The sequence below is a fragment of the Onychostoma macrolepis genome, chromosome 22 (genome assembly GCF_012432095.1).
Source record: "Onychostoma macrolepis isolate SWU-2019 chromosome 22, ASM1243209v1, whole genome shotgun sequence".
NCBI lineage: Eukaryota > Metazoa > Chordata > Actinopteri > Cypriniformes > Cyprinidae > Onychostoma > Onychostoma macrolepis.
The window spans coordinates 36,400,787-36,469,647 of record NC_081176.1 but is presented as its reverse complement, the minus strand read 5'-3'; the positions used below and the strand labels follow the sequence as shown (position 1 = coordinate 36,469,647).

Genomic DNA, 68,861 nt, shown 5'->3' with positions numbered 1-68,861 from the left:
CCTTCTCTCTGCAGTTATACCTACTTGGACATTGTGACCTCATCACGAGTATCCTGGGAGATCATTGTGAGATCAAATTGTTGACTGGGTAACCAGTGACAATAGAGAAGTGAAAGAACGCGGAATAAGAATAAACAGTTTAGAACAGGGGCCATCAAACTTGATGCTGGAGGGCCGGTGTCCTGCAGAGTTTAGCTCCAACTTGCCTCAACACACCTGCCTGGAAGTTTCTAGTATACCAAGCAAGACCTTGATTAGCTGCTTCACTCTGCAGGACACCGGCCCTCCAGGACCGAACTTGGTGACCCCTGGTTTAGAAGATCTCAAATGATGGAAAACTTTAAGAGGAAGCAACTGTTATATTCTATTAGCTCTACTTCATTAGCATGTTTTTTTTTACTAAATTAGCATTACAAATTTTGCTAATTAAACCTTAATATTTTTTTCTTACTAAATGTATTTACTACATTTTTACTAAACAGGTTTATCAAATGCAGATAAATATACATATACGATTGAAAGCATAATGAGCTTCTCTACAGACAGACTTAAGGTTTATCTTAGTTGAACTCAATTTGTCTTGTTGTCTATATTCTGGTGTTGTCTATGAGATGACACTAAATCTAAACACACTGAAGCCCATTAGACTCAATCAGACTTCCTTCTATGTACTATTTCTGACCCAATCAAACTCATCTATCTCTCTATCTATCTATCTAAAGGATATTCACTCTCCATTCATTCTTTATCTAACACACACGCATGCACACACACATGCACACACACACACACACACACACACACACACACACACACAAACAAACATACCTTCCCTATTTAACACACACAAACACACGCACAAAAGAAATAGACATAAAATGTGAAGATTGAAAGAGTAATTGTAAATCATTTATACATTTTTAATCATTCAAATAATATTTCATTTTCTTTGTTTACTTCTCATCTATACATTAATGCTGTGTTTTGGGAGATATGAAGTACTTTTGTACCTGTTTACCACAAAATCCTATATTACACCATTAGCTTGCATGTGAAATATTACATTTTTATGAATAAATCTCTTAAATGATGATCTAAATTTAATTTAAACTGTTTCTGGATATTGATCTAGGTGTTAGGTGTACAATACTGCCATCTGGTGGTTAGAGAAAACTTGTAGAAATCACAGTTTTGAAAGAATAGTGTAATGACCATATATATCCAGCAGAGGCCCATAGAGAGCCATTCATTTTTCTGGAAGTGGTCAGTTACTCCTCACATCTTTTCTGATATATATTTTGTAATTATATATTGAAAATTATAAAATACATTAAAAACAGTATTTTTCTCAAAGGTTAGAATTTGTTTTTGTTTGTTTGATGTATTTTGAAGTGCTCGCTTTTGCAATAATGCCACAAAAAATTTTTTTTTTTTTACATAAATGTAAATAAAATCAAAACAAAGAAAAAAAACTAAACTAAAAACAACAACTGCAATAAGCAGATATGAATGGTGGGTATGTGTGTAAGAGAGTGTGTGTGTGTACGTACGTGAGTGAGTATGCTCGTTCCACATTGCATTTGTGCTCTAGTATCAGGCTTTGATTTTGTTGTGTGGACTTTATTGTGGAATTTATTGATTTTATTTGCCAATTTCTATAAAAATGCTCTTTGTTGCAGTCACACGTGTGTGTTTTTGTATGTGTGTGTGCGCATCTTTTCTACATTGCATTTGTGATCTAGTACCAGGCCTTCATTTCTGTGTGAAAATTTTCAGACCTATGCTAGATTTATTATTATTTTTTGACAAATTTTAAAAAAGAATATATAGATTTTTTCGTCTTTCCCATTCATTTTCAATTTTCAAAGACCATATTAGTAAAACAATAAAATAATAATACATACCTTCAGAACAACCGAATCAAGCCCTTTTTTTTCTTTTTTTTTTATGTGAATACAGATAGAAAATGTTGAAAAGTCACAAAATCTTATTCCACTGAGATGAAGGGAAACATTTTTTAACTAAAGAAAGTTGATTGGGGTCATACTGACCCAATACTATTTCTAATCCATTCAAACTCATCTATCTAATGTTTCTTATCTATCTATCTATCTATCTATCTATCTATCTATCTATCTATCTGTCTATCTAAAGTCTATCTGTCTTTCTGTCTATCTATCTATCTATAATCTGACTCTATCTATCTATCTATCTATCTATCTATGTGTCAAACTTTAAGCTTTTAAAACTACTTTAAACTTCAAACTATTTCAGACTGAAACCCATCAAACTTAAAACGTTTAACATTTTTCAAACTTAAACTTTTTAAACTTCTTAAACTTTTTTCAAACTTTTCAAACTTTCTGGTCCGTCTTTCTCAAGCCAACTTAAAGTTTGTCTCGACAAACTTTCCTATCTAGTTATTATTATTCTGCTTCTTCTTCTTATTCTTCTTCTGGACAAAACTTCGGTTCGCTACTCCTCCTGCACCGTTTGTCACAGACCCATGAATGAGGTGTCAAATCGACCGGCTCATTGAGGAGATGTGGGCTATATCTTTTCTAAGCGATCGGCCCTATGATGTTTGCACAGCGGACGAAAAAGCGGGCAAAAAAGTCCCATTGACTTACATTGGCGGAATGTTCGTGAATTTGAATCTCAACTGTCACTTTCTTACACACACACACACACACATGCAGGCCCTTAGAGCCCCTTCTCTCTCTGTCTCTGTAACTCACACACACTCATTTGACTCCTCTTTTAAGTAACCAATAAGTAATGACCTATGACCTTCATAGCCACACCCTAGCAACCACTTACAGCACCCTAGCAACCACCCTATAGACCTCCATTGAAAACAGATCAAAAGGGATATCTTTGGATAAAAGTGTCATATAAACATGCAGGTTTTGCTCTTTTGACTCGTGATCAAATGCTACACATGCTAGCAGTGAATAGCTACATGCTAATAGTGATTAGCTAAGTGTTAAATCAGACTAAGAACATACGAATAACTCTATAAATCTACATAGTAATGATGTGTGATAACTACCAACCGTTAGCAATACGCTTAGTAACCTCCCAGTTATAGAGGTGTGCTATATGTTTTATAAGTAATTGAGTGTCGATGTTCGTCTGATGGATGAAAAATTTGGCGAAAAAGTCCCATAGACTTATCATTGGCACAAAATTAGTGAGATTATATCTTTGGATCAGGAGGTCACAGAGACTTTGGGGAGGGCTCTTTTGACTCGGCCTATCAAGCAGCCAATAAGTACTGACATGACAACTTCATACCTATGCCCTAGCAACCACTTACAGCACCCTAGCAACCGTAAAAGGACATTAACAAACAATTTTCCAGCACCAAAACATTGTAGAAACATGGCGTTGGGCTCAGTGGATTCAGACTGTCAAATAGTCTTTAAATATCATGCCATAAATTGTATAGTCACACCGTAGCAACCATTCAGAGTACCTTAGCAACTGAACAAACTCATGAATAAGCAATTTCTCAGCACCAGAAAGTGGTATAGATATCGTCGTGGCCTCTTTTGTTCGAGCTGAAAACCAGTCTGTAAGTATCACCATGGTGACTGTGCAGATACACCCTAGCAACCACATAGAGAACCCTAGCAACCGTTAGCAACATAAAGAAGCCATATCTCAGCTCCACAACATCATACAGACATGGGAGTTGGCTCTCTACAATCGCGCAGAACACTGTAGTATCTGTCCAGTGCCGAGTTTTGCCACTGCAAGCACCACTCACATTTTCTTCAGGAAATGTATATTCTAGTTATTATTATTCTTCTTAGACTAAATTTCTGAATGCATCTCCTCCTAGAGCTTTCAAGCTAGAATCACCAAACTCAGCCCAGCTGTTCAGACTGATCTCACTTAGTGTGCTATATCTTTTATAACTGATTGGACTTATAGTTTTCATAAAACTGAAGATTAAAAATCATAAAATCCCATTGACTTACCATTACGGAATGTTCAAATGAGCCAAGACAATTCAAACTCCAACTGTCAAAATACAACTTTTAAACTCCCAGAATCCTTTGAGACTCAATCAAGCTTCCCTTCTATGTACTATTTCTAATCCATTCAAACTCATCTATCTAATATTTCTAATCTTTCTATCTATCCTAGCAGCATACTAACCATGCTAGAAACATGCTAGCGACATGCTAGTAGCATGCTAATCATGTTAGAAACATGCTAGCGACATGCTAGTAGCATGCTAATCATGTTAGAAATATCCTAGCGACATGCTAGTCACTTGCTAGTCATGCTAGCAAAGATGCTAGCCACTTGTTAATCATGCTAGCAACATGCTAATAATGTTAGAAACATGCTAGCGACATGCTAGTCACTTGCTAGTCATGCTAGCAACATACTAGTAGCATGTTAATCATGTTAGAAACATGCTAGCAAAATGCTAGTCACTTGCTAGTCTTGCTAGCAACATGCTAGTAACATGCTAATCATGTTAGAAACATGCTAGCTACATGCTAGTCATGCTAGCAAGATGCTAGTCACTTGCTAATCATGCTAGCAACATGCTAATCGTGTTAGAAACATGCTAGCGACATGCTAGTCACTTGTTAGTCATGCTAGCAAGATGCTAGTCACTTGCTAATCATGCTAGCAACATGCTAGTAACATGCTAATCATGATAGAAACATGCTATCGACATGCTAGTCACTTGCTAGTCATGCTAGCAAGATGCTAGTCACTTGCTAATCATGCTAGCAACATGCTAATCATGATAGAAACATGCTAGCGACATGCTAGTCACTTGCTAGTCATGCTAGCAAGATGCTAGTCACTTGCTAATCATGCTAGCAACATGCTAGTAACATGCTAATCATGTTAGAAACATGCTAGCGACATGCTAGTCACTTGTTAGTCATGCTAGCAAGATGCTAGTCACTTGCTAATCATGCTAGCAACATGCTAGTAACATGCTAATCATGTTAGAAACATGCTGGCGACATGCTAGTCACTTGCTAATCATGCTATCAACCTTTTTCTGGTTTTTACCTTTTAAAAACCAGTAAATTAATACTTAACTAGCCTATTTCAAACTGAAAACCTTTAAACTTCAAGCTTTCACAACTGCTTTAAACATTCAGGCTAGGCTTTCTCAAGCCAACCTAAAGTTTGTCTCGACGAACTTTTTAATCTAGTTACTTAATTGCAATGCAAATCTTATTTTAGTGAACTCAACTGAAATAAGTTCAGTGCACTCATAATTGTTAGTTTTAAAAACTTAAATGTTTTAAGGCAATAAGTTTCATCAAATGGTTTGAGTTATCCTAACTTGGGTTTTTAAGGCAATTGGTTTACTCAAACGGTTTGAGTTACCGTGACTTGTTGGGTATATATCTTATTTAGTGAACTCAGCTGAAATAAGTTCAGAGTACTCATAACTATTAGTTTTAAAAAACTGAAATGTTTTAAGACAATAAGTTTCATCAAACGGTTTGAGTTAACTTAACTTGTCAGGTTTTTAAGGCAATCGGTTTACTCAATCGGTTTGAGTTACCCTAACTGTTGGGTTTTACAGTGCAGTTGCCACCAGGGAAAATATTGATGGACTTCCTATGTTCCCTGCCTCGGTCCTTGAGTCTGTACATGCTCTCTCTGTTTCTTGTGCCTAAGTTTTCCCTAGGTCCCAGTCTCTACGAAGGGTTCCTGCTCTGTCGTGGTGGTCTTCTGCCCTGTCTGCTCCGCACTGGTGGGCTCCAGCTCCGTCTACTCCGCCATGGAGGTCTTCTGCCCCGTCTGCTCCACTGTGGTGGTCATCTGCTCCGCCCTGGTGCTCTGCTCTGCTGGCTTTGCCTCAGTTCCCAGTCTCTCCACTTCCTCACGGACCTGGCCCTCCATCCCTTATCCTGTTTCACCTCCGCACCACCGCCCTCTTGGATTGTTCTGAGTTTGGGGGCTCTATTAATCATTCATGGTCTTCCATCCACTCGCCATCAGAGGTCGCCCTTCCTTCATATTGACTCTTACACCACACGGACTGTTACATGTCACTCCGGACTACAATTCCCATCATCCATTGCACTGATTGCACATACACAGCTGAATGCACTGATCACACAGCTGTCACCAATCAGCTCACCTAAGAGCTATTACACACACTACATAACACCCACTCAGATCCTGCTCAGAGCGCCGAGTATTGTCTAGTACTCTCCTAGTGTTAGCGACTTACCAAGCCTTTCCGTGTTTGTTTTGTGTTTAGTCTCCTGTATTGTTCTGCGTGTATCACTCTCCTAGTGATAGCTGCCTTACGGAGCCTTGTTCTAGTTTAGTCTAGTCTTTTCGTATTGCCTTGTTTCTTGTTTCCTGCCTGTGTACCTGGGATTAACCCTTGTCTCGCCGCTCGGACTCTGTCTGTACCTCGTCTGGACTATTGCTTGTGTTTCTGGATTACTCTTCTTGTCAAGCCCTCTGTTTGCCGATCAATGATCTACGCCAGCCCTAGGAATATTCTTGTGTTTTGCCCGTGCCATACCTGTTTGCTAGTGTTTCGACCCTGCCTGTGTTTGTTAAGTTAAGTTGTGACGTATTGTTGAGTATGGTGACCCATACTCGAAATGGTGCTCTGCATTTAACCCATCCAAGTACACGCGCATGCACGCACACGCACACGCACACACACACGCACACGCACACACACACACACACAAAACCAGCAACCTTCAGGTTACAAGCCCGACTCCCTAACCATTAGGCCACGACTACCTTTTTATTGACCACGTCTGTCAATAAAAAGCAAATATGGCCAAGACATCTGTTGGACCAGGACATTCCAGAAATTCCTGCTTGTCAACAAAGTTAAAGAGGTTTCCTTTAAAATGATCCATCGCTGCTATCCTGTTAAATCGTTTTTAGTTAAATTCAGAAAAGATATTGATGTGTAATGTACTTTCTCTTTAACACACATCCAGAGACTGTCTTTTGTATAACACCTGGTGTATAGGCACTGTATCTCTTAATTTTGTACACTGTACTGTTCTACTTGATTTATAAAAAAAAAAAAAAAAACACTTTAATTGAACTTTCTCATCGTCAAATATTCACGAATCAAACGAGCGCTTTGTGTGTGCTTCCATCTCGAAGTCAAGTCAAGTCAAGTCACCTTTATTTATATAGCGCTTTTAACAATACAGATTGTGTCAAAGCACTTAACAGTATCAAACACAGAGTGTCAGTAATGTATAATGATAAGATTAAACACACAATTTTCAGTTAAAGGCATTTCATTATTGAATTCAGAGATGTCATTGTCTAGCTCAGTTTAGTTTAAATAGTGTCTGTACAATCAAATCGGCGATAATCGCTAGACATGAAGTGTCCCCAACTGAGCAAGCCAGAGGCGACAGCGGCAAGGAACCAAAACTCCCTCTGTGACAGAATGGAGAAAAAAACCTTGGGAGAAATCAGACTCAGTCGGGGGGCCAGTTCTCCTCTGACCAGACGAAACCCGCAGTTCAAAAGTTTATATTTCTATTTTAATTTTGTTGCAATTTCTAACAATAGTAGTATTATGTAGTTAGGTATTTTATTATATTTTTAGTTATTTTGTTATATTTTTTAGATTTATTGTATTTTAATCGAGGTTTTCGTTTTCGAAGTAGCCACACAGTAAAACCTCCAGTGTTAAATCAACACTCCCAGTGTATATATAATCCACACTCAGAGTGTTAAAAAAGTAACACTGAAGCAGTGTTAAAGTTAATGAGATAATTAGTGTAGTAATTGAGTGATGATTGAGCATTAATGAAGAACACCTGCTGTTAACAAACTGAATCACTGAATCACTGAAAGAAAGAGAAAGAAGAACAGAAAAAAAGAGACGAGATGAGCAGAAATACAAGAACTACAGCTGACTTCAGCCACAGCCTCAGATGAAATCAACACTAGATAAAAGCAATTAAATCTCTCAAGATCTCAGCAGAGGATGATTAAACAACTCCATAAACAGCATCACCAGCGTCACGTTACTAACTAGATTGACTTTAGATGTTGATGTTTTAGTTTTGTTTGAATTACCATTATCGAGGTCAGTGTTTGCTTTAGTTGGGCTCTTGACCCTTGACTTAAAACTTTACAATTACTTTGGCTGCTGTAACTGCGTGTTTGTTTAGACATGTTAGTTATGGCAAAGAAAAAGGCAAGCGAAAATGTCATCAGGAGTTGGTTATGTTACTAAAGACATAATCAGTGTTTAGTGGCTTGAATAACTGGTTTTACTCGAGTATAGTCACTGGTAGATTTATTAATTAATTTTGAGATTGTGTAGTTTAAGACCTGACAGTTTTAATATTAATCTAAAAGACTTGAAACTTATTCTGCACTGAAAGTTTACTTTTCTTCATCAAACAGACTTCAAGAATCAGCATATGAATCTCAACAATGGTGACAATCAACATAAAGCTCCATGTTGCAGTGCATTCTGGGAGCACCAATCAAAACTCATCCATGGCTCCCAGCATGCAATGCGACATGAATAAATTATGCAGCTGTCTTAGTATTTTCTTTTATTCTTACTATTTCCTTTTGTTTTGCTATTTTGTTGTGACTTTTAGTAGCGTGTTTTGTGATGTTCACAGATGATCTTTTATCTGAATATGTTGATTATCACCATTGTTGAGATTCATACGCTGAGTCTTGATGCCTGTATGATAATGCAGTTTACATTTTAGTGCTGATTTACTTTTAAAAGTCTTTCAAATTAATCTTAAAAATGATGGATGAAGCTTCATATTTTATGCGATCAAAATAAAAAAAGTAATCAATCAATGACATGCTCTGAATGAAATCAGTTACAGAAATCACTAAATGCTGGTGATTTCTTTATAGAAGTCTAACCATCAACACCCGAATGCCATAACTAACATGTCTAAACAAACACACAGTTATGGCAGCCAAAGAAATTGTAATGTTTTAAGTCAAGGGTCAAGAGCCCAACTAAAGCAAACACTGACCTCGATAATGGTAATTCAAACAAAACTAAAACATCAACATCTAAAGTCAATCTGGTTAGTAACGTGTGAAGCTGGTGATGCTGTTTGTGGAGTTGTTTAATCATCCTCTGCTGAGATCTTGAGAGATTTAATGTCTTCTTTTATCTTGTGTTGATTTCATCTGAGGCTGTGGCTGAAGTCAGTTGTAGTTCTTGTTTTTCTGCTCGTCTCGTCTCTTTTTTTCTGTTCTTCTTTCTCTTTCTTTCAATGGTTCAGTTTGTTAACAGCAGGTGTTCTTCATTAATGCTCAATCATCACTCAATTACTAAACTAATTATCTCATTAACTTTAACACTGCTTCAGTGTTACTTTTTTAACACTCTGAGTGTGGATTATATATACACTGGGAGTGTTGATTTAACACTGGAGGTTTTACTGTGTATGATATTGGTGCTTTTGTTGAGTTGAAGCTTTTGCCAGAATTTTCTATACAAATGAGAAATATTATATTTGTGTATTTTGACTCAGAAAAGAAACCCCACAAAAGAAAATATTTGTTTTATTATAAATTTAATTATTTTCTTAAGCAAATGTTATATTCATAAATGCTAATTCTCAAATTGTAAACCTGTCTTTGTGGTCTTTTTAAGAGACATGGCGAATTATATTAATTTGATTTCAGTATCTTATAATAAGAAAGCTATGAAGACTGTCAGAATTTAAAGTTTTCGTGTAGGGAATCGTATGTCAAACAATGGCCCTTTATTGCATTTATTATTATTATTATTATTATACTATTATTATGTTATATATATATATATATATATATATATATATATATATATATGTATATATATTTTTTATTATTATTTATTTATCTATTTATTAACAAGCAGAATCACCAAAGGAGAAAATCTAAATGTGTATGTCACATCTTGGCTCTTGACTTTTTAATTTTAAATTTTGGTTGGCTGCTATAACTGAGTTATAACAGCCAGACAAGCCAAGAGTAAAAGTCATCAGGTGGTGATGATTATGTTTTAACATAATCATTATTTGATTTGAGTCACTGAATTTATTTAGAGTCTGATTTTTGAGTTATGTTATCTTTATTGATTATAACAGCTTTGTGATTCCACAGTGAAATATACTGTTTTTTTCTATACATTTTGTAATGGTTTCTTACAAGCTGTTCTGATAACAAAACAAAACAAAAAAAGGAAAAGAAAAAAAGTCAGACACGGACATCAAGAATCAGCGTATGAATCTCAACAACCGTGACAAACAGCATATTCAGATAAACAGATCAACTCTGAACATCACGAAACAAGCTACTAAAGAGTCACATTAAAAACAGAAAAAGAAAAGAAAATAGTAAGAATACACTCAAAAAAATGATTTGGTCTAAATTGTTCCAGTGTTCATGTGTTTCCACACTACAGAGTGTTCAAGTAGAATTGAAGCAGTGCTGGAGTTAAGGAGATAATTATGTGATGATTGATCATTAATGATGAACACCTGCTGTTATCAAGAAGAATCACCGAAGGAAAGACAAACACAAGAACTACAACTGACTTCAGCCACAGCTGAAGATGAAATCAACTGAAAAAAAAGAAGACATTAAATCTCTCAAGATCTGATTAAACAGCATCAGACTGACCAGATTGACTTTATTTCTGTCAGACTTCTAGAGAAGCTCTTATTGAGAATTAACAGAGGTTTAGATGCTTTATTGTTTTGTTTGAAATCACCATCAAAGAGACCAGTGTTTCCTTTTGTTGGGCTCTGGGCTCTTGACCCTTGACATGTTGGTGTTAATATTACACTGGTTGCTTTAATTGTGTGTTTATATAGAACACACTTTGTTTAGCCAGCAAAGCCAAGAAAATTTTTTTAAAAAGTTGTGGGCAAATGATCCACTATTCTCATTTCGAGTCCAACATCTGATTGTATGGATGTAGTACTGCTTTAGGTGTAGTCTTGTAAAATCAGATAATTTAAATAATTTACAAATCACTTTGTGCTCAAAAAGTTTTCATCTTTAACAATGCAAAGATCACAGACATCAAGAATCAGTGTATGAATCTCAACAATGGTGACAGTCAACAAAATGCTTCATGTTGCAATGCATGCTGGGTACCAGCATAGTACAAGACTCTCCCATGTATCCCAGCATGCATTGCAGCATGAATACATAACGCAGCTAAATTGTCTGATTATTTTCTTTTATTCTTACTATTTTATTTTACATATGCTGTTATAGTTGTGACTTTTAGTAGCTTGTTTTGTGATGTTCAGAGTTTTATCTGAATATTTTCTTGACTGTCACCATTGTTGAGATTCATACACTGATTCTTGATGTCTGTGGTCTTTGTATTGCTACAGCTGAAAACTTTGGTGATTTGTAAATTATTCAATTTATCTGATATTTACAATACTGCAAGATATGAAGCTACGAAAGAATCTAAAACAGTATAATGTCTATATAATCAGAAATTGGACTTGAAATGAGGTCAGTGACAAGATCTACCCACAACTCTTTTTCACTTGGCTTTGCTGGTTGAGCTAAGTGTGTTTTAAATGATCACACAATTAAAGCAACCAGCGTAATATTAACACCAAAATGTCAAGGGTCAAGAGCCCAACAAAAAGAAACACTGGTCTATTTGATGGTGATTTCAAACAAAACAATAAAGCATCTAAACCTCTGTTAATTCTCAATAAGAGCTTCTCTAGAAGTCTGACAGAAATAAAGTCAATCTGGTCAGTCTGATGCTGTTTAATCAGATCTTGAGAGATTTAATGTCTTCTTTTTTTTCAGTTGATTTCATCTTCAGCTGTGGCTGAAGTCAGTTGTAGTTCTTGTGTTTGTCTTTCCTTCGGTGATTCTTCTTGATAACAGCAGGTGTTCATCATTAATGATCAATCATCACATAATTATCTCCTTAACTCCAGCACTGCTTCAATTCTACTTGAACACTCTGTAGTGTGGAAACACATTAACACTGGAACAATTTAGACCAAATCATTTTTTTGAGTGTAAAAGAAGTTACAAAGACATCATCTCATAATTTATTCATGCCACAATGCATGATGGGAGCCATGCTGATTCTTGATGTCTGTGTGTCTATATTAAAGAATTTTTTTTTAATTTATTTTTTTTTTTTATGTAGGAGTAACTTCTGAAAACATCTGTTTGATTATGCCAAAAATGCCAGATTTTGTGTTTTCCATCTTGTTGACACAATCATTGAAGAAAACCTAACTCAGGTATTCAGGTCACTACATGATAACCAGCTCAAAACATAATCAACACCACATTATCATCTTTTCTCTGGTTTGTTTGGCTGTTATAATTCAATTGTAACAAACAAAATCTAATGTTAAAAATTCAAGGGTCAAGATCCCAACTAATGCAAACACTGACCACTATAATGATGACATACAAATTTAGATATTCTCTTTCGGTGATTCTGCTTGTTAACATCAGGTGTCTTCAATAATGGTCAATCATCACTCAATTAATCACCTAATTATCTCATTCACTTTAACAGTGCTTCAGTGTTTATATGAGTCCAGTGAGTCCACACTCAGAGTGTTAAATTAACACTGGGGATTTTGCTGTGTACCCAAGGTTATTAGATACATGTCGCAGTGTGGTTTGCAGTGATCTTATAGGATTGCTAAAATTGAGCCGTCTGCCTCGGGCTTAAGAATAGTCAGGATAGTTTACCCAAAATTGAAACTCATTCATGCAGGTTTGTAATGACATGAGCATCAGAAAATGATGACAGCGTTTCTTCTGTGGAATACTAAAAAAATATATTTTGGAGGCTGTCGGTAAGAATACAGTTTCAGTTCCTGAATATTTGGTCAACACAAATGGAAGTCAATGGGAACTGAAACTGTTTTGTTACCAACATATTGTTCCACAGATTCTACAGAAGGAAGTGAGTCACACAAGTTTGGAAAGACTTGAGAGTGAGTAAATGATGACCAAATGATAATTTGAGGAACAAATAAAAGTGTTCCTCTGCATTTAAACTTTGAAGACTCCACTTGAAATATACACACAGTAAAACCTCCAGTGTTAAATCAACACTCCCAGTGTATATATAATCCACACTCAGAGTGTTAAAAAAGAAACACTGAGTCAGTGTTAAAGTTAATGAGATAATTAGTGTAGTAATTGAGTGATGATTGAGCATTAATGAAGAACACCTGCTGTTAACAAACTGAATCACTGAAAGAAAGAAAAAGAAGAACAGAAAAAAAGAGACGAGACGAGCAGAAAAACAAGAACTACAGCTGACTTCAGCCACAGCCTCAGATGAAATCAACACTAGATAAAAGCAATTAAATCTCTCAAGATCTCAGCAGAGGATGAATAAACAACTCCATAAACAGCATCACCAGCGTCACACGTTACTAACTAGATTGACTTTAGATTTTGATGTTTTAGTTTTGTTTGAATTACCATTATCGAGGTCAGTGTTTGCTTTAGTTGGGCTCTTGACCCTTGACTTAAAACTTTACAATTACTTTGGCTGCTGTAACTGTGTGTTTGTTTAGACATGTTAGTTATGGCGCAAAGAAAAAAAGCCAAGCGAAAATGTGATCAGGAGTTGGTTGTGTTACTAAAGACATAATCAGTGTATAGTGGCTTGAATAACTGGTTTTACTCCGAGTATAGTCACTGGCAGATTTATTAATTAATTTTGAGATTGTGTAGTTTAAGACCTGACAGTTTTAATATTAATCTAAAAGACTTGAAACTTATTCTGCACTGAAAGTTTACTTTTCTTCATCAAACAGACTTCAAGAATCAGCATATGAATCTCAACAATGGTGACAATCAACATAAAGCTCCATGTTGCAGTGCATTCTGGGAGCACCAATCAAAACTCATCCATGGCTCCCAGCATGCAATGCGACATGAATAAATTATGCAGCTGTCTTAGTATTTTCTTTTATTCTTACTATTTCCTTTTGTTTTGCTATTTTGTGGCTTTTAGTAGCGTGTTTTGTGATGTTCACAGATGATCTTTTATCTGAATATGTTGATTATCACCATTGTTGAGATTCATACGCTGAGTCTTGATGCCTGTATGATAATGCAGTTTGGACCTTTTAGTGCTGATTTACTTTTAAAAGTCTTTCAAATTAATCTTAAAACTGATGGATGAAGCTTCATATTTTATGCGATCAAAATAAAAAAAAGTAATCAATCAATGACATGCTCTGAATGAAATCAGTTACAGAAATCACTAAATGCTGGTGATTTCTTTATAGAAGTCTAACCATCAACACCCGAATGCCATAACTAACATGTCTAAACAAACACGCAGTTATGGCAGCCAAAGAAATTGTAGTGTTTTAAGTCAAGGGTCGAGAGCCCAACTAAAGCAAACACTGACCTCGATAATGGTAATTTAAACAAAACTAAAGCATCAACATCTAAAGTCAGTCTGGTTAGTAACGTGTGAAGCTGGTGATGCTGTTTATGGAGTTGTTTAATAATCCTCTGCTGAGATCTTGAGAGATTTAATGTCTTCTTTTATCTTGTGTTGATTTCATCTGAGGCTGTGGCTGAAGTCAGTTGTAGTTCTTGTTTTTCTGCTCATCTCGTCTCTTTTTTTCTGTTCTTCTTTCTCTTTCTTTCAATGGTTCAGTTTGTTAACAGCAGGTGTTCTTCATTAATGCTCAATCATCACTCAATTACTAAACTAATTATCTCATTAACTTTAACACTGCTTCAGTGTTACTTTTTTAACACTCTGAGTGTGGATTATATATACACTGGGAGTGTTGATTTAACACTGGAGGTTTTACTGTGCAGTGTATGTATATTTATATACACTGTAAAAAAATGCTGTAACAATTACATTATTTTGGTTGCCAGTAAGACTGTAAGTTTACAAAAGTTCTGTAAATCAATAATTACAATTGTACTGTAAAAATACAGCAAACTCTTGCATGCTGTAAAATTGTTGTGATGGTGTGTAAACATTTGGTTAACTTATTTCAGTTGAGCCCACTGAGAAGAAAAATCTCTTAATATAAAATTGCAAACACTTAATTTATAATAGTGAAATTACTAAAAACATGAGTTTAACTCAAATCGTTGCAGTTTATCATCAGCTATAGCACACATGCGTGTGGTAAAGCACTTAACAAAGAGATCATCACTGTATCAGCAACTCTACAGTTACTGTCTTTAAATAAAGCAGCAGAACATCAGTGTTTGTGGCTCATCATTGACTGAAGCACAGGCTCTACTCTCCACCGCAAAACTACATTAAACTAACAGATCTCTCTTGTGCAAAGTAATACAGTTCAGTTAAATATTTACTCTCCTTATAGATAACACCTGCTGTTAACAAGCAGAATCACTGAATGAAAGAGAAACAAGAACTACAACTGACTTCAGCCACAGCTTTAGATGAACTCAACTGAAATACAAGACATCATTAAATCTCTCAAGATCTGATTAAACAACTCCACAAACAGCATTACCAGCTTCACGCATTACAATTACAATTTCTGTCATATGTCTATAAAAATTATTTGAGAATTAACAGAAGTATAGTTGTTTTATTGAAAACATTTAGTTTGACCTCACCATTGTGGCGATCAGGGTTTGCTTTAGTTTGGCTCTTGACCATCAAATTTTAATCTTAGTTTTTTTTGGTTGCTGTAATTGTGTTTGTAGAGCACATTTGTTATAGCAAGAAAAGCCAGGAAAATGTGTGATTACGTGCTTGTGATTGATTATTGATAATGATGTAATCATTATCTAGTGGCCTGATTCACTGATTTCTTTCAGAGGCTGATCTTTAGAGACATGGTGTGGATTTTTTTATTTGTTAGTTTAGTGTTGTTAACAGCTGTTATATGATCCTGAATGAGATGACAAACTGTTACTGAAAAATTTTATAAATGTCTTATGCACAAAACTTTTAGTACTACGGCAGCGATTAGACACACACAGACATCAAGAATCAGCGTATGAATCTGAAGTCAGTTGTAGTTCTTGTATTTCTGCTCGTCTCGTCTCTTTTTTTTCTGTTCTTCTCTTTCATTGGTTCAGTTTGTTAACAGCAGGTGCTCTTCACTAATGCTCAATCATCACTCAATTACTAAACTAATTATCTCATTAACTTTAACACTGCTTCAGCAACCCATTCTCACTCCCAAGGCATCAAAAACTGAAGCATGGTCAAACGCCTTTCGCGTCACTATGAAGACGCCAAAAGTGCCCCTAAGCGTTAGTATATAACAAAATAGGAATTCCATTGATTTCAATTGCTTGCTTTATGCGTCAGGTCAAGACTCCTATGGAAAATGACAACACGTTCTCCTCCGTTGTTTGTGGTTTGCATGCATTTGTAAAAAACAGAAATCATTTTATATACATTTATACTTTTATTGGAGCACCTAACCCAGACCCTACCCTAAACCTACCCACTTCTGAACAACATAAAACACGTAACAGGCAAATACAAGTGCAGTCACAGGTATTTATTGCAAAAACTGACCATAAACAAGCAGTATAAAAGCATTACAAACAAATCGTGTTGCATTCCAAGTCTTCTGAAGCCATACGAAATCTTTATGAGAAGAAGAGAGCAAAACATAAGCTTTTAATCGCTGAAAATGATCCAGCTCTGTTAACGCGCTCACATCTCATTCAAAAAGATACTACCGTCACGTAGCATGACGGAATCGGTCAGGAGACACACAAGAGCCAATAGCCTGTCAGAACAGTATAACGCAATCGGTCACGAGACACATAAGAGCCAATAGCATTTCACGTAAGGCTTCTTCTGGCGGCATTTTTGAATTCGCGACGCACAGACTGCAGCATACAGGATTAACGGCGGACAGAGACGGCGATCGCGTCTATTCCTCTCACAAATCAAATGTTTTGCCTTGGAAGACTTGGAATATTAATATTTTTTGAATAAATTATGACGGTAGTTGTATCTGCCTGTTATATCTTGTGTTTTATTGACGAATGGTAGGTTTAGGGGCAGGGGTTGGGTTATGTGTTCATAAATGTGTAAATAATGTAATATAAATAAAACTGCTGTGGCTGTTTACATTGAAAAATCACACCCCAACATATGTGCAATAATGGCAATGCTATTACCCAATATAGGCCTATAATTTAATTACGACGATAAAATTCCCAGTATGGTGTCGGCATATTGACGCCAAGGGTTTCCTATTTAAAGCAACGGAGGACCCTGCAAGTCGAAAAATGACGCTAAAGGGTACCTTGAGCGTTGAAAAGCGACGCCAAGTGGTCCTGACCAAGCTTCAATATGTGACGAGTTGGGTATGAGAATGGGTTGGCTTTAGTGTTACTTTTTTAACACTTCGAGTGTGGGTTATATTACACATATTATGTGTAGCTATATTACACATGTATGTGCCAAAGCACTTAACAAAGAGATCATCACTGTATCAGCAACTCTACAGTTACTGACTTTAAATAAAACAGCAGAATATCAATGTTTCTGTCTCATCATTGACTGAAGCACAGGCTCTACTCTCCACCACAATGGTGACTCACAAAACTACATTAAACTAACAGATCTCTCTTGTGCAAAATAATACAGTTCAGTTAAATATTTACTCTCCTTATAGATAACACCTGCTGTTAACAAGCAGAATCACTGAATGAAAGAGAAACAAGAACTACAACTGACTTCAGCCACAGCCTTAGATGAACTCAACTGAAATACAAGACATCATTAAATCTCTCAAGATCTGATTAAACAACTCCACAAACAGCATTACCAGCTTCACACATTACAATTTGACTTTATTTGGTGGTGATTAGGATTTGCTTTATTTGGACTCTTGACCCTTGACTTTTAATCTTAGCTTTTTTTCTGGCTGCATTAACTGTGTTTGTAAAGCACATTTGTTATAGCAAGAAAAGCCCAGGAAAATTTGTGACTACGTGGTTTTGATTGATTGTTGACCATAAAATCATTATCTAGTGTTCTGATTCACTGATCTTACTCGGAGACTGATCTTTAAAGACATGGTGTTTTTTTTTTGTTTTTTTTGCATTGTTTACAATAGCTATACAACTCTGAATGAAATAACAAATTTTTATTAAACATTTTTTTTTTTTAAATCCTATGCTAAAAACCTTTAATACTGCAGAAGCAATTAGACACACACAGACATCAATAATCAGCGTATGAATCTCAAAAATGGTGACAGTCAACAAAATATTCAGATAAAACTCTGAACATCACAAAACAAGCTACTAAAAAGTCTACTAAAACAGCAAACGTAAAATAAAATAGTAAGAATAAAAGAAAACAATTAGATAATTCAGCTGCATTGCTTATTCATGCTGCAATGCATGCTGGGATACATGGGAGAGTCGCGTACTATGCTGGTACCCAGCATGCATTGCAACATGAAGCATTTTGTTGACTGTCACCATTGTTGAGATTCATATAATCACAAACTGGACTTGAAATGAGGTCAATGGATCATTTGTTTACATCTTTTTTGATCTTGGCTTCACTAGCTAATGCCAAGATTTTAGCCCGATTTTTCACTCGCCGACAGATGCCTGACATCGGAGGCAAATCGGAGCTCGTTCACGGGAGTGACAATCGCGCAGTGTGAATTATCAAAGAGGCGATCTGAGGGAATCGCCAACGCCTGTGAAATATTTGGCATGCTAGATATCTGGAGCTGTCGGCGATGATTTCTGACTGAAATCTACATCACAATGACCTTCAGCCAATGAGAGACAAAGATACAGGGCAGAGGGAAGTTTGGTGAGGAGTTATAGACCATATCAGTATTTTAATATGTACAATTATATCATACAGAAACGAGCACAAACGCTTGACCAGCCGCAACATCAGCATAACAGTTACTGCAAATTATTATTTACCACTCTTTGCAGAACACAATCCCTGTTCCCTGCATCTCCCTCCTGCATAATCTGTTTTTGTTTTTGTAGCTGGAAATCAGCGCGCAGACCATTTGCGGGCTATATTTTTTAATACTTCCAGTCTCGCTCGAGAACAACGAGCTGACGCACGCAGGTTCTCGCGTTATTTCCTTATCACTTCTCGCGTGTGTTTTGTTATGAAACGTAGTTTGCGGGTCAGACAGAGATGTCGGCGATTCTTCCTATTGTGAAATCGTGCAATGTGAAAACCACTGTCGCCAATCCATCGTGCAATGTGAACACAGCAGCGACTGAATGCTACCCCAGATAGTCACGGAGTGTGAAAACAACAGCGATCCGACGAGTTTGAAAATCATGCAGTGTGAACTCAGCATAAACTAAGTGTTTTACATGAACACACAGATAACCCAAACAGTACAATATTAACACCAAAGTGTCAAGGGTCAAGAGCTCAACAAAAAGAAACACTGGTCTCTTTGATGGTGATTTCAAACAAAACAATAAAGCATCTAAACCTCTGTTAATTCTCAATAAGAGCTTCTCTAGAAGTCTGACAGAAATAAAGTCAATCTGATGCTGTTTGTGAAGCTGTTTAATCAGATCTTGAGAGATTTTTATTTTTTATTTATTTTAATTTCAATATCAAAATTGAAATTACAAAATTTGCTATCTTTGGATCATTTTAAAACAGTTACTCGGCAAATGGAAATTGACTCAATGATATGTAACTGTTTTTAAGTGTCTCTAGTCTGTTTGTGTTGTAATATTTTGTGATGTAACTGATGTATTGCTGCCCATTTTGGCCAGGACACTCCTACGAAATAGAGTCTTTTCTGGTTAAATAAAGGTTAAATAAATAAATAAAAATAAATAAATTTAATGTCTTCTTTTATTTCAGTTGATTTCATCTTCGTCTGTGGCTGAAGTCAGTTGTAGTTCTTGTGTTTCTCTTTCCTTCAGTGATTCTTCTTGATAACAGCAGCTGTTCATCATTAATGATCAATCATCACATAATTATCTTCTTAACTCAACACTGCTACAATGTTACTTTAACACTCTGTAGTGTGTAAACACAATAAACAGTGAAAGTCAAGAACTATAGCAAACTGACAGGATTTTACCAATCTTTGATTTTACCATTTTGATCCACGTCCTAAAGCACCTTTTTGACTGAGCCTGTCCTCCAACAAAAAACGACCCTATAGGTCATTTGTGCAAGTGCCTTATTACGACCTATATTTACGTTTTAAAGTTAAGCGCCCTCTAGCGCGCATTAAAAATAATGACAGTGTCGTGTTGCGTCTGTCGTCATGAAATGACGTATGACTGTCATTACCAATCAAAATGCATGTTTATTTAAATGCAATGTGTGGACTTTTTACACCGATCTCACGGTAATTCGTACATATATTACAAGGTGACTAATTCGTACGAATGACCACACCTAACCCTACCCCTAAACCTACCCCTTACAGAAATCATGCAAAATCATGATTTTTAGTGCACATTTTATGAGCAGGTGCATTCTCTGGGATCAAACCCATGATCACATGATTACATACTGTCATATAACGCAACACTCTACCAACTGAGCTACACAAAACCTGGATTATAATGCAGATAAAGGAGTACAAAACATTAATATGAAAATGTCCTGTTGCCGATAGGGGCACAATTGTAGTATACGTTCTGATGGGTCGTATTTCAGGGATTTGGACAAACGACCTATACGGGCGTGTCGGTTGGAGGACAGGTTGTTTTGACTAGTACACAGTTCACTCAATGTTGGGAGAACATACTCCGACAAAACCCTCCAGTTTTAAAGGGGTCATCGGATGCAAAATTCACTTTACAAGTTGTTTGAAAATAAATGTGTGTTGGAATAAATCCCCTTTCTCAAATCAGGCTGTTCTGAGAGTCCTGTCAGGATGACGTAGTTCTGTACAGAAAGCTCCCAGGACAAGCCGTCTTACCAGACCCGCCCTGAGTGAGCTTAGAGCTGTCTGCGATTGAGTCGACTCCGGTGCAGGGGAAGACAAGATGTCTCAGTTGTTGGATGTAATAATGAATATAGCAGTCGTCATTTACTCCCGACATCTGAGCCGCTGAAGATGCAGAGGATTACGTTTTATTCTGAAGGGAATGCGCCCCCTGATCTACCTAAATGCATCTATGTTCACGCAAGTCATTCGTGATCCAGCTTCACGTACAGAAGAAGAGAGTATAAGGGTTTTTAATTAATCTTTGCAAATCGCCTTTCCTAATAATGTGCTAATTTGCAAATTGATGAATTTACGCGATGAATGCGGCTAAAGTAAACAGTCCATCAGAGAGCAGCTCAGAAGAGAGGGGTGGGGTTAGCAGAGCTCATTAACATTTAAAGGAAAATGCTACAAAACGGCTTGCTCTGACAAGAGCTGTTTTGATAGGTTTAAAAAGTTTTTTTTTTTTAAACTACCACTGAGAAATTTTAACCAAACTATGTTACAGACTTTTCATTAAGACCCTAAAATATCATATCAACTTGTGGAAAATGGACATCCGATGACCCCTTTAAAAGAACACATTCCAGTCAGTTTCAAAAATCTCTCTCCTCTTTGCTTCGATTCGTTTTCTTGTATTTTCGACACATATTCCTCTGAGCACCGCAAACACGGATAGACTGTTTCCAGTTCCCAATCAGCACATTCACTGCTCCAGTTTTAAACGAACATACTCCAGACAGTTTCAAAGTTTTCCCTCATCTGCGCTTCGATTATATTTTCCTATTTTCCACACGTTTCGATCTTAAGCACCACAGACACGGATTTTGTCGCACACATAATTCCAAGTTTCAAAATACTAACAGTAGAAATAATTTGTAATTTTACAGGTTATTACCCATTTATTCCCCAAACTTCACATATTATTCCCTTATACACAGAGGTACTGAACAGGTAAACTATAATTACAAAAAAGTTACACTGTAAATTCTGTTTACTTACGCAGTACATTGCGGGTTGTAATCTAAAGCGTTACCTTGTTGTCTTGCTGCATGACCCATGTTCTCTTGAGACTCTGAGTCTCTTGAGAGTCCTGCTGTTTTCGTGCCTTTTTTTGTTTTTAAGCTTGCAGTTTTAATTCTTGTACTCTAACTCCCTCAAGTTTTTTCTGCGGAATTTTTCAACTTTGATTTGATTAAATACGGCGGTTTATGAACGGTCTTTGGATCCTTTCAGTCAAGTTACCTACCAAAAGCGACAAGCTGTTTCATCTGTCTTCTGTGAGTAAGCACACACTTTCTTTCGGATTATTGGTTGCCAGATGCTGGTCTGGTTGAGGTGGTCATAGAAAGGGCTGTCTCTTCCATGAATTTGCACTGCGTTGTGGCTAGTTGCTCGGTGTGCTGGCTAACTTGGTTTTAAATCTGGCTGAGTATGCGTGACTCTAGGATGATCCTCCTTTTTACACTGCCTGTAACTTTATTTTTATGTATTTTTGCATGCTGTAGCAAGGAACTTTGCTGCCCACTGCCTCGTGGGGTTTTTATGATATAACTTCTTATTCGTCTTTGGATCCGCATCATCTAAACCCTAAAGTTCGGCCGCTACTGCCCATCAGCCTGTATAATCACTGCGTTGCTCTTGGTATCGCTTGCCGGCCTCGTTACATACATCGGGGTCCTCGCAAACACTGCAATGGGCTCACTACCTCAGATGATGGATGTACTACCCCCGTTGTCTGGTCTTCATCTCGCCGACTGTACGCAAAAACACGCAGAAAGGGTGGAAATATAAACTATGTAAACCACCGCTCCCTGGAGTATGTCCCACTCAGGGCTCTACCACCAGCTGCTACTTCCTCTGCAACAGTCCGGCCTTCAGTGAAAATGGCTCTAGTAAACGCTAGATCGTTGTCAAATTAAACATTTATTATGAACAACTTTTTCTCATCTCACGCTTTGGATTACCTGTTTGTGATTGAAACCTGATGACCGTTCATCTCTGGGTGAACTATCTCCTTCTGACTGGTGGTGGTCTAGCTACAATTTTCAAGAATTCGTTCAAATGTCGATTATTGCTTGTAAATGTCTTTTCTAGTTTTGAGGCACAACTCTTGCATATCGATCTCAATGGTCCCTTAATTTGCATCCTGGATTACAGACCACCCAAAGTTAGTCTGGGATCAATGCTAAGGATTTTTTCTACTGGCCCTGCCACAAAAAAATAAAATAGTTGCTGTTATCATTGTTTTTGATCTCTATTATAATAAATAAGCTTATGTGACACCAATATTTTAGATACCAATTCAATTTTACAATTGTCTATTTCAATTTCGATAAAACAGCAAAAATCACTAGCCAGAAATAAACATAAATATAAAGTTTAAACATTATTAAAAGTGTATAGCACAAACATGTTTGGGTACAGAAATTGAAAAATCACATATTAAATAACATTTCAGTCTTTGTTAACCATTTGAAGCCATTTGAAATTAGAGGCAGCCATTGCATTTTGATCATGAATTGATTCACAAAAACCCAAAAAAAAAACATGTGGAATGTTTGATTTATAGACTGTATAATTTCAAAATCTGAAGCAAAAACAGAGTGACCTGACTTTAGCTTTGTGAAATTGTGCTACATAAAACATCTGCATGACACAGAAACAGCAGGCGGGCTGAATGAGATGCAATTTCACTCTCTGACAGCAGGAGGCACTGTAAACAGAGCAGCGCTGCGAGTATTAACACTAACTTAAATTCATTATACAGAGACAAAATGAAAAGAAAATGCCATTTCTAAAAACAGCCAGTTCCCCTCAGAAACACATTCATATAAAATTAAATATTTAGATTTTCTTCCTATATTTCGCGTATCGTGAACAGTGATCTTGATCTGACTGCTACATCATTTTTTCCTCTTTAGCGTCTCTAGCCTCTGTTAACAGCCATTTACAGACTAATTATAACAATAACGTAATATTTCCACACAAACGGCATTTGGGAAAATGATTCCAGTGCAATTAGTGTGCAAACACGGGACAGAGATAGTCTGAAATAAAACAAAATATGTCCGGTCGATCGGTGCATCTGTACTCCAGTGTATAAATTAGATTAATCATTGTTAAAGCTACAAAGTTACTTGCCAAGAGGGGTATTTTGACATACTATTGTATGTATTTGCCCGTTCAGGCGGCTCGCGGCTGTTCACACAGAACAGAACACAGCGAGTAAGTACTGAATGGAGTTGTCTTTCACACAGAAATGCTTTTTAATAGTTTGAGTTTTTAAATTAACAAGGCTTTAATTAACACATGCAAATGATAAAATTTTGCGACGATGCTGCAGTGGCCCGATCGGGCAAGTGACAAATCTGTCTACTGTCCCGAACATCTTTCGCTTCGCCCTGGGCCATCGGGCAGTCCTTATTGTCGAGCCCTGTTAGTACAACGTTTTTTCAGACTTTCTGTCAAATCAAGTGTCACGCTGTAATAGACTGTTGGTTCTGGGGGATTTTAACATCCATGTCTGCTGCCCCTCTAAACCTATGGTGAAGAATTTTATGAGTCTCATTGACTTGCTCAATGTTGTACAATGTGTCTCTTCTCCTACTCATAATCTAGGCCATACACTAGATCTTATTTTGATTCGTGGTATTTCTGTACATTCATGTGAAGTACTCGATTAAATTTTCTTTAATCCTGACGTCTCTTTTTCACCCGATATGAACACTGATCAGCTGTTTCTCATTTTCAACTCTGTTTGTTCTACTGCATTAAATACGGTTGCTCCGCGAGTGACCTCTCGTGGTGAGTGAATGGAAGTTCATAGACCGGATTTGTGACATATATACATTTCTTTTTCCTCACATTCTTTCTTGTTGCAATTCCCTCTCAGTCATATACCTGACTCAATGGCTCATTATGCAGCTCATTATGCGGGTCTTTGTCTTCTCAGGTGAGAATCACAGCATTATCCAGGATAGTTGATAGTTTTGAAGCAAAAACTCTAGACTACAAGATCCAGTTCTCAAAAGTCTTGTGAAAAAATGTTCTGTATGTGTTTTATGGCCTTATTTCAGTGACTTCAACATTTTAGTTTTTCACAAACCATGCATAAAATTTGCTTTCTCAAAAACACAATCATGTACATAAATGCCGCTATTATTGTAGCCCAGTTTGTGCTGATTACAGTGTTATTAGGTTTTAGCCATTTATATATATATATATATATATATATATATATATATATATATGTTTATAAGCAACTGAAGTCAGGGCATGTCAAAACTTCTCCAGGCCCCCAAAACACTCTCAGACCCCAGAGGGTTAATAATTAACCAAACCCACCTTATGGGATCAGATTCCCGCCTAAAGTATTGCAGTCACGGATAAAAAAATAACAAGCGTGAAAACAAAATTTAAAAACGCAAGTAAAAATATATTGCACAAGATTTAAAAACGAAAGCAAAATTTTTCAGAATAGCAAACAATGGTCACGGATAGAAAAATAATAAGCGTAAATCAAAAAATTAATAACGCATTTTTAAAAATAATAAGCATGAATCAAAACTTCAAACACGTTTAAAATCATATTGCACAAAATTGAAATATTAATGCAACATTATCTGACTTGCGCACAAAATCATGTTTTCCTTGGTTATATTTCTCTGTTGTTTCTGCTCTCAGTCATTTTCTGCTCATATTTTTATTTTTTGTGCGCTTATGCTGTTTTCCCTTCACTCTTGTTTCCACGTTCTGCGCTTGCTTTCCCAAATGTTACGGTTAGAGTTTCATGTAAATCAGGGTAGATTTAAGCCTCATCATTGGTCCACTAGTTCTTGATTGACAGCTCCTCCTCAGCCAATCAGTGGAAGAGGGGCGGTGACGTCACTCCAATACGCCTCATTAGCTGCTCAGCTAATTGTTCACTTGTACAGGTGAAAATGTTTAACTGTCAGCTGAGTAACATCTTTCCATACAGGACACCGTTATATGTGTCCGTCTGTCACTGCTGTACGTCTGCCTGGCGATCTGTTAACGTTAAATGAGCCATCCTAGCGACCCGTCGTGGTTATATTCACCTGTATTTATTCGGCTATGGCCACACCGCGAAAGGGAGCAGCCACAATATGCTCCTGGCTTTCGAAGTCACCGCTATATAGGTCTGGTTCGCCCATATCTGACTAATAATAAGTACTATACTGTTAGGAGAGGATAATATGAGTAAGAGTAATACATCCCAGTCACAATTGTTTAGTTTGTTAAACTGTGTGTAGGCAATAATTTGCTTATTTTTTGTCATGTATTTGTTTTGTTTTTTTTGTAAACAGCTTTGCAGCTTTTTCTTTCATGTACAGTATGTAATTGATAAGGTTGATGGTTTTGTAAGATTTATCACATTTTGTGTTTACAACAAGGAATATCACAGGAGGAAGCGTGTTTTCCCCGAATATCAGCTCCATTGAAAATCTTTATTGAACTGTAGTATAAAATCAATATAACAAGTACATTTTGAATGAGTTATATTGTAACTATTTTCTCATTTTCCTCTATTTTGATGAAGAGTCCAAACAAAGCCACAGCAGAACAGTGTCCTACAAGCAACACACAGCAGCCTTTCATACTGAATGATTCACGGTGGTCTCAAACTCAATTCCTGGAGGGCCACAGCTCTGCACAATTTTGCTCCAAACCTAGTCAAACACACCTGATCCAGCTAATCAAGGTCTTCAGGAACACTAGAAATTTCTGAGCAGGTGTGATCACTGCAGAGCAGTGGCCCTACAGGAATTAAGTTTGAAACCACTAATATAACAGTAAATCTATAAAAAACAAAGTTATATTCACTTCCCTAATGTTCAGAGTTTTTGGATGCAATAACTGCCTCCTTTGTCAGAATTGGGAAGGAAAAGACACCTTCCAGTTTTGATTTTTTTGAAGATGAAAGTGAAGACTTTTTGCTAACTTCTCAAATTGAAAGGAAATTGGGGAAATATGAAGCTGATTGGGTTTTATTAGTAACTTGTTTCATGAGCTAATAGGAAGTCACATGTAAAAGACTGAATATTTACTTCTCCTTTTATTGAATAAATATTGTGTAGACTCAGTCGCATGCAAGTATTTTCAACAAGACAATATCTAAGTAAGTCAGTATTTTTCATTTCATTTAATTATTTTTTTTTCTAGTTTTCTATGCCAAAATTTGAAAAAGAAATTTAACAAAAGAAATTATAGACATCTTCAGCTGATCAATATATATTATACATATTCTTAAGACAATAAATATAAAAACTTAAATATTTTATTTCACATACAGTGAAATCTATATATATTTTTAAAATGTTTATTTACCTCAGGTACACTATATTTCAAATTACAATTCATTAGTTTATTAGATTTTCAGATTGTCTCTATATTACACTGGACTTTTTTGGCAAAGAAATTAATTTTAATTAATTAATTAATTTTTTTGCTAAAAGAAATGCATAAACAAAAAATAAACACAAAATATTAAATGCCGTGGATGAATATATAGTTAACTGACTCATTGTTTATTCTTATTGTCTATAGATAAAATCAAAAGTAATTACACACGGCACACGAACCTCGATGGATACTGATGTAGAAATCGCTGTTGTTGGCATTGGATGCCATTTTCCTGGAGGTAATTGTTAGGAATTTACAGTGTTTCATTATTTGTTCATGCTATGATTTTGGCCTAAATTGTATTTACGTTGTATGTTCTCATCTATTTTAGGTGAGGGACTTGAAAACTTCTGGAGAGTCCTACTTCATGGAGAGAACTGTGCAGTTCAGATACCAAATGACAGGTTTAATCTGTCTCAATGGTACGATCCAGATGAGAGTAAAGCAGGAAAGATGCACACAGCAAAGGCAGCACTTATTGATGGGTAAGACTTCAATTCATTTGAACTTATGATGTTCACTTACGTTTCTCAAGTTCGCCTCTGGCTTGCTCAGTTGGGGACACTTAATTTCTAGCGATTATCGCCGATTTGATTGCACAGATACTATTTAAACTAAACTGAGCTAGACAATGACATCTCTGAATTCAATAATGAAATGCCTTTAACTGAAAATTGAGTGTTTAATCTTACCATCATACATTACTGACACTCTATCCCCAATTTGATACTGTTAAGTGCTTTGACACAATCTGTATTGTAAAAGCGCTATATAAATAAAGGTGACTTGACTTGACTTCAAAAATGGTCAAAATTCAATAATACATGAGCATTTATCAATCAGTCTCTGAAAGACTCTCTGAAATAAGAAAAAAAAAAGTGTATAAATCACTTGTTTTTTCTAAAGTGACACCAGCAGTTAGTAAACAAAGTTTCAGTGAGAGGCAGCATCTGTCTTGCCTCCCTTGAGCCCAATGAGTTTTAATAAATCCCCTAAAGCAGGATTGGCAAATGTGCCAAACTGACAAATATTTTTTCAAGAAGGCAAACGAGCACACGTGACCTGGCGACTCAAGGTACACTAGCAACATTTACAGTTATGCATTTGGCAAATGCTTTTGTCCAAACTGACTTACATTGAAGGATTTTTAATTTGGTTTAGTATTCAGTTTTTTTCTATTGATTTTCTGTTTCAATTAAATGTAAGTGATTTTAGCCTGTTCTTTATTTCTTTCGAGATGCTTACTGATTTTCCATTTATTGATGACTGCTTGGCAGCTTTCAATTTTGAATTGAACTTTTTTTGTTACAGTTGTATGTTTTGTTGCAGTTGAAATGTTTCATATAATTTATTTCATTATTTTATTTATTACATTGACGTGCATATAAAAAAAACAATAGTGCAAAAAGTATATTTCTTACTGCACTACTTTATTTTCGTTTGAATGCAAACCATTTTTTCATAATGTAACAGTTGGACTACTTGTTGCAGAAAACTCGGTATGTGATTTGTTATTGATATTTATGGCCATATTTACATTATTCATATTTTTTATTGAAACATGTCAAAAATAAATATAACAAGATAGTAAGAACAGATCTGTCACTTCATTTATCCAGATTCCACCACGGTGGGAGGGGTTGGATGGGGATCGGTGGTGGGCTGGTCTTGAGCATTACACTCCCGGGCTGAAAATTGATCCCACTCCGGCCCTGACTGTGTCTGTGAGCAACATGCACCTGCAGTCAGGGCTAGAATGGGATTTTAATGCCCAAGACCAACCCCTACAGGGTGGTGTCCAGTGAAAAAATAAAATTATAAAATTAATAAATAGAGCCAAATCATGGAAACTGCAAAGACTGTCAAATAAGAGTAAGATGTATGTCTAGATATTTCTTTTCACTTCTGCAAGTTTATTATAACAACAACTTTTTAAACTCATGTGAAATTTACTTAAACATTTTTTAATGAAAATTAATTTATTTAAATTAATTTAAATGCATACTCCATAAATTATGCAGGTAAACGTCCTTCTGTAACGTCCACATCTAAAAGTAATACACTCCCTCCTCTGTTATAAACACAGAAGTGTTATGTATAATTTAATTAACCTAATTATCAAACATATTATATAATACTCAGTTGTCAGTGATTATTTATTTTTATTATTTATCTTTTTTTTTTATTTTATTGTTTTTTTATCCTGTGAATAATAATGCAGGCAAAATCATCAATCTTTGAATAGGCTGAAATGCACACATTAGGGAATGGGTTAAATTGTCTAACCCATCAAGATCAGATGTCTTTAGCCTTTCCTGCAAAGGTTATTTCCAACCTGCTTCAACACACACTCACACTCACACTGAGAGAGAGGAGAGGGAGAGATTATGCCCCTTTGTACAAGATGTAATATAGGTCTTGGGTGTCCCCAGAATGTGTCTGTGAAGTTTCAGCTAAAAATACCCCACAGATAATTTAGTGTAACATGGATAAAATGTCATTTTTGGGGCCTGTCTTAAAAAGAGCTGTTTTAGTGTGTATCACATTAAGTCAAGTCAAGTCACCTTTATTTATATAGCGCTTTTAACAATACAGATTGTGTCAAAGCAACTTTCCAATATCAAAATAGGAAAATAGTGAACTGACCTTACTGCACCCGTATGCACGCCTTGCTATAAACTATGTGTTGCCACAGGAAGCAACACGTCAAACTTTTTAAGCATTTGTCGCTTGCTCATCCTGATCTTTTCAGAGAATTAAGAGCTTGACAGGTGAGTGCATCATTCATTAATTCATTATTCATAATTCATAATTCTTTTATTTACAACTGATCAACGCACATAGATGTGATACAGTAAGCGCAAATGTGTGTGTCACGCTAGACACGCTAGAAAGTTTTGGTCACGTAATATATGCACTTGCATTTCATACAATCGAATATTAATTGAATTTGAATTATGCAAGAATTTTGCTATATTAATTTTAGTATCAATAATATGCCATGCTGCCAACCGCTAATATGAAGCAGCCGAGAGAGTGAGATTTATATTTAATGCTTTTTCTTTGGCTATCTGAGGCTGAAATCTGAAAACAAGATTGTCATTTTAGTGGATACGCTCATCTCGGCTGGTGGAGATGGCATATTTCAATAATCAGGAATGATGTACTCTGGTAAGACAACTGGTGAGGATAAAACTAGAAGGAAAGCATTGTCTCCTTTGACATAGCCATTGAGGGTCTGAAGATGATGATGTGCTAGCATGAATAGCATTAATACACTATCGCTAAAGGTCACATATTGTACACCTTTCTGGAGTTTTATTTTAGCTTTTAATGTCCTTAAGAATATATATTTGCGGAGTAAGTACCAAAAACCATCTCAATATATTTTTGCAGCTCTTCTCTCAGGAGCTCTGCTAAGAACAGATGGATTTTGGCCTGTCTAATTAATATTCATGAGCCTCTCTTCTGATTGGCCTGTTGTTTTCTGAGTGACGCATGGCTAGGCCAACCACAGGTAACTAGGGTCATGTAGGGCCAACGTCACAATTACGTCACAGCGCTAGCTGGAGGCAAAACAAAGGAGCGCAGATTCAGCTTCATAAGGAGCTTAAAATATCGTCTTGTTGTGATGTTGGGTGCCAGAATCGATGTAATACAGCCTCAAATTAGAAATTTGATCGTATACCTGCTGCCACTGCCAGACAAAAAACCCACGACATCATTATCAATCTTATCAGAAAAGGTTCAATAAAGTATTGTCTTTTGTTGTTATGCACGCGTCTGAAGATTTCTTGCATCTCACGACTATGCCGTATATGAAATAATGTCTGCGTTCACGTGTGTAAAACAACAAACTGACGATTTATATATAATCATTTGTAATTGTATATACATTGTTGTGATTAATTGTGGCTGGAATAATAATATAGCTGTAAAAATAGTTGCCTGCTGAAATTGAAATGTATTTACATCTTCATCATGACTAGATAGACAAGGTGAGTTTGTCTTTACTGTACATCATGTTAGACGTGATCCACCTCATAGTAACAGTCCTGTCAGATCATCCTTTGAGTGAGAGTGTAACGTTACAGGTCAGCCGATCTGGTTTCGTCCGTTAAAGTTAACCTTTTCGACATGTTTCCGTGTTGTTGTTGCTCAGCGGTGGCATGGACGCGATGTTGTCTGGGGGTTTGGCAAAAGGATGGTGGGTGGTGCTCGGGATGGTGACTGAAGACGGCGACTGAGTAGATCGGACATCACATTTTTACGGAAGTCACAAGGGCTCGTAAAAAATCACAGCTACTTTACGCAGGCTGTGTACACTTTACTGTGGATTGATTGTTTTGAAACTTATATGGTAGTTACATAGCCCCTAGACCTCAGTTATCATGAAAAAAGCCAAGAAATTCAGTTTTGGACCAATACGGGACCTTTAAATGAGCTATTTAAGAATAATTACAAATGTAGCTACGCCAACCTGCAGCTCTAGGGAAAAGTGTGAAGAATGAATAGGCTAAATAGCTGTGTTAATGTGGACCCTCTTAATAGTTGAAATCATAAAGCACAGTTAAAATGAAGTCACATGTAGCCAGAAATTGCGTTTTCTGGCTGACCAGTTAATGCTTATGCGCTGTTCTAAATGCGCGTCTCAGAGCACCAACCGCCTCCACAGCAACTGGAGCCTCCAACAGCAGCCGAAGCAACTTAATCCATCAGCAACTGGCTCATAACTTTGCCACTCTGCATGCTGCACTCCTCCAATCGGTGTTAACAAATATGCAATTTATTGATAGATAACGTTCAGACCCTTTAGAGATTTTCCCAAACGCCTAGCGGCAAGCAATGTCTTACGTATATAGAGATTTGTCAGACAACATCTGGATTATAAATCAGAATTTAACAGCGCATTTCAGTTACTATGTCGGACTTTCTGACGGCAACAAATATATAAATGGTTTATGCAATGTGCTGTATTAAATCCATTATGTGACCACAGAGAGTAGCAGAGAAGTAACAATAAAATGCCGAAACTAGGCAGAATGCAATGCAGGTAATGAATATGCTAAATGGCATATAACATCATCTAGAGATATTTAATGACTCAAACAGCTTTAGCTGCTCACTGAAAATAGCTACTTCACATGACTCCACACTACTTAGAAATCAAACTGTGCTTAAGCAAAGATACGTTTCCCATAACACCAGAGAGTATTAAGCATATTGACGATAACCAAAGGACTGCAACAGCATGTTTCCAATAACGAACAGAAGCTTGTTCAAGACCATATTTGCTAAAACAAAGCTAGCCTTAACGACGAGAATGTTCCCAATGATAAATCCTGGTAAACAGCTGGTTCCAAATAGTGACTAAATAGCTTTAAGCAGCCTTAGCTCTGTTCCTGCGTTAACTGGAAATATTAATTGCATGTGTTAACACGCTAATTTTGACAGCATTAATATAATTATTTTAATTAAAAATCAATATTAACTCATTGAAGCGAAACTTCTTTCACTGAGAATTTTTCAATATCTTTTGTACATGTATGAAAGAAATATAGTCAAACTGGCTTGTAGTATGTGAAGACAGTAATGCTGTTTTTGGAGTTGTTTAGTCATTCTCTGGTGAGATCAGGTTTGGTTCTAGAATTTAATTCTTAGGGGGGTTAGCACTCAGTGAGAATGTGTTCCAAGAGACCATTGCCTCTTTGTAAATTGGCACCAACATATTTCTATATAATAAGTCAAAATTAGCCTAGTCTGTATTGTGAAAAAGTGTTATAAATATATGTGAATTACCAGTAATGCATCTAATATTCTAAGTTTCCATGTTCACTTATGAAAGTTAGCCATGGTTTTAACAGGAATAAAATAAATAAAATAAATAAATTATGGTTCTTGTAGCCATGGCAACCACAAATTAACCAAAAATGTATGAATTTTGTTACTTCAAATAATAACATACAAAGAAGTATTAAGATGTTTTTTTTTTTTTTTTTTTTTTTTTTTTGAGGTTATAAAAAAAACCTAAGCCAACAACAGCCTTTAAAATGATTTAAAATGCATTATATAAAAACACTGAGGTAACCCTGCTGAAAAATAATAAATAAAATAACAATAGAAAAAAACAAAAAACAAAAAAACAACAACAATAGAACCATCACAGAAAAATTCTAATGCCATCGCAAATGAATCACAAATACCATTACAAACAATCAATTTTTAACCATTAACAAATGGTTTTCTGTAGTGTGTTTTGGGACATATTCCATTAGGATTGATTGGTTTTAACAAGCCAATAGAAGGTGACCAATTACCAGTAGAGACCCACAGGATCCATTACAGTTTCCAGTAAAACCAATACAAGCCCCATTATAACCAGTAAAACCATTACAAATTTATAAAAGGGCATCAAAAGCCTGGTAATTGATGCTGTTACACTTGCAGGACGATCATATCCTTGTTTAAAAGGCTATTGACCAAATATTTAATTCAAATATACACTTAATCTTTCATTTTTGGCCACCTTTTTGCGATAGATGACACAGCTTCTATAATTTCTTCAACAAAAAACATGTGGAGATCACAACCCTTACAAAATGAACCATGGATTTATTGTAGTAAAACTGCTTAATTTTCTTTTGCGTGATTTCTGAATGCTTGAGACTATTAAATCAATCAGACAACTGTATTAATAAAATCATAGCCATAGGTAACTGTCTAGAGCTACAATTGTAATTTGTAAATAATACAATTTAATTACAATTTATTTATTTATTTACTTAAATATTTATATTTTATTAAAGTTCTATTTTGACCCCTATAGTAGGTGTGTTTTTTATTGTTTGTTTGTTGGTTTTTTACTTCCATAATATTTGAGGGAGGGGGCACAACAATACAATCCTGCTTAGGGCACCCATTTGGTCAGCAACCCCTGGTCACCAGCCTTTTTTAGCCCAAGAGCCCTGACCTTGGTCTTTATGAAAGACAAGATCTACCTGTTAAAAAACTGACAGAAAAAGACAGTGCAGATTGTACTTCCAATTTGAGGCCTTTTATTTTGTATTTTAATGAGTGATGCACCAATCATGAGTTTTCATGGCTGATTCAGATTCCTTTTTTTTTTTTTAAAGCAAATTAGCTGATACTGATACTGGTTGCCAATTTTTAATTTTCTTTTTTGTTTTTCAAGCTAAGAATATTTATTGTTTACTCTATAACAAGCTAACTGACCTTACAAATATTTGTGGCCATGAAATTAAAGGCAAGTACTGCATTTTAATCAAAATCCAAACCAACATGCTACACAGGTTGCACGAGTAGTTATTTTTTTATTCATTTTTTATTTTTTATTTTGATTTGAATTAGATTATTTGAATTGTATAATTTCAAGATTTAAAGCAAAAACAGAATGGTCTGACTTTATCTTTGTACAATTATACTACATAAAACATGCCTGCACAAAAGAAAAACATCAGAAGTTCTGAATGAGATGCAAAATCACTCTCTGACAGCAGGTGGCGCTTATGGAACAGCAGCAATACAGTGTTTCTTTGGTTACCACTGTAAACAAAGCAGTGCTGCGCTTATAAATACTACTCGAAATGTTTCTGAAGACAGTCAGTTCAGTGATATATTCATATAACCCTTCACCCCCAATCCAATATTTATAATTTCTTCCTATATTTCGAGCATCGTGAACAGTGAGCTTGCTCTGCCTGCTACAGTATTTTCTCCTCTTCGTGTCCATCTTCAGTGTCTCTGGCCTCTGTTAACGTCCTGTTTACAGACTCAAGCATGATGTACAGTATTTTTTATCACTGTCTCAGTAGCTCCCGAAAATAATAGAAAAATAAGTACAAAATATTCTGTATATTTTATGAAGTGTAATGTGTTTTTTGTATTTATTTTTCTGTTGTTTTCTGGAGATACTGGGACAGTGATAAAGATCTACCAGTCGATTGTGATCGACGGATTGGCGACCTCTGATATATACATTTAGTTTGAAGCAGTTGGTAGAAAGCAAAAAAAAAGATCTCCTCAAGCACAGCTGTGTTTTCTTTGTTTTGTTTCCAGAGTTACGCTGATGGAATAAATAGTAGTTTAAGTGATCTTTCAGTCAAAAAAGATTGTTGTTCTTTACTAATGTTGTTCCAAACCTGTATGGCTTTCATGCTATTTTTCTTAATGTGGATTTTTCCCACACAGTGAAAGTCAATGAGGTTCAAGGTTGTTAGGAGCCCACTGACTTTAGCCGCTTTTCCACCGAAATTACCTGGAACAATTTGTCCCAGATCTTTTTTCCCAGGAACTTTTTTTTCCTGCAGACCTGTTGCTGTCTGCGTTTCCATCTCAGTCTAAAGTACTGAGAAGATTAGGCAAATAGTCTGGTGCGATGCAAGTCCGATAATTCTGCAAACAGCAGCGTACTTGATAACATATACCATATTTCGTCTTATTGTAAATTGTTATAAAACACCACAGCCTCTTTTCGTTTTCATTTATACATATTAATAGCCGCATTAATGCCGAAATGTAGTTCAGGGAACGTACATCCATTACAATGAAACTAAATGTTACATCAAACTGCACTGACTCTTTTTATTTTCATTTAACATATTAATAGAATAATATAATAAAGACAAAAGATTACCTGTTAGATTTACCCAAAACAAATTATGTCTCATGTTTAACCACTAGAGACATCAGAGCCAGCGGCAAATGTCAGAAGGACTAGCCGAGGTTATGCTCCTCTTGTCGGGATACATGAGCACTGAGCGCCCGGTGATCGCGTGGAGCTTACAGCTCCGAAATCAACAAAGCACATTTTCAAATAGGCGCTGTCCTCATCAATAAACTGCAGATTTCAGTTTTAAACAACTACATTCTCACCTGAAATACTTTTAAAACTACATTCTATGACACAATAACAGTAATATTTATTAAAAAAAAATTAAAAAACGCAAATAAATGGTGGTTGAAATACAATGTTGGGTAACACTTTATTTTGATGGTCTACATGTCAACTACATGTCAACAAACTCTCATAAGAGTATTAGTATTTGGCATTTTTTCCACTTACGACGAATTGTCCAGCTCCGTCCTTTCATAAGTACCAAAGATTCAGAAACTCTCATTCACGCTTTTGTCTCATCTCGTCTCGATTACTGTAATGCCCTCTTCATTGGCTTGCCAGCTACCACTATTGCTAGATTACAGTATATTCAAACTCAGCCGCTCGTATTCTCACCGCACTGCCGCTCAGCCCACATCACCCCTATTCTAGCTGATCTGCACTGGCTACCAGTGGCCTATCGCATCAAGTTTAAAATTATCCTGCTTACTTTTAAAGCCTTGAATGGTCTGGCTCCTTACTATCTCTGCAATCTGCTCCACCCTATTCTCCACCACGCTCATTGCGGTCCTCTGATTCTCGCCTTCTCACCATCCTCGATATCGCCTTCTCTTCCATGGGGGCAGATCGTTCAGTGTTGTTGCCCCTAAATTATGGAACTCTCACCCAGATCACTCTGTCTTGCCAATAGCCTGTCTGAATTCAAATCGCTGCTCATAACTCACTTGTTTTCAGAATGTTATCTTTCTTAGTTAACTTCTATTTATTTTGTTTTTATGTTGTATATTACTCTTTGGATTTCTGATGTTCTTTTCTTTCTGTTTATTGTTTGATGTTTTCCTCCCATTTCTGATGTTTATTGTAAAGTGTCCTTGAGCTCTGGAAAGGCGCTATATAAGTAAAACTTATTATTATTATTATTAGTAGTAGTAGTAGACTGTCTGCTTCATATCTACTAACTCCTTATTGTGTCGATCTCCCAACAGATATTCTACTGACTATAAGTAACTTTGCAAGAACGTGTCAACTTAATCGAACCCTAACCCTACCAGTCAACTAATACACTACTAACACTCTAATGAGAGTCAGTAGAAATGTAGGTGCAACATTACTTATAGTCAATAGAATGTGTTAAAGGGACCATCAAAATAAAGTGAAACCTAATGTTGCGTGAACTCAACCAATCAGCGTGTTCAGCGCCCAAGTCCCTCCCCCGAAGGCTCCAGACCTTTGAAAACGTACTACAGCGTGAGCAGGGACTTTCTGAGGGGCAAATTTTTACCCGGAACTTTATTTAGATCCTGGTTCCTGCGGTGGAAACCCACCGAGTACTGCCCCAAAGTCCCTAGTTCCTGAGGAAAGTTCCTGCGGTGAAAAAGGGGCTTTTCAAAGTATCATCTTTCATGTTCTGCTGAAGAAAATAAATCATACAGGTTTAGAATTACATCATGTGAGGATGAGTGATGATGGAATTGACCTTTTTGGGTGAAGTATCCCTGTGGTATCTGAACTCTGAAAAGCAATAACCCCATCATTTATCTTTTATTCTGTGTAGCTTGAATGAGTTTGACCACAAGTTCTTCGGCATCACTAATGCTGAAACAATCACCATGGACACTCAGCACAAACTTCTGTTGCAGTGCACCTACAGGGCCCTAGAGGATGCTGGGATACCAATGGAAAAGGCCAGTGGAACGCGAACAGGAGTATTTTTGGGTAAAATATAAGCTAAATATAAATTACATAAAAAACAGTGACTTTTGGTGTCTTTTGAATATGCACTTTCTGTATGGGAAGTGCCTTTAAAGCAACCTCGGGTTAAGATGCATTGCAAAATAGCACATCGATTCTCTCAGTAATTCACTTGTTCACAAAAGGATCTAACTTGTCCTGACCTCAATATGTGCACTTGTGCTTTAATTCCTTTGTGTCACAGTACAAATAGCACATGAGGTGGCTACAGCTAAGGGTAACTGAAATATTGCTTATCAGAGCCCTGCAACTATTGTTGCCTTAAGAAAGGCACTTAACCTCAGGTTGCACTGCAGTAGGTATACAGTAAATGGTTGTGGATAAAAGCATATCGCGAGCTAACATATCTAATATGTTTTTGTTTACTTGTTTTTTAGGCCTAATGAACAGAGACTTTGAGCTAAGAAGTGTGAGGCTTAATCCAGTAAACATAGACCACACCAGTGGCACTGGTGCCGCTATGAGCATAGCTGCCAACCGCATCTCATACATATTCAACTTCACTGGCCCCTCACTGTCCATTGACTGTGCCTGCTCCTCATCCCTCGTCGCCCTTCACTTAGCTTGTCAAGCCATAAAACAAGGTAGTCTTCAACAATATGTATGAAAACCTTGGGCATAAACTTATTCGCATATTTTTAAGAGGATTTTCCATATATTGTATATTATTATATATGTGTACTAATATAAAGTGCTGTGCAAAAGTCATTAGATGTTTCATGTTTTATGATTATTATTATTTTTATTTATTTATTTATTTTACTTTAGTGTGCCATTAGGAGTATCAATTGTAGATTTTCAAACATTGCTTTTGCAATTAGTGTAATATTGAAAAGTAGTCCTACAGCAGATGGTATGACCAACACGGAGACAGAAACAATTAAGACTAAAGCCTAAATGGATAGCAATGGAACAACCTATCTCCAAACTATCTTATAATTGTGTGCAAAAAATGTCTGTGAAAAATTATCTTTCAATACACACATTTGTCCCCATCAATTTATTTGAGGCTGGTTATGTGCCTTAGTAAAATTGGTGATGAAGCAAGACAAGCTATAGGTCCTTGTTTCTAAATTGTATTAGCCATACTGTCACCCCCACAACTAAAGTTGTGTGGTTATCTGTGTTCCACTCAACAGGAGATTGTGATATGGCCTTGTGTGGCGGTGTGACCTGTATTTTGGAGCCGACCATTTATGTGACTCTCTCCAAGGCAAAAATGATCTCCTCCGATGGAACAAGTAAACCATTCTGCAGCAAAGCAGACGGATATGGCAGAGGTGAAGGATGTGGTGTCGTTCTATTAAAGCCTCTGAAAAAAGTAATAAAAAGATGTCTCATATAATCACAGCACAATGACAGCAATGTACCTAATGATGAACTACTGCAAGAAACACTCATATGTTCTCTGTATTATGACAGGCTCTTGAAGACCATGACCATATTTGGGGTATCATCTGCAAAACTGGAGTAAATCAAGATGGCCACACTGTTAGTCCAATCACCAAACCATCCATGGTACAGCAGGAGGAGCTGCTTAGAAAAATCTACTCAACAGAGACTGACCTGACTAGTGTGCAGTACATCGAGGCTCATGGGACTGGGACTCCAGTTGGAGATCCAATAGAGGCAGGTAGTATCTCAAAAGCCATTGCCAAAGCAAGACCTCAGAAGTCAGGGCCACTTATCATTGGATCTGTTAAAGGCAATATTGGACACACAGAATCTGCAGCAGGTGTTGCAGGGCTCATAAAGGTTCTTTTGATGATGCAGCATGAAACCATTGTGCCATCATTGTTCTACTCTGTGGAAAACTCCAGCATAGATGTTGAATCTCTCAATATGAAAATCCCCACCACAGCAGAAAAATGGGTCAGTGACAGCAGAGCAGGGAGGTCTGCAGGAATCAATAACTTTGGGTTTGGTGGAACAAATGCACATGCAATTGTCAGACAATATGTGCAGAGAAAAAAAACAAAAGCTCAGCTGATCAGCAAATCCCATCAGTATTTTGTGGTCTCTGCAGCCTCCGAAAAATCCATGAAAAACATAATTGAAGATACAGCAGAACAGATCAGAGCAGGGAAAATATCAGATCTACAGGAGTTACTGTACACATCTGCATGTAGAAGAAGTCACTTGAAGCACAAATACAGAAAAGTATTTCAAACGTCATCACTGGCAGATCTGCAAGAGAAACTCACTGCTGCTGTGGAGAAAAAGCTTGTGCCGTCAAAGACAGACTCCAAGCTAGTTTTTGTGTTTTGTGGAAATGGTGTGACATATCAGGGTATGTGCAAGCAGCTCCTAAAACAAGAGCCAGTTTTCAGAGAGGCAATTGTGAAGATTGAAACTCTGTTACAAAGCTATAGAAGTCTGAATCTGATAGAGATGCTGGAAAGTGAATCTGAGAAAAGTACAGAGCCATCTGATCCAAAGATTGTCCAGCCTCTTCTGTTCGCTATTCAGGTTGCTGTTGTCAAACTTCTGAAACACTGGGGCATTAGTCCTGATGCTGTTTTGGGGCACTCTATTGGAGAAGTTGCTGCAGCTCATTGTTCTGGTTTGTTGTCTATTGAAGATGCAGTGAAAGTTATCCACTATCGCAGTTCTTTGCAAAGCACTGTGACAGGAGGGAAGATGCTGGTAGTCAGTAATATGGCTGTTTCTGAAGTCTTGAAAATTCTCCCATCTTATTCGGGAAGGGTTTGCCTGGCTGCTTATAACAGCCCTCAGTCATGCACCCTCTCAGGAGATGCAGATGACATTGACAGGTTGCAACAGAATTTGAGCAACTCAGCCAGTGGAAAAGATTTGTTCCTTCACATTTTAGATGTACCTGCAGCATACCACAGTCACAAGATGGATCCCATTTTATCAAAAGTGAAACAGAATATAGGCTCATTGCAGGCACACCATTTGGAGACAGAATTGTTCTCAACAGTGACAGGTGTTAGTTTGTGTTCCTCAGATTTTATTACTGGTGAATATTGGGCAAAGAATATCAGACAGCCAGTTGAATTCGAACAAGCTGTAAAGTCTGCAGCTAAAAACAAAAATAATGTGATATTTGTTGAAATTGGCCCAAGAAGATCTTTGCAGAGGTACATTACTGAGACTCTGGGAAATGACTTCACTGTGATTCCCTCAGTGCAGCCTGATAAAGATCATGAAACAATGCTCGCTGTTGTTTCCAAAGTGTTTGAGTTTGGGGTCAAAATGGACTGGGAAATGTTCTACAAAGGTTTTGAGACTCAACCAATTTCCTACCCACAATACCAGTTTGATCGTGTGAAGAGAGATGTCTTTGCTTTACCTTTGCAGTCAATCACTCCCACTGGCAACCATCCAGTAGTGACACGAATGGGTAGAGACAGTTCAATGTTCAGCTGTGATTTATCCTCTGAATCAGTGTCCTTCCTGAAGGACCACAAGCACGGTGGGGTTGCCATAATTCCTGGGGCATTTTATGCAGAATTGGGTTTAACGACTTACATGGAATGTGCAAAACCTAAAGTTCCACTAAATTCTCTGCAGCTCAGCATAACATTCCAGAGTCCATTCATTTTCACCCAGAATTCCCCTGATATAAACATACAGCTGAATCATTTAGATAATTTGGCCGATAACACATGTAACTTCAAAGTACAGTCTACTTCTGCAGTCTATGCATTTGGCACAGTAGAAGCAAAACCAGGTAGGATGCCTGAAGAACAGTTCATTTCATTAGACTGTATTTCCAAAAGATGCACATTCCACATGACTACTGAAGAACTCTACAAGCATCTAAATAATATGGGATTTGAGTTTGGGTCTGTCTTCAGAAATAAGGCAGATGTTTATTGTGGGGAAGAATTTGGAGAGGCTATATCTATTGTGAAGGTCCCAGAGGTATTAATGCTTCAATTGCATGACTATCACCTTCACCCTGTGGTCTTGGATTACGTCATGCAGCTTGCTCCTGCAACTATACTGCATGATCTATCAACAAGACCCATATATCCTGCACAAATAGGCAGCCTGACTGTATTTGAACCATTGCAAGAGGAGATGGTTGCATATCTGAGAGCAATACATGTGGGAGAGGATTATTTTGACATTTGCGGCTGCTTAGCCAACAAACAAGGTAGGGTCTTAGTTGAACTCAGGCATGTGAAGATCAGAATGCTAGGAACTCGTTCCCAAGTAGTCAAGGAGTACTTTTTCCACAACAATTTCAGTGTCATCTCTGAAGTTGCCACGCTTGATACACAGATTAAGGCACTGGTCTTTTCTGACCAGGTAGGGATTTCTAAAGCTTTGCAACAGTACTTGGACCCAACATCTAGATATGTTTCTTCTTCAAATGGAAACATACTGTTAGAAGATGGAGTTGAACTCCTTTTGTCAAATTTGAAAATTTCAAGTGTAAAGAAATGCTTCCAGGATATTTTGTTCATGTGGGGTGATGCAAACCTAACCTCTCTCGAATCAGAGAAGGTTTTGGATATTATGGCAGGTTTTTGTGAGATTTTCCGAAAGCTTGTCAGATATCTCAAGGCACTTCATTTCCCAGGTGATATCAGAGTAGTAACTTATAGATTGTCTGGGAGCAAAGTGGACCACATAAACCCTGGGTTTGTTCTATTAGGCATGATAAGAGCATGTGCAGCTGAGTTGCCAGAACTTAACTTCCAGCTGATTGACATGGGCTCTGCCACTACTGAAGACATCAAAGCTTTGGTTCAGGTCCTCAGATCATACCCCTGTAACAAATATCCAGAGCTAGTAGTGAAGGAGGGCAAAATTCTCAAACCCGAAATCACCCACACACCTTTGCCAACCATGGCAATCTCTTCAAGAAACCTCATCATGTTGGATGAAGAAGTCTTCATCTTGCAAACATCTGACCCATATATAATGACAAATGTGTCAGCGACTCAAATGGATAATTCCATTAAACTGGTTCAAGGAAAAAATATTGAGCTTCTTCTCAGTAAAATCTGTGTTCATTCATCAGATTACTTTCCAGTCAGCATTTCTGACCTGAATTATGGTAAGACACTGTACTGGAACAAGCACACAAATGAAAACCATAAGCTCTTGGCCCTTGACTTCAGTGGCATTGTCACAGCAGTGGGTAAAGATGTCAGCAAATTTAAAGTTGGTGATCATGTTGTGTCTTGTTACCCTGTGGCTGCCACCACTAAAGTAGTTCTCCCAGCCGCTGTTTGCTGCAAAGCAAAAGGCTTTCATTCCTGAATGACATCCCTTGTGTCTCTTACATGGTACTGGCTTGGAAGATCTTCCATGAGGCTTTACCTAAATCTGAACAGCAAAGGAAACTGGGTATTTTCTCCACTGTCCCTGACTCAGCTTTGATGACTGTTTTAATTGCTATTGCAAACAGATCAGGTTGGGACGTCAGAGTGAGCACGCAGGCTGATCAGCTGTCTTGTGATTTTAGTGAGGTTGTGGGAGCTGTTCTTATTCCTCCTTATAATGTAGAAACCGCTGAAATAGTTAGCAGTGTTAGAGGCATCAAAGACATTGTTCTTGTCTATGACAACAAGACAGAAGTTCCATTCAATACAACATTTCGAGGTACAAATGAGGAAGTCCGCTTCCATGCCCTTCTCATATCCCAAATAATGCAAAAGGGGTCTCTGCAAATGCAAATGCCACAAATCTACCGTTGGCTGAAATCCATGCATTTGGACAGAAAGTATTTTTCTCTGGACACAACAGCTGTTCAAAGAGTGAAATCTCAAGACACTGATCTTCTGTCAGTAAAAGAATCTGAATCATACTTCAGAAGCCAGATCTTACCTATTATAGCCCTGAACAGTGATGCCAAGAACCAGCTGTCTGACATTCCAGTGATACCCAAACGCAGTCTATTCCAGAAAAATTCAGTCTATATTGTCACAGGTGGTCTAACGGGGTTGGGCTTTGAGACTGTAAAGTTCATCGCCCAGAAAGGAGGAGGAAACATTGTTATTCTGTCTAGGAGCAATCCAAACCCTCAGATGCAACAAGAGATAAGTCAAGTCAGTAGCCTTTGGGGTTCTGTCATCAAGTCTCTGCCATGTGATGTTTCTGTGTCCAAGCAAGTGGACCAGACAATTGATAATATTGGAAAACTATTTCCATCCAGTCCCATCAAAGGGGTATTTCACAGTGTGGTTGTCCTGCATGATGGGCTGATTGAACGTCTTGACAGATCCCTTTATGAGAAAGTCATGAGGCCAAAAGTGAATGGAGTGTTGAACCTTCACCGTGCTACCATACAGTGCAGTCTGGATTACTTTGTGTGTTATTCCTCCATCTCTGCCTTCATTGGCAATCCCTCGCAAACTAATTATGCTGCGGCTAATACATTCATGGACACTTTCTGTCAGTATCGCAGAAACACTGGGCTTTCTGGACAGTCCATTAATTGGGGGGCTTTGAATCTTGGTCTTTTGTTGAACAAAGTCCATATCCAGAGATTTCTGGAGGAAAAGGGAATCATGCTTTTGGAGATTCCAGAAATCCATGAAAGTCTTGAGCAGTGCCTCTTGATCAACAAACCTCAACAGGTTGTATGCAAATTCAATTTTAAAAGCAACTGGAATAACATTTTCAGTCAGAACAAATCCCTAAAGATGCGTTTGTACAAAATAGGAGAGGAAGCCATGAATAAAAATGCACTAAACATGTCTAGCACTGAGCAACCCATGACCTCATCCTCACCACGTGATTATCTGAGGTTCATGATCAGCGAAACGATTGGTGTTGAGATGGACGAGCTGAACGATGATGTTCATCTTTTCGATTTAGGCATTGACTCAATGTTAGCCATAACTCTGCAGAATCTTATCCACAATGATAGAGGTGTGAATGTCCCTCTAGTGACTCTGCTGGATCCAAATAGCACACTGGCAACTCTCATTAAAATCCTGGAGTAGAAGTGTGTAGATGAATATCAGAGTGAATATGAGAGCAATTTGTAATTTCTCTAAAGCAGTCTTGTAGTCTCAAAAAAATGACTTTCTTGGAAATTCATGACATTTTGATGTGAAAGTTACTACTATAATACTTAGTTAAACAATGCACTCTCATAATTAATTTCATTGAGTTTAAAAAGGCTAATATTGGCAGATATTCCAAACTACTAAATGTCAGTAAATTCCCTCCATTCTAGAGAGGCAACTCTACCTATTCTGTGTTAACACCACATATCATTAAAGGTGCAGTATGCAATATTGACAGCTAGCGGTTCAAATACGTACTGCAGTCCAAATTCAAAATATTGGAGAGAGCCGTTTCTCCTGCCCTCCCACTCAGACTTGATACTCATGCGGGTTTACCAGATTGAGGACACGCAAAGAGCCTTGCACTGTGATTTGATGAACCCCGATACCTGCCCGGAACGCACATTTCAGAGTACAATTACTGGCTATAGCATTATTTTTCAGAGAAACAGCAATGTAAACATAACATGATTCCTAAATATCTACAAACATATTATGTTATTTTTTGGCTTAAAAAGAGTCAAAAACGTATACAGCACCTTTAACGTAGCAGATTGAGGTTCTGCAGACGGAGACTGAACATTGTTCATTGTTTTAGCGTTGTTTTAATTTAGCTTTTGTTTTTGAGATTACAATAGTTCAAACACACATTCAGCACTTCTCTTCTGTTTGTTAATTGCTTTCTGTATCTATTTTAATGTACTTGAAACCAAAGCTGTATGAGTGGAAGATATGATGATTAAGATTATGATTATTTTGTTTTATTGTTGTTACTGTTGTTGTTGATTTGTCTAGGTAAAGAGATCATGACAAACCTGTTTTTTTGTTTTGTTTTTTTTAAATTGGGTCAGAGGTAACAGCAAATATTAAATGAGATCCTTGAAAGAATGAAATAAATTTTAATCAAATAATTGATCCATGTTTTGTATGCTGAATGATGTTTAAAGTACTGCCTACAATGACAATTGTAAAGATATGTTAATGGTTTGTTCTGTGAATTTATTTTATGTATAGATTGAGACTTTCTGTAGTAAATACAAGTATCATAATATTTTACAAAGTAAATGTTGAATCAATAATGCAAAATGAGATGTCAATATGATATGATCATTTATCAGTAAAACTACAATGAAAAGATTAACTGTAATTGTGGGTATACATGCAGCAATATTGTTACAGAAGGCAAATATCTGAGAAATAAAGAAATGTTATTAGGTTAAATGTCTGAAAATACACCTACAAGCCACTTATGTGTTCTTCATGTGCCACCTCTGTAGTGCAAATGATTTTTTAATAAGGTACTGATTTAATTTGATTGGTAACTTATTCTTATCCTACTTGTTTTTATTCTGTTGTTTTAATTAGAAATGTTAAAAAAGCTTATACATATATATATATTTAACAAAAGATGACACACTTTTAATAAAGTTAGAAAAATGCCATTACAGAGGTAAAAACTAAATTCTCTGTAAATCACTTTGAGGAGTCAAATATCATCTTGTAATGGGAAAGCTAATATTTGATTAGAATTTTTGATTATTGATTAGAAGGTTCTCCTGAAATTTTTGACTGTGCTCCTAAATTTTTTAATTAGAAGCACAAGTGCTCCTAAAAGGACAGGTAAGCGTAGTCCTGTTTAACCACTTTTAATTAAAAATTGAGAAATTCTTTCAAATTTAAATATTTTTGCAAGAATTACAGCAAAAACCAGTTTGATGCAAGAATATATATTTTTATCACTATTTGAGAAATTCTAAATTCCTTTGAACACGACTGCTCAAAATGGTCTAAATTTATGAAACCTACACATTCAAAACCTCATTACTCTGATTTTTTTAATGTAAATGTTAAGTGTAAGTGAAATGTTAAGTACTGTAAGAGGTCTTGTCATGACGCTACATATGCTGGGGTGTGAACTTGATAGGTGCTTGATATAAAATAAACGGTGTTTTAAAAAGTCCTTGAATCTGGTGTTCATGAAAGAGTGGGAACCCTGTAGTTCTGGGTTTTTAGACCCCCCCCCTAAAAAATGCCTAAATGCACTCTGTCTCTATAGAATGTTCCATTGCAACAGCAGCGAAATATGGTTGGATGACTCATTACTGGACGCAGAGATGCATATAGCAAATTACTGGGGTTTTTTTAAAGAAGTAACAGGATTCGTAAAGTAGGTGGAGTATGTGCATATGGTACTTTTACCTCAATATATTTTTCAGTACTCTTTCCACCACTCGCGGTGGAGGAGCTTTTCCATTTACGATCTTAACCATAAGACAGGCGTCAGTGTATTTTGTTAGATTTTCCCAGCTAAGGATATCATATTTGCCCAAAATATCGCAGTGGTCGTAAGTATATGTTGCTTTTCCCTTTCATTTGTCAGCATCTACATGCTGATTCCTACAAAACTAACTTGTTAGATTGCTCATTTAATAGTGAGTTGCTCTGTATCTGAAACAATGTAATCTACTCCAGTATTGTTAAACAAGCACCATTTTAAAACAAGAAACAACTTTTTTCTGTAAATAAAGCACTTGAGCCCCGTTCACACTGCCAGAGACTTTGTCTCTAATGTCGTTGGTAGACTGCTTGTCTGGAAATATCTTTAGAAAATGCAATCACAAACTAATATATATATATATATATATATATATATATATATTAGTGCTGTCAATCAATTAAAAAATGTAATCACGTTAATCACAGTCATGGACTGTGATTAATCATGATTAATAGCAAATTTAAAATACTAGGATTTACCTGTAAATGTGTTGAAAAAGAAATGCATGACAAACTAGTTTAAGGAAACAGAACCTTTCACACTTCCGCCAGGTATGAGACATAATCCTTATTATTCTTTTATCATTATTCTTTTGTTTTTATTCAGCCATTATCAGCCTTTAAACTGGCAATGAAACGTTTACCAAGCCACATCGCTTCAATCCCAGTATACATTTACCCAACTATTATCAAAAGTATTTCTAAATAAATACAAAACATTTCTTGCGACCTTACGTGAAGTATTATGACAAAATGCATTAAAAGAAGAATTGAACCTGTTCTGCATTAGAGCTAATATTAGCATCATGCTTCATAAGACAATTTATGAGATTAATAGTACACTTTTACTCAGAACTCACTTCAAACCACCATCGAGTGTTTGTAATAACTTCTTTTTGCGATCACATGTGGAATTTGGTCGTTTACTGTTGTTAAAATATGCTATTTATAGCCTTTTATATCACTGCACAAATTAGCATTTCAGATGTACACATTCTCTTGAGAAAATCACATACAAACCATATCTATCGTAATCAAGTGTTTATTATCTTATATAATCTATAGTGGCTGTTGTCATGTTTATTTCTGCTGTGTAAAAGCATTAACATGTATGCTCTGCTGAAACTCACGTTGTTTGATGTTACAACCGCCTCTCTGTTCTTCAGTTGTCAGGGATACATTCCAAGTATAATACACATTAGTAAAAGGATCTGTTTTAATTTTTATTTGTCTATATACACTTTGGGCGGCCACGGTACATTATAAAAGTAGCCCAAAAAAACGCAACCCACGGCTCTGTAATTTTTCCCACGACTGTATTTTCAAAATAAACCACTTGTGCCGTTACCCTGGCAACACTGGTTCTCAGGAACCCTCATAACACAATGATAGATAACCTTCTGCGCTGCGATGACGGGAAGAAGTTGGGGTCAAACCTTATCAAGCGATTAATCTGCGTTAAAATATTAAGGCAATACAAATCTTTTGATTAATCGCATGCGTTAACGCGTTAACGTTGACACCCCTAATATATATACTGTATATATATAAAACACCGGTAAAACTAAGATATCATTTTAATTTGACTAGGATTTAGATTTAAAAGAAACAAAAGTGTCATTTGGAGAGTGTTGTTATATAAACCACAGCAGTGCTCAGTGCATTAAATCATTAATCAGTGCTAAACTGCTCACTGCACCATATAATTCACAACACAAACCATCAATGTATGAATTAAACTCACTTCTTTTCCACGCATCTTTTTTATATCCATGTATGTGGTTGCAGACAAATCATATAAAGCAGTGAGATCGCTCCAGAACCCGTCCTGTCTTGCATGCACTTCAGACGGTGACGTGTGAGCTCCACTGACAGAGTCTTCACTGCTATTGGTTGTCGCTGGAGAAATTTGCTGTTTATTTGCAGTTATAAATTTGACCATTATTCATAGTTAAGTGTAAATTGTTGTAATATGCTTATAACTCGCGAATGTAATGCTCAGTTAACTGAAATAAACTAGGCTTGATGACGTATGCAGCCTGCAAATGCGACCACTGGAGGATGGTTTAATGGATTTAATGCTTAATATAAAATATTTGAACGAAGTCGTATATTTAACCACAGCATCAGCTTTGTTTCTTCTGGGGAAGTGTGATCTTTTATATGTCAACAGCCAATTTCATAACTCCTTTGATACAAGAAAAAGTCTAAAGTGTGCAGGTTAAACATGTAAAGCATTATATACTAGTCTCCTGAACACTTTTTTAAAGAGTTGTTGCCTTTATAAATAAGTTTCAATGCATTTCCAGATATTCTGTGTGTTAGCTTGGGAAAAAAGAAAAGAAAAAAGGTTGTGCGGAATGACATGCGATTGCCTGTGAACTGTAAAGAGACTATAGCAAGGCAAGATAATGTCCTCATCTAGAGTGCCTCCTGTCAACAAGAAGTATATTGAAAGAAAAAAAGACAAGACAAATGTCAACTGGTTTACCGGATGAATCCGAAGAGTGCAGATGTACTTTACCGTGTTGAGCATGCCAGAGCTGCAACACATCTCAAGGTGAGTGCATTACCATTTTGTCTTTACATTTGCTTTGAATTATATACAGTAAATACCATAAATGTAAGTTACATTTCATCACTCATGTGGTGCATGAGGTCTTTGTTTGTTTCACAAAGACATTTTATAAAAAGAAACATTAAAATGTGGGAACCCTAGAAGCCAAGTTTTTATTAACTAACTACAGGGTTACAGGTTTGTTAAAGAGTTGTTTTATATGTTAAACATATCACATTTCACAACAAGTTAAAATCAAATGAGAAGTAACTTTTTGTTTTCACAGACATCACATATTAAAAAGGTTTACTTTTCAAATGATCATTCAATCATATAATCTGATTTTGCTACTTTTTTTTTTTTTTTTTTGCCTTTAAACACAATGCTGGAACTTTGGAATATTTGGAAAGCCTGGAAAACATTAAGCACTTCACAGATAAAAATAAAGATAAACGATCAGCATGTCACCAAATGGCTATCACGCTGATCTATGCAGCTTTTTTAAATTATAATTTTGGCTTTTATAGAGGACAGGGGATAGATGCTGGGAATCCCCTTACGAAAAAGAAGTTTATTCAAGTGTGCTATTAGTATACTTCTTTTAAACTAAAAAAAAAGAAAGTATACTTTTAGTCTACTCTTTATGTACTTCTCATAAATATACTTAAAATGACATTTAAGTATATTTGACTGATACTTAGAAAAAGTCTAAATATATTTTAGCTATACTTGTGCTCCTAGAATGTGGTAGAGGCGCTATACACATCTTCTGTACAGAATTTCCAAACAAACACAACTGAAGAAGAAACCTAAACAACAGATGCTTCCACGTGTAATCATGTCTTATGCAGATGAAACTACACAAGCATAATCCTTATGTATAACTTTTAATTGTAGTCTGTAAACAGCCCTGGAACAGATCGCACATGCACAGCAATGATGCACCAACTCTCCTCTCCGACAACATCAACTCAAAGGGAGCGGCGTGTTTTTGAAGAAAAAAAAAAACGTGGGCTGCGTCTGAACCCAGATAACACACGTACGTCTGCAAGACGTCTGTTAAAGATCTCTTGATCTGGAAAGCCTCTGCTGTCCACAAACGTCTGACAGATGTCTTTCAGATGTCAGTTTTACATACTTTCTAAATCATGAACAACTTAAAGACATCTAATAGAGGTCTATTTGACATCTAAAAGGAAACAACCTATAGACGTATTGCAGATGAGCAAACACTCTAAAAAATACATCTTGCAGATGTAAATACAGACATCAAATAGACATCTCCGAGACGTACGTGTGCTATCAGGGAAACCGCATACTCAACTTTCAATAAGTACTTACTTAACGAGCGCTAAAAGAGTACGTACTCTACAGCCAGATCTCGTTGAGTATGAATGCGATCCGCCATGTTGACGTTATCATGTGATCTATGATGTTATAACAAGCGCAAAAACAAACTTAAAAGATTTGAGCGACAGGTTTAATTCTTCTATCTGTAAATATTTTGATGTAGATGAAATTTGCTCATTTTTGGTCTTGTTGAAGAAACAGCTGCCCTTATGATTGTAGTATAACCAATACATTTTGGGTTGATTTAAGTTTTTATATTTTTAACTCTATACTAATATAACCCACAGTTTAATCCTTAAAGATATTATTTTTTTATTACGAAAAACTAAAATCGTTATCTCTTGAATATGTTATTAATTTCTTAATTGTATGTGCAAAATTGTTCATCTACATGCAAAACTGGCTTAAATCTCGTTTTCCTCTTTTTCTTGTTGAATGTCTCTCTCGTTTCATCCCTGAGGCTTATGAATAACAAAAACAAATGCAATTTTAATGCATTATGATTATAGGAATTTTATGATTATTCAAAGATATTTAATCTTTTTTTTCCGTGTATATAATCTCATGATGTACGCAAACCCATTATAGTTATGTTTTCTTTCTTTTTTTTTTGGTAATTATGATTGTTCATTGTTAAAGATACTACCATCTTTCCCTGAGCTTGTATGTTCTGCGGTAATAATAATAAATAATAAATAATAAAAAGAAAATAAGCGACAGGTGCACAAACACCTCATAGCATCAGTAACACAGCAACCCTACCTAGTACAGTTTTCCTCTGTTTGCAATGTTTGTAAACAAAGGAGACATCGATCAGCTGCTGGAAGATCTCGTCTTTGGAGAAAACTCTTGATTTTACTCGAAAAATGTGAGTATTACTACTTAGAAATGAACCCACTGGGCAAAGTTACGTCCAGTGGACGTCTTTTTGAAGTCTTTGCAGACGTTGAAAAGACGTCCACTGAGGAGCCAGAATGAAAGTTTTTATGACGTCTTTTTTTGACGTGTTCTGCTCGTCCGATATAGACGTTCATGCAACCTCCATACAAGGTTGAAAACTAGTTCAAATGTGGTTAGTGGACATATTTTTAACATCATTTAAGGTTCATTTAGACACAATTTATACTGTTTCTGGACCAAATAAACACTCTCAGGATGCATTAGATTTAAACTCATGTTTTTTCAATGTAATTTCCATTTATAATTGCAAAGCAACTCACAGACACTGTCCAAAAATCATGAAAATAAAAGAATCTTCACTGAAACAGTGTTCAATTAAATGATCAAACAACTAATGATTAAGCATTTGGTAAAATCAACTGCAAATCAAAGACAATAAATCTCTCAAGATCTCAGCAGAGGAGGATCAAACATCTCCACAAACAACATCACCAGCTTCACTCATTAGATTGACTTTATTTCTGTCAGACATCTATAGCTTTTATTGATAATTACCAGAGATTTAGATGTTGATATGTTTCATTTGAACTCACCATTGTGGTGGACAGTGTTTGCTTTAGTTGGGATCTTGGTCCTCGTACTTCTCGTGTTAGCTTTTCATTGGCTGTCGTAAATGTGTCTTTGTGAAACACAGCTGTTGTGACAAAGGAAGCCAAAATGAAGCAAGATCAGATGTTATTGGCTTCTTTTTGATAATGATAAAATCATCACAAATTGAGCATCTGATGTTATTTCGAGTTTTGTTTTATATTTTAGCATTTATAGCCACCAAACCTTGTGAAGCTGTACTAAGAGCATTGAAATGATTGCTTATTGTGAAGATGGACAAAATGCATGTGCATGAGATATTTTGAGGAAATGCATCATGTGGTCACATACAGAGATCAAGATTTTGCACATGAATCACAACAACGGTGACAATCAAAGCAAACAAAAAAGCTTCATGCTGTAATGCATGATGGGTGGCTTCATAGAACAAACTCATCCTTAATTCCTGAGGTTTTTTGTTTTTGTTTTGATTGTCACCGTTGTTGTGATTCATGTGCAAAATCTTGATGTCTGTGTGTGACTACATGATGAGCTTGCTCAATTTTTGTGTACATGCTTTTCATCTGTAAATATATACATAACAGTTGAAACACAACATGAGATTAATTTTTTGCGATTTTGTCATCATTGACAGGAAGATGTTAACACTTGATTTCAGTTTTCTCTGCCGCAACAATCACGCTTTTACAAACACACTGTTACAGGGACCTAAAAAAAGCTAACGCAAGAAGTACGAGGACCAAGATCCCAACTAAAGCAAACACTGTCACAATGGTGAGTTCAGATGAAACATATCAACATCTAAACCTCTGGTAATTATCAATAAAAGTTATAGATGTCTGACAGAAATAAAGTCAATCTAATGAGTGAAGCTGGTGATGCTGTTTGTGGAGATGTTTGATCCTCCTCTGCTGAGATCTTCAGAGATTTAATGTCTTTGATTTGCAGTTGATTTTACCAAATGCTTAATCATTAGTTATTTGATCATTTAATTAAACACTGTTTCATTAAAGTTGATTTTTGGACAAACACAATGTCTGTGAGTTGCTTTGCAATTACAAATGTAAATTACGTTGAAATAACATGAGTTTAAATCTAATGCATCCTGAGAGTGTTTATTTGGTCCAGAAACAGTATAAATTGTGTCTAAATGAACCTTAAATGATGTTAAAAATATGTTTACTGACCACATTTGAACTAGTTTTCCACCTTGTACAGAGGTTGCATGAACGTCTATATCGGACGCTCAGAACACGTCAAAAAAAGACGTCATAAAAACTTTCATTCTGGCTCCAACAAAAAATTGTGAACGGCCATCCGAAATCTTGATAATATGACTAAATCTAGTAATGTAAAAAAAAAAAAATGTTATTTACAAAACACTGTGATTCTTAGATGAGATGCATCCCTGACAAAATCTGTTGGTGTGCAAAAATACTCATAAATGTTTTAGCACAGCTATTTACACACATAGTATGAGAACTGTAGCCTACATTGTATCAGTTGTCATAGTAAATTCATTACCAGTTTATTAGGGTCAAAAGGAAATGATGATAATAGTTGAAACATCCTTATATTTTATATCTCTTTCATTTTGAAAATCACAGATGCTGGTGCTTTAATCTTTTAGTAAACCATTTAAAATGACATGATACCTAGAAAATAGTCAAAATGTACAAGTTTTGTGTTCTAGGTGAGAAATTTACACCAATAAAGTTTTCATGAACATTAGAAAACAACATGTATTCCCTGTAGCTGTTAAACACCTAGGGTACATAATTTGAAAACGTAGGTCTGTCAAATGAGAAAGGTTCAGTCATACATTTAAAAAAAAAAAAAATTCTGAAGTAATAAATTATGTGTTTGTCACAAACACATCCAAAGAGTTTTCTACTCGTGTGAGAAAAGCACTTGGGTGCATTATCATCAGGCTGTTTTAAAGAAATTATACACTGTAAAAAATGATTGTGATTTTAACAGTAAAAAACTGTAAAATACCACAGTAATAACCTGTTAAATGATTAAGAGTAAGTTTCCTTACTATATACAGTGAATAACTGTAATAGATCTAACCTTTGTTTTCGAGAAAGTAGCCTCAGAGTCGACACTCATAGACTGTGTCTGAAACCACACCCCACACCCTCATTCACTAGTCCTACATTACTTCACTATATAGTCCACTAGACAGAGTGATTGAGAACATATGAGTGAATTCAGACACTGATGAACACCTGCTGTTAACAAACACAATCACTGAAGGAAAGAACAAGAAACAAAACTACAACTGACATACAGCCACAGCCTTAAATGAAATCAACTGAAATAAAACAGCAGAGGATGATTAAACAACTCCACAAACAGCATTACCAGCTCCACTTATCACTAACCAGTTTGACTTCATTTCTGTCATATATCTATGAATTAACAGAGGTTTATATTTTATTTCAAATGTTTTGTTTGACCTCACCATCTTGGTGATCGGTGTTTGCTTTAGTTATGCTCTTGACCCTTGACTCTTTAAAATTAGGTTTTTTTTGGCTGTTGTAACTGTGTTTGTAAAGCACATTTATTATGCCAAGAAAAGCCAAGAGAAATTGTAGTTAAGTAGTTTTGGTTAAAACTTAAACGCGGTGGTCATCGTCAGTTAGTGTCAAGCAATATGGGTGATTTGTAATTATTTTCACATTGTTTATGGTAGTAATATTACTCTACAAATTAAGCTGACAAACCATGAAAAAAATTTAAAAACCTTTTATTCACAAAACCTTCAGAGTTACAGCACCATTTAGAAACACAGACATCAGGAATCAGCACATGAACCTCAACAATGGTGACTATTAATAATAAAAAAAACAATTAATGCAGCAAAGCATGCTGGGTGCCAGTACAAAACTCCCAGCATGCACTGCAGCATGAATAAATTATGCAGCTGAATGTTCTTAATATTTTCTTTATTTGCTTTTATTTTGGTGTTGTTTTTGTTGTTACTTTTCAGTAGACTGTTTTGTGATGTTCAGAGTTGAACCGTTTTTTAAAATTTTTTATATCATTTTTGATTGTCACCAATTTTGAGATTCATACGCTGATTGTTGATGTCTGTGTGTGTTTAATTTCTGCCGTAGTTCAATACATTTATTTGTGCATATTCTGGTTAGAGCTGTTTCACAACATTTGATTGCTGTAGTAATCAATGGTGCAATTAACATATCACATGTTTAACAAGAGACTTAACACAGAACAATCAGTGAATTAAACTAGATCATGTTAGTTTTGACATCACAAACATCAGTCTCCAGATGATGATAGATTCGTTTGGTGTTTTTGTTTTAAAAACTGTGCTTAATAAACACAGCTAATTAAAAGCAACCAAACAAAAACCAACGTTAAAGAGTCACGATTCAAGATTCCAACTAAAGCACCCACTGATCGCCAATATGGTGACTTCAAATGAAAGTACAACAACTAAAATCTCAATAAGAGCTTTTGTACACATATGACATAAATAAAGTAAAAGTGGTTAGTAATAAGATGCTGGTGTGGAGTTGTTTAATCACCCTCTTCTGAAATCTTGAGAGATTTCATGTGTTTTATTTCAGTTGATTTCATCTTGGCTTTAGCTGTAAGTTTTGTTTCTCTGCTCTTGTTTCTCGTTCCTTCAATGATTCTACTTGTTAACAGCAGGTGTTCATCAATAAAGCACAATCCTAATTTAATTAGTCACTTAATTCTCTCATTAATTCATCACTGCTTCAGTGTTACTTCAACACTCTGTAGTGTGGACACATAGAAGTGCTCTTTAAAACTGAGGATTTTGCTGTGGGATTAAAGGGGTTAAATTTGTGAGATGACAAAACATACTGTGGAACGTAATTTTAACAGAAATATACCGTAAATTTAATTTACGGAACAAACTGTAAAAACAGTAGATTACTGGCAACCACAGCTGCCGGTATTTCACCGTAAAATCAAGAAAATAAACAGCAAAATACTGTAAACCCAACAGTCAACTTCCTGTTGTGTTTTGTGGGTCACCATTGTGCTGGAGAGTAGAGCCTGTGTTTAAGTCAAGGACGGACAGAGAGACACTGATGTTATGCTGCATGTTGCTTTATTTAAAGGCAGTAACTGTGTAGTTACTGACGTAAAGAGAGTCTCTTTATTAGTTTTAATCACGCATGTATGTGTGCTGCTGTTATTTGCAAGAGTTTTGAGCTGAATTGATGACTTTGCATAAATCAGTAAAATTTTCTTCATGGACTCAAAATAGTTCTCAATACTCTTATGCTCACGTTGCATAAACATTATAAATATTAGTTTATAAACAAAAATAAATTTAAACAGTTCTATAAATCCTAAAATGTTACTACCGTCTTTTTCACGGTAAAATTCTGGCAACCACAGCTGCCGGTATTTTTCCGTAAATTTAACAGATTTTTTTTTACAGTGTGGTACCGATGGGCTATCTGCAGAGATTTATAAAGCTTTTAATCAAAAATTGGCTCCTTTTTTACATAAAATGTTTTAAGAGAGTATTGAAAAAACAACACGTCCTCCCTCTTTATGTCAGGGACTAATAACATTAATACACAAGTCCAACAGAGATCCCCTTTTAATTGAAAATTGGTGTCTGATTTCTTTACTGAATACTGATTATAAAATTATTGCCTACGTTTTGACAAAGAGGATAAAATCTATTCTTAATAATATAATAGATGAGTGCCAATCAGGTTTTATACCCCAGAGACATATATCTAATAACATACACCTGATTTTAGATTTGTTGGATTATTCAGATCTTATTTCAACTGATAGTTTTATCCTCTTTCTTGATTACTACAAAGCATTTGATTGTTTAGAACATGAGTTTATGTTACAGGCCCTGCACAGACTTGATTTTGGTAGTTTTTTTTACAAATGTGTTAAGATGCTTTATAATAATGCAAATAGTTCTATCCGACTTACTAATGGCACTTCTCCTAGATTCTTTTAAAACGAGGCGTAAGGCAAGGTTGCCCCATCTTTCCATATCTTTTCTTAATAGCTACACAATTTCTATGTTTCCATATTAAAGAGAGCCCTGTGAAGGTAATTTCTGTTGCTGGAACGGAATTAATTATTAGCCAATTGGCTGATGATACGGCATTGTTTTTAAAAGATGGCTCTCAGATCCCAATTGCCTTAACGTCTCTCTTATCTTTCTCAAATGCATCTGGCCTTCTGCTTAATTTGAATAAATGTGAGTTACTTCCAGTTAAGAAATGTGCTGCATCTTCTATCTGTAATATTCCCGTTAAAGAGAATGTCACATATTTAGGAATCAAAATAATTAAAGATTCTAAACTAAGATGTCAGGAAAATTTTAACCCAATTATGGAAAAATCTAAAAAAAAATTTAATCTTTGTTTATTAAGAGATCTGTCATTGAAAGGAAGGACTTTGCTTACTAAAGCTGAGGGTATCTCTAGATTATATGCTGCTCGTTCTGTATCTGTAGATAGACCAACCTGTAAGTTAATTGATGTAATGTTATTTTAAATTTCTTTGGAAAAATAAAACTCATTATATTAGAAAATCTGTTATTTTAAATTCTTACAATAAGGGCGGCTTAAATTTTATTGACTTTGATTCTCTCAATAACACTTTAAAAATCAATTGGTTGAAACGCTTTCTCCATAATCAGTCTTCTATTTGGAATGTAATCCTCGATATGTCTTTTCACAATTAGGTGGAATTAATTTCTTATTAATGTGTAATGTTTCCATTAGTAAACTCCCTATCAAACTCTCCAATTATCATCAGCAAATGCTTTTGGCTTGGAAACTTATTTATAAGCATAATTTCTCGCCTCACAACTTTTTTATTTGGAACAACTGTAATATTTTACATAAGAGGAAATCCTTGTTTTTAGGAAATGAGTGTTGTTAGTGAACCAATTGTTTGACAATGATGGCATTTTGTTTAATTATTCTGATTTTATTTTAAGATATCATTTTCCTGTATCTAGAAAAGAATTTAATACAGTTTTAAAGGCCATCTCTTTGGAAATTTGTATGCTCTTTAGAAATAATAACAGTGGCTCATTGATCTCTGTTTGTCCTCCCACTCCTGAATCCACTGTGGTTGGTTCTATTTGTTTCTCTGTTAAAAAATCCAATCACAAAATTAGGACTTTATTCTTGGACCGTGTTACTTCTATTTCTTCCTCCATTTCTTATTGGAACAACTTTTTTGATGATATTAAGTGGACATATGTTTGGTCACTTCCTCAGAATTTTTTAACAAATAAAGTTAAAGAAATATCTTATAAAATAATTCACAGGTTTTATCCTGTCAAGCAGTTTTTACAGAAATTTAAAAGTGACATTGATATATCTTGTTCTTTCTGTGAACTTTCTTCTGAAACTGTAGCTCATTTGTTTTGGGAGTGTCCTTTTGTTCAGTCTTTTTGGAATAATCTTAATGCTCTGATTGTCCAAAACATTTTTTATGATTTCTCTTTGTGCTATAAACACATTCTTTTTGGGTTTTATGTTAAAGATAAGAATCTATTTAATGCAAGTTTTTGTATAAACCTCCTGTTATTTATTGGAAAGTTTTATGTCCATAAATGTAAATATACTAAATGTAAACCCCACTTTAACATCTTCAAACAAGAACTGAAGTTGTATTTAAATACAATATCAATGTCTGTTAATAAGAAAGCTTTAAAAACTTCTAGAATTTGTGCCATATTTAAGATTTCCCTTAATATATTTGTATCTCTATTTGTATGCCCTCTTTTCTCTTTCTGTCAATTTTAAAGAATTGATATTTTACATTTATTTCTTTATCTATTAATCCTTGAGTATTTTATTTTATTTATTTTTTTCATTGAAAGGTATGTTGTTCGTTTTGTACATACTGTTCTTTTCTGTTTCTTATCTTTTATACTGTATTCTTTATTATTATTGCAATAAAAAAAAAAAAAAAAAAAAAAATCCCATTCAGAGTCAGTCAGTCCCCGAGGATTACCTCCTAGAGGCTTCAACAGTAATATCTAGACGAACTTCCATTAATTCAGCAGCTTCTTCTTCCTTTGGATCTGCTTGTCAGATATTCGTCCGTAACTTTTTATATGCTCTCAGTCAAGTTAGTTATATTAAGATATTGATTTGAAAAGAAAACCGATAACACTCAAATCCTTACTTATTTTGTTGAAAATACACCGTTATCTTTCTGAGATAATAATGCTGCTTTCTGGCTCAGTTTTTGACACGGCAGCATATGTTCACTTCCACATGTCTTTGTAAATGTTTGGCTGTTTATTAGTGTTTTTCTCCTTTTGCTAAAACTTCACCTAGACAACACCTTTTTTCCTGGAGTGACAAAAAATAAAAAATAAAATGGTTAAGATAAGTAATCAAACATAACGCTTATTTGTGATTCCTACTGCTAATGATATCTGTCACTACATGAAATTATCACGTAATTCAAGAAATGTGTTCCTGCAAGAACAAATGTGACAAACAACTATGCCAAGATCTTTATTTACATTTATATTTAGTCATTTAGCAGACGCTTTTATCCAAAGCAACTTACAAATGAGGACAACTGAAGCAATCAAAATCAACAAAAGAGCAATGATATGCAAGTGCTATAACAAGTCTCAGTCAGCTTAACACAGTGCACTAGCAAGGTTTGTTTTTTAAGAAAACGAGTAGAATAGTTCATCTTAGTAGTAGTATTTACAGTACAAATGCTTATTTACAGGAGATATTGGGATTACTGTAGACCAGTGGTTCTCAGTTCCAGTCCTGGAGAAGTATGAAGTGTGATAACATACCTCTGTAAATAAATACAGTGTGAATTCACGTCTCAGCACTTTAATGCCCTGTGAATGGAGCATCGGGGCAGAGTACCCGGTTAAGTCCACTTCGCAGGGCACTTACGATCAAACAGAGCAAACCTCTGAAGTGACCAGAGAAACATACAAAATGTGGACTGGGATTGAGAACCGCTGCTGCAGACTCTACGCAGTACACAGATGTTAAATGGTAGCCCACATATATACACATATTACAAATGTTACACATACTTGTAACATACACGTATTGAGAGCTACTGTCCCGCAGACTTCGGTTATAATGCCATCCAGTGCTCCACCACACCTGTCTGTAATTATCACCTTATGCTCAGCTGCTTCAGGTGTGGCTGACCGGGGCTAACATCACATACATATTACAAGAATGTGATTAAGATTTGAATTTGAGGAACTTCTGCCAGATCTTTTTTATGATATTCGGATGAGTACAGGTCCGTTCTGCCTCCTGTCTGGTCTCTCTGAGCTTCGCTTCATAATAACGCTTGTACTCTGTCATCTTACACTTGTTTAGTTGTTCCAGCTCTTTGATCTTCTCCTCTTTCTCTTGCTCAGACGCTGTCAGTGCCTCTATTCTCTCTTGCAGTTTCTTCATCTCTTCAGCAGATCTGGCCTCCAGTTCTCTCTGTAAGTCTTGTAATTTGTTCTCATACAGCTTCTTCAGTTCCTCTGGTTTAGTTTTCAGCATGTTCTCCACGTCCTGGTAAGAGTCACTGGTGTAATGTTATTTTAAGCAAGTCGTGATGAAAAGAAGAAGCAAAGAAGAGAGAGAAAAGACACAAGCTCCAGTCGGACTCGGGCGAGGATACTGGTAAGCTGTCGGCCAAGGGCTGGCTATAGGGTCTAGGTTTAAGGCCCCTGCAGGTCTATACCAGATTTATGCATTTGGAAATGAATGTTTTGAATCAGGGCTGTTTTCTAATTAAATGACAAAATTCTTAAGTTGTATTGTGTTGTCTAATTAATTTTTGTCATTTTTACATTTTACGGATTCCCTAATCTCTCAACCTAAGGAAATTGTGTAGTTTTAATGGTTTTCATAATGACTGTTTAATAACCATAACATGCATTAAGCCTTTATGTAAATTTAATTCTCTCATTTTTATATTTTTGATGCATTAGGCTGTAGCCTACGACTGTCACACGTTTTGAAATTAACTTCATAAAAAATAATTTTAAATACATTTTCTAATGATTTTTTTAAGGATGTTATAATGTTATATTATAATGCTATTGTTTTATTTCGTTATTTGATCTCCGTTTACAAAAAATATCAATTTCAGTCAGTTTGCAAACTGTCCCTTTGCGCCGCCTGGTGGTAGTTTCGTGAACAACTTTAACACGCGACTGACTGAGTAGCATCTGCCTGCAAAACCGGAGGCTGCATTTTCAGGACCGCAGTCCTAGGACCGCATTTCTAGGACCCTAGGTTTTTAGTGACAACGCCACCTACCGAATTAGAGGACCAGCGAAGATGGATGACAATCAGCGTGTGAGTATCAAATGTGAATCAATTTTTATTTGTTTAACATTAAAAACAATTTTTATGCATTTCATTGGAAAGTTAACATAGCCGAAGTGATCGTGATTTGCTAAATAGTCTTGAATGCATAGCCATCATATATTAGCCTCTAATGCTGTAAAATCAATTGTTAGCATTCATTTAACGAAACTGTTGCATGATAAGCCTGTGTTGAATTATTGACAGCACAATAAACTGTAGCACGCTCGCTAGAAAGCTTGTTAATTACTCATTGTTTTTCCATTTTAATTAAGTTAAAATAATCTTAATGTTTTAACTGTCACGTGCTCACAGTCAGGGGGGTGTAGGGGGTGGAATATTTTCAGTTCAGTTTCAGTTTCAGTTGATTGCTTTCAAAATCTACCTTAGTCTTGCTCCTTTCTCCAATTCTGCATATTCTAGCTTTAAAGTCAGTTGTTCCTTCACTAACAACTATCACACAATACACTTAAAAATCCTATTACCACAAAATAATTGTAATGATTGTGGCAAAATAATTTGCCCGTGGGGCGTACTCAATGGGAAGACTTCAAAGTTGTATCCTCCAAGTCCTTTCGCCAGGTGCCTGTCTACCTTGACAGTGAAGAACAACCTTTTTGCTTTTCTGAAGTCAGTACTACATAAAACACCTACGCAACTGAGCTTCACGGATGAAGTGCAGGTAATCTGTGGTGTTCTATTTCCAGAGGTATGCATAGCACTATAATGTATTGTGCATGTTTCTGCCCTTTCAAACCCTACTGTATATTATACCTTATGCTACTTATGTACAGACCTGTGTGTATTTCAATTAGCAATTTTCTTTTGATAGGCCGTCATATACGGCCTGGCTGGGCTTCAGAATTGGTCTCTGCAGGATGCTGAGCAGGCCTTCCTCTCTGGTCCTGATTATCGTCACAGGTAAGAGTAGAAAATGGAATTGTTTTTACACAATGTCCAATGTATCCTTTTTAAGCGTTAACAGTATTTCTGTTAACCTAGCAGTGATTATGTTCTCCATTTACTGTTTCAGTGAAGTGGAAGAATTGAATAGGGTGATAGATAAACAACTGAGAAAAGAGGGGAGAGCATCCAGGTGGTAGGTAGTGCTGCTGCATACATCACAACGTGTGCTTTAAATATTTAAAGTCATGTCAATAATGTTATTTCTATTCAGATTTCTTGCATCTCTCTCTGTTATTTTTTTTCTCAGTTCAGATGGGCTTTATTGACATGAATGTTTCAAGAACCTTTGTTCCCACAACATCAAAATAAAATTTTTCCAAATCTTTGAACAGTATGCAATAATAGTATTATGAACATTAATTGGTATGAAGATTGATATAATTATTTTTGGATCGTGTATGTGTGTGTGTGTGCTCTGTGGTAACTAAGATCTTTTAAATATGAAATTAAAATTAGAGAATAGAACATGTTCAACTAAATGTTCCTTATTTCATTCACTTCTCTCTCTTTCTCTCTTAGGACTCAGTGAAGACGTCGTCCATGAAGTTCTTTCTATGTGGTTCACATCATGAACAAATTTGTTTTTGTGTGTGTTCAAGTTCAACTGTTGTAATATATTATTTTATAAAATATACACAATCTTAAATCTACCCCCAGAGTCATCCTTGTGTCTTCCTCTGTACTTGAAAATGTGGTTGATCTAGTGACTGAAAAGACTATACCATGATTCCTTGTTTATTTTACTTGAGTTATTATATTATGCTACTTAGACCCAATGATTACTCAACATTCCTAGGAACCAGGTTTAATTGCAATAAAGAAAGTAGTATTTGGGTGTAATAAAACTTTTAAAAAACTCTAAAATTCTAATGTAGTTAAAACTGGGTGGAAATACTGCCTTAGTGGCACTTTTTTCGGTCCTCCAAAACTAGGGTCCTGGAAATGCGTTCCTGGGACTGTGGTTCTCCGGCTCGGTAGGTGGCGCTGTCACAAAAAACTAGGGTCCTAGAAGTGCGGTCCTACAACTGCGGTCCTGAAAGTGCGGCCTCCGGTATTGCAGACGGATAATATTGGACTGACTTGCATTTTGGTTGGCCACCTACTGTAGCAGAAAATCCTGCTAGGTGTAAATAGAATTTATAGCTATTTGCACTTGTAAACATTAAGTGTAACAGGGACATGAATTATATATATATGAAGGGCTAAACTGCCTCCTCATTTTAAAACACCACTGATCTCCATATATGTTGAACATCATTGTTCAGTATTAAAAGCAAACTTTCTGATGCACTGGTCAGTTTCTTGTCTGTTTTTCACTCTTATCTCTCACACAGTCGTTTGCATGCAAAAAAGCAGAAGTAACTGCAGTTTTTTTTAACACTTTGGACTCCTGAGCGCTTCAGTTTCGTGAAGGATTGCTTATCAGCATTTATTTAGCAGAAGTGCATTAAAACCGCAGCACATTTTTGGTTAAAGTGTCTCTACAGTTTCCAAAGTGTTTTTCCACTTTCTCTTCTGCTATCAATTGATCGCTTGCTTCTATGTTTGCACAAAAATATAAATTTTGTTCATATAAAAACTGAAATCCTCAGAAAAAGCATTCAGATTGCTATACTGAACTCATCTGTGTTTGCCTTAGCCTCTCACCAAGTTACATTTCATATTCGAAATCACAACATCTGACAACAGCTGTCTCAACAAAATGTTTCTTACACTCAAATTGTGTTAAAATAGAACATTTATCAGGCTAGTGAAGTCCTAAGTGCACATCTCTGAATACTGTAGTACAGCCAAAACAGCGTAGATCATTCATAAAAACGTATATAAAAGAATGCTCATGCGCAAACGTCTACACCAATAAGCTCTGCTGTATTATAAACCAATGAAATTGAAGGTGGGCGGAGCGACACGTGTCACCCCACCTTAATGTGTTGCCCCGCCCCATCGTCCAGGGTGCACTCTGGAGCTACTCGCTGATTTTCACCAAGTCATTCCTTTCAAGTCACAAACGAGTCTCGAGTCAAATCCCAAGTCCTCAAAGAGTTCAAGTTAATGAGATAATTAAGAGACTAATTAAATGATGATTGTGCATTAGTGATGAACACCTGCTGTTATTGAGAATCACAGAGGATCAGATGTTGATGTTTTATTGGTTAAAATGATGCCACCATCATGGAGATCAGTGTTTGCTTTAGTTGGGCTCTTGACCCTTTTAATAACTCAAAGTAGTTTGCTTTTAAGCAATTGCAATACTGTTTCACAGCAAACATTTGTGCATTGCTGAATTAAAAGCTTGAGATTTGATTCTTTTGAGTTTAGTTTATACTTTCTGCTTCTAAGTCATTTGAATAAACATGAAGGTATCTTTCTTTGGTTTATTGCCTGGTGTTCAGCTGTTACTGAACTGTGAAAAAAGTCTTGTTAAACAAATGCCACTATAATGATTTAATATTGGGAAAAAATAACTGTAGCTCAGGCTTTTAAACATGAACACTTATATTATCCTCAACAGTAGTGACAATAATTTTTCATACTGCAGTGAATGATGGGAGTTTTTACTATGGTGTTACCCAGCATGCATTGCAGCATGAACCATTTTGTTGATTATCACCATTGTTGAGATTCATATGCTGGTTAGTGATGTCTGTGTGTGTCTAATTAGAATAAGAGTTCAAATATGTATATGCATTGCGTACAGTAGACTTAAGATTAATTCATTATAACTATTAGACCAATATTCCCCTTGTACGCTGTAATTTCACAGGGTTGTTTATTCAAAATGTAAACACACTAAAAAAAATTATTTTGGACATAAATAGACAGCACTTACCAAAGTGTCACGGGTCAAGAGCCCAACTAAAGCAAACACTGCTCTCCATGATGGTGGCATCATTTTAACCAATAAAACATCAACATTTAATTAGTCTCTTAATTATCTCATTAACTTTAACTCTTTGAGGACTTGGGATTTGACTCGAGACTCGTTTGTATCTTGAAAGGAATGACTTGGTTCCTCCTCTGGTGAAATCAGCTGCTGAGTTCATGGGTGGAATAAACACATGTTAGGACTTTTACTTTCTGACCCCTGTATTGTCCACCTCTGTCTGTAATATATCTGCTTGTTTTACACTCTTTGGCCACCAGGTGGTATTGTGAGCAAATGAAGCCTCCAGAAATGAACCCTTTTGTGAACCAAGCTTAATGCTTCATGAAGCTTCAATCTGATTTAACAGCTGAACACAATGGAGATACTCGATCAGGCCAAACATCTGTCGATCAATACATGTCAGAAAACCCATGTGGTTCAACAGTCAAGCCTGCAGAAACATGCTAAAATAGACGTGATGAGAGATAAATATAAGACAGAGAGAAGGGAGGAATAGAAGCTGACGCATTTATTTCTGTGACTGTGTGACTGTGGTCAGCTTTTTTTCTTCTTCTCTGCTTCTCATTTCACGCTCAACAGGTTTTTTTTCACTCCACTCTTCAACATCTTTCTAGAACTGTTTAACAACCACATGAGGCTAATGTTTGTCACCTTTTAAATGAGGTTAATGTTTTATCCTTTATGCACAAGCTATGCAAACTCCTTCTAATGCTCAACATGGGTCTAAAATGACCTGTATTTATTACCTCATTTCATACTTTGCTGAGCATTTTTCCTTTTTGTTATATCTTTTGAAATCAGTTTATTTCAGATTTTAATATTCCCTGATATATAAATTCCATGATCCATGAATTTTGCTAGGTTTTGTGTTACTACATCAAGCTTACACACATGGGTGAAAAATAAACCATCTATCCAAGCGTGATAAAACAAAAGAATAAAGACATTTTTTAATTAACTATTTTAGCAAAAACTAATTTAAAAACACATTTTAGTTGTTTTACTTAAATCAACACGTTTAACACTTTAAATATAAATACTTTATATAATAATATTTCTTGCAACTTTTGCTATAACAAATGTGCTTCAGAAACACACAGTTATAACACCCACCGCTTTGATTTCCTCAAAGTGACAACATACAGAGTCCCTAAAATAAATAAAAAAAATACATAAAAATAAAGAAATAAAAAATACAGACGTTTACATGCACGTAATAAACTTTTTTATGCCCTCGAGAAACTATTCACATGTGCATGGTAATGTTTTGCATGCTTACACGTTATAATTTATAGTTTTATAAAACCTACTTCCTTTGTGCATCACTGCCATCTTACTATGAATAAAACGAGAGCATGGATGCACATGAATTAACAGAGATCTATCTGCTCAAAATTTTGCTCTTCTTCTTTTTTGTAAAGCTTAATTTTAATTAATTTTGTGAAAAGTGATGTACAAGCACAATTAAAGTCTCTCTACAGGAAAGTACACAGTTTAAATTAATTAAAAATTAATTTATAAACCTTTAATTATAAAATGGTTCCAGTTGTTCATGAACATCTCTACTGTCCTACACTCTAAAAAAAGATGTTTTTTTAAAGGTTCTTTACATGCAGTAATGGTTTTATTTAGAACCATAGCATCCTGAAGAACCCTTTTATGCTGAAATGGTTCTTTGTTTCCGCCCTCATTACTGATTTTCTGGAGTTCAGTGATACAACGACACAGACTGTCAACACACTCTCAACAGGTAAATGACTTCATTCTTAATTTTAAATACAAATTTAACTTGTAACTGGTTTCCAAACAAACATGTTCTTATCTTTTTTCTTTTTTTCTGTGCAGCTCTGCTAAACTGTGGAAACTTCTCTCCTCTTCTCCACTAAGTAAAAGAGACAATAAATTTATAATTTATATTGTTCATTACTTGGGTTTATGTATAAACATACCCAGTCACAAAAAATATTAAAACTATCCCATTACTTTATATCACTTTTTCCTTTTAACACTGTGAAGTGCTCACATACTACTTTTGGCCTTCATAAACAATTGTTTTCACATAAACAAATGAAAGGAGACAAACTGTATATCTGAACTCAGTTGTGCATTTCAGATGCTGTCACATCCTACAACCTCATCATCTGCAGAGAAACTGCCATACAATTACACCAAAATACAGATAACGATTAACTTAGAGGCATCATAGAGGACTGTGAAGATATTTCACTGGAGCTTGGTCTTCAATACACTATTTTATGTTCTATTTTGTTTGACTTCTTTAAGCATTTATTTATGTTCAGTGTCCATTATCATTCATTAATGTATTCTGCTAATAACTGTTGTTAGAAAACTGTCATTTTTACTACAATAGTTCCTAATTGACACGTTGTTGTTGTTGTTGATTTTATGTGAAACCCTAATAGACACTTCAAGATATAAGACTAGGCAGAGGGGTAAAAAAATATATTAATAAATAATATACAAATGATACTAATATTAATGATATTAACATACTAACATTAATGAAAAACCTCATTAAAAAGGTTATTTATAACACCATTAAGGGCTTATATAGCATTTTCAAAGAATGGTTCTATGTGGAACCCTATAAAAAAGGTTCTATTTAGCACTAAAACGGGTTCTGCTATCGTTACAAGCCGAAGAACCCTTTTCTGGTACTGTTTAGAAGCATTTTTCTTAAGAGTGTAGTATCTGATTAATCAGTGTGTGATTGTGATGTCCGCAGGCTCTTCTTCTGTTGAAGACTTCTCTGATGTCTGATGTCATAAATCAGCACAGCAACAGCAGCCACGCCCACCAGAGCAGAGAGAACCAATCGGATCACAGCTTCAGTAACACCACAACAGTGGAGAGGTTCTGAGGACAGAAACAGAAGAAGAGTGATTCAGGGTTCAGATTAAATACTAGTGTACTGCTCACCACTGAGATACCTGCATGGCTGACAGAGTTCAGTGCTGTTGAGAAGCTTAGTCTGGTTGCTGATGGGA

General features: G+C 35.9%; 1 protein-coding gene across 1 annotated transcript; it reads left to right on the top strand.

Moving 5' to 3' along the window:
* The first annotated feature begins 27,027 nt into the window (after positions 1 to 27,027).
* Positions 27,028 to 46,183, top strand: LOC131529740 (uncharacterized). Its single transcript, XM_058759607.1, is given in 8 exon segments — positions 27,028 to 27,063; positions 27,492 to 27,585; positions 27,679 to 27,832; positions 37,757 to 37,917; positions 38,331 to 38,537; positions 39,093 to 39,274; positions 39,376 to 43,165; positions 43,168 to 46,183. Coding segments are annotated over 7 exon segments (6,264 nt in total). The 5' UTR covers positions 27,028 to 27,063; positions 27,492 to 27,530; the 3' UTR covers positions 44,883 to 46,183.
* The last annotated feature ends 22,678 nt before the right edge of the window (positions 46,184 to 68,861 follow it).